This window comes from Bufo gargarizans, chromosome 3, assembly GCF_014858855.1.
Source record: "Bufo gargarizans isolate SCDJY-AF-19 chromosome 3, ASM1485885v1, whole genome shotgun sequence".
In the NCBI taxonomy this organism is placed as follows: Eukaryota; Metazoa; Chordata; class Amphibia; order Anura; family Bufonidae; genus Bufo; species Bufo gargarizans.
In genome coordinates this window covers 491,484,651-491,556,739 of record NC_058082.1, presented here as the reverse complement: position 1 = coordinate 491,556,739, position 72,089 = coordinate 491,484,651, and the positions used below count along the sequence as shown (strand labels likewise).

The 72,089-nt window shown below is 47.0% G+C and overlaps 1 protein-coding gene across 1 annotated transcript; it reads left to right on the top strand.

Annotated features, from left to right (window-relative positions):
* The first annotated feature begins 55,372 nt into the window (after positions 1 to 55,372).
* Positions 55,373 to 65,299, top strand: LOC122931702 (exonuclease V-like). The gene is made up of 6 exons (XM_044285772.1): positions 55,373 to 55,541; positions 59,420 to 59,486; positions 59,823 to 60,085; positions 62,539 to 62,643; positions 63,832 to 64,004; positions 64,740 to 65,299. The coding sequence occupies exons 1-6, from the start codon at positions 55,373 to 55,375 to the stop codon at positions 65,205 to 65,207; spliced, it is 1,245 nt and encodes a 414-aa protein (XP_044141707.1). The 3' UTR covers positions 65,208 to 65,299.
* The last annotated feature ends 6,790 nt before the right edge of the window (positions 65,300 to 72,089 follow it).

The window sequence follows — 72,089 nt, the reverse complement described above, 5'->3', positions numbered from 1 at the left end:
GCGGTATTATAAAGCATATGCATCTCTGGGGCTATGTATGAGGGAGTATTTTGTAAGCAGGAGAGGAAGGAGTTAACAAGAGCAAATTGCAATACATCCTGGGAGAAGCAGGTGCTTGAATGTCTCATGTAAGGTGCTGCCCACCCACAGAAATGGAAAAAAGTCTTTCAAATAAGCGGATAATTGAGTAAAACAGAGTTTTGCATATCTACCTCAAATGTTCATATTTTAAATAATTCATGTATAATCATCATCATTACTAGTAATATTGTATTCAAATTTATTTTCCAAAAATCGTGTTGCACCAAGCAAGCAATGTGTAATTCTGGAAATATAATTATTGAATGATGATCATCTATCTATTACCATGCAACGAAGAAAAACAGGACATATGATTAAAGAGGATTTAACCATAGTGAGGATTTGCTCTGGTAGGCAGGGTAAGCGGACGCAGTACAGAGGCAAAACAAGATCGTAAATCACAATGTCAGTGTTTATTCACACAAAAGAAAAACAACTCATAACAGTCTTGGTGTTAATTCACACAGAAAAAAGTCCATAGAACAGACACGTCACCTTGCTTGCCGTTTTATCCCCGGCAGTCCACAGCAGGCTCTAGGGGCCTGTTGCCCAGTATACAGACCTCATGCGGCTCTGAACCTTCCAGCACAGCACCATGCTTCAGATCCCAAGACAGAGACTCAGACTCTGAGCACAGCTGCCTATTTAAAGGACAGCCAGGTGCTGCCAAAACCCGGACCGGCACTTAAACTCCGGTCCGGTATTTGTTCACACCTGGCTGGAAATCAGCGCAGTCGCCCATGTTGGGAGGAAAATACCTGCCTTCCCAAACAAAACCCCTTGCTATATCACACCATTTATACATTTATATCTTTGCATTTTTGTACCTCCTGTGAAAAGCTATTGGTACAGGAGGGAGGGGCTATCAGTGATTGACAGCTACCTCTCTATGTAAACGTATACACACAGTGCTATCAGTCACTGATAACCCCTCCTCCCTGTATTGATAGCTGCTCACAGGAGGTAGAAAAATGCAAATATATAAATGTAAAAATTACAGGTTTTACAGAATCTTTTCCCATAAAACTATATATCAATCTGCTCAGCTCCTCCTGTTCTATAACATGCGGCTTTTACATTGCATTGCATTTTGTGGCGACCACCCCTCTTTAGGGGAACAGGCGCTCCTTACTGCAGCTGAATAAGAAAGTCCTTCCCTGGTGACAGCTCATATTACACGGCGCTCCTTGTAATTATTCTGCTTCTGCAAATGGCAAAAGTCTGCTTTGAATGGGAACTGGTGGCTTCTGAAAAATGATGGGCATGCATGTAAGTCACCAGAGTCTGAATCACACTGTGCACATTTACACCCGAGCGTGGCTATGTATTTGTTTCACATCTGAAAGTGCATGACTGCCACCATGTGTCGGATGCTCAAGCACTTTTAAAGGAAAAGTCCACCTGAACCTCATAATAAGAAGGTGGCGAGTGTGTTCAATTCAGTCAAATTGTAATTGTATTTTACATACAACTGAGATAAAATCACTGCATGCTCATAGTGCAGGATATGTTATTAAAGGGGGTTTCTGGCCCTTTACAGTGTCTGATGGAGCATTCCACATTTTTCTATGGACCACAGGCTTCTGATGTCCACTATCAGAAGTGCAGGTAAGGCAAAAAGCGCAGCATGCTGCGGTATTTTCTACGGCCAAAAAACTTTCCGTTCCGGAACTGAAGACATCCTGATGCATCCTGAACGGATTTCTCTCCATTCAGAATGCATTGGGATAATCCTGATCAGGATTCTTCCGGCATAGAGCCCCGACGACGGAACTCTATGCCAGCTAGAAAAGAACGCAAGTGTGAAAGAGCCCTTAGAGATGAGCGAATTGAAGTTGATGAAGTGGAATTCGATCCGAATTTCAGGAAAAATTTGATTTGCACACGCTTCGTGGAAACGAATCAAATTTTTTCTAAACTGGCTGCTGCACGTGTTAGGACATGGAGCAAAGAACTCTGGGAACGAGGGATCACCCACAACGCCATGCATGCAGCCAATCAGAAGCCAGCCAGCCCTGTGATGTCACAGCCCTATAAATAGCCGCAGCCATCTTGGATTCTGCCATTTTCCAGTGTGCCTAGTGCAGGGAGAGACGTCTACAGGCGCTAGGGACAGTGATAGGAAAGACTTGATTGTGCTAAAAAAAAAAACGATTTACAAGTTCAGGGAAAAATGATTCAAAGTGTTGGGAGAGTGTACAGCCTGGTTAATAGGAGCGATTCTATTACACCTTGCTGCACTAATTGGGGATCCAAATTGGTGTTATTCTGCTGCTTTTAGGTTGCTTGCACTATATAATACATCACTATTTCCAGCAAACCTTGCTTGTGATTGGGGTGCAAGTTCTGTGTGATACAGCCATTTACGGGATGTATTAATAGGAAAACTACGTACGTCCTATTGACCGTTCTGCGTAGATTTTACATTGTTTAACTTTTTTGTTTATTAATAGAAAAAAAAGGGAAAAGTATATGTCATAATATGTTATAATGACAGCGCTCATTAGTATTCGCCCCATAAGACGGAGGGGCATTTTCCCCCCACACTTTGGGGGGGGGGGGGGGAGGAAATGCGTCCTATGCGTCTTAATTGCCATTCAGCGGTGAAGTAACATTGTACTACAGCCTTTTTTTGGGGGGTATTACTTTAATTTAATTCTTTTATTATACAGTATGTCAGACAGACAGGTGACAGGCCCTTTAAAGGGAACGGGCAGTGGTCAAAATGCATCTGTCGCAGGCAGCAAAAGAAGGGGGGTGGCAGCAGGAGTAGCAGCGAGCGGCCTGATCTAAAGGTTGTGTCTTGACCAGCAAACCAGTGGTGCTTGAATGGTTGACCTGGTCTTCGACTTCATCGCAAGTGACATCAGACACCCCCAGCCAAGAGTCGGCAAGTTTTTCTGACACAACGCTTAGTTGGCATGGCCCGGGAGCAGGCCCTGTGCCCCCACCTGTCCTAAACCTTCCTCTGTCATTTTCAGTTCCCTAGCATGAGAAGTATTATATGCCATAGGCTCGGCTCCACTTTTCAGTGAGGATGAGCTATTAGAGGACAGTCAGCAGCTACTGCCCAGCCAAGATCTGGAGGAGACATCAGCCGCTTCTTCCGGTAGGCGATCAAGTAGTGATGATGAGAGTCGTGTGGAAGCAGGTGTTGCGAGCGGTCAGGCTCTTGGCCCTGAGACCAGTGAGAGGGAAATCAGTGACATGAAGACAGTAGCGAATGATGATGATGATGTAGCCGATCACACTTGGGAGCTGGGTGAAGAAGGGGCTTCATCATCATCATCAGGAGAAGAGGGTGGCAGCTTGCGCGTGAGGCAGCTGCTGAGCAAGCAGGGTGGCAGTGAGTCAGCAGGGTGGCACCAGTTTGAGATCAGGAGCCAAACGTGTCCGGGGTAGACCACCCACTTCGCAGGAGCCTACCGGCCCGGAAAGTAGCGGTGCAGGGGTTCACGAAGGCAGCAGTAGCAGGCAGTCAGCACAGAGTGTTGGGGGGAAAATGCCATACGGCAGTGTGGCAATTTTTTTGTTAGGGCGCCAGAGAAGGTGAACATGGCCATTTGCCGAATTTGTGGGCAGAAGGTGAAGCGTGGCCAGGGTGCCAATGTTGGCACCACGGCCCTGCCTCAACACATGCAGCGTCACCATAAAGTGGCCTGGGAGAACCGTGGCTCAGATGTGGTGGTCCAGTCTGCCGCAGCAACCGCTGCATCACAAAGTGGCACACACCCAATTTCATCCAGTCAAGGCTCCACCACCTCAGCCGAAGGGAGCTGTCTGTCATTCCCATCATCTGCTGGTCCTTATGCTCCTGCTCCCCCTCCTCCTCGTCAGTCATTCCGTCAGCAATCGATCACTGAACCGATTGCCAAGAGACAACAGTTGTCACGGAATGTGTACAGGTAACAAGGCAAAACAACATGCATAAATGTCTCGCTGGATCCAAAAGCTAAGGAACGAAAGGGAGACCCCTGTAGAAGACCTGGCACTTTCCCTGGCTGCTCAGCCTATGCATAGATCCGAATGGTGGAGGTATGCATATCCACGAACCTTGACTATAAAGCCCTGAGCACCCTACAATAGTGAGGGGACACGACCACCGGCTCCCTACACCAGACACGGAGGGAGTCAGGGTCACCTGGGATCCAGCAAACAGAAAATAACAGATAACAGTGTAACACTTAACTTTGTGGAGGAGAGGAGAACCAGATGGGCAAGCACACATACTCCAGGAAGAAATATAAGCCGCCCAGAAAAGCATTCTGGGGAAGAATTTAAAGGGAAACAATTAGTCCAACACATAACAGCTGAGAGACGCTAATGAGAGGAGGAGCTGAATACCACAACACAGAAGTCAAGGAGGAGGTTCTGAAAGGCCTCTGTCAGAGCTTCTCAGCTGTCTGGTTGTGACAGTACCCCTCCCTCTACGAGTGGACTCCGGACACTCAGAACCCACCTTCTCAGGATGGGACCTATGGAAAGCCTTGATGAGACGAGAGGCTTTAATGTCCGTCACTGAGACCCACATCCTCTCCTCAGGACCATACCCCTCCCAGTGAACAAGGTACTGAAGAGAACCGCGGACAAGACGAGAATCCACAATCCTAGAGACCTGAAATTCAAGATTCCCATCAACCATAATCGGAGGAGGAGGCAAAGGCGAGGGTACAATGGGTTGAACATAAGGTTTCAATAAGGACTTATGAAAAACATTATGGATCTTCCAAGTCTGAGGAAGATCAAGACGGTATGCAACAGGATTGATGACAGACAGGATTTTGTAAGGCCCAATAAACCTAGGACCCAACTTCCAGGAGGGAACCTTCAATTTGATATTCTTGGTAGACAACCACACCAGATCACCAACATTCAGGTCCGGACCAAGCACACGTCTCTTATCAGCCACACGCTTATATCTCTCACTCATGCTCTTTAGATTATCTTGAATCTTTTGCCAAATAGATGACAAAGACGAGGAGAATCTGTCCTCATCAGGTAAACCAGAAGACCCCTCTCCCGAGAAAGTCCCAAACTGTGGATGAAACCCATATGCACCAAAAAATGGTGACTTATCAGAGGACTCCTGACGACGGTTATTTAAAGCAAACTCAGCAAGGGACAAAAAAGAACACCAATCCTCTTGATTCTCCGCCACAAAACAGCGCAGATGTGTCTCCAGATTCTGATTGACGCGCTCTGTCTGGCCATTCGACTGCGGGTGGAAAGCAGAAGAGAATGACAACCGAACCCCCAAGCGAGAACAGAAAGCCTTCCAGAATCTGGAAACAAACTGCGTGCCCCTATCAGAGACTATGTCTGAAGGAATACCGTGCAATTTGACAATGTGATCAACAAATGCCTGCGCCAGCGTCTTAGCATTGGGCAAACCAGGAAAAGGGATGAAATGCACCATTTTGCTAAAACGGTCCACCACCACCAGAATCACAGTCTTCCCCGAGGAACGAGGCAGGTCCGTGATAAAGTCCATGGACAGATGTGTCCAAGGACGGGAAGGAATGGGTAAGGGAAGGAGAGGACCTGATGGCCGTGAATGAGGGACTTTGGCACGAGCGCAAGTCTCGCAGGCTGCCACAAAACCCTCAACCGACTTACGAAGCGCAGGCCACCAGAATCTCCGAGCGATGAGATCCAGTGTGGCTCTTACCCCCGGGTGCCCAGCAAGGACCGTATCGTGGTGTTCTTTAAAAATCTTGTGTCTTAAAGCGAGAGGCACAAACAACCTCCCAGGAGGACAAAGATCAGGAGCCTCTGACTGGGCTGCCTGCACCTCTGCCTCCAATTCAGGAAAAAGAGCAGAGACCACCACACCTTCAGCCAAAATGGGACCCGGGTCTTCAAAATTCCCGCCTCCCGGAAAACAACGTGACAGGGCATCTGCCTTCACATTCTTAACTCCAGGGCGGAACGTGACAACAAAATTAAACCTAGAAAAGAACAACGACCATCTGGCCTGTCTCGGGTTCAGACGCTTGGCTGACTCCAAGTAGGCCAGATTTTTATGGTCAGTAAATACGGTAATAGGGTGTCTGGCTCCCTCTAGCCAATGGCGCCATTCCTCAAAAGCCAACTTGATGGCCAACAATTCCCTATCTCCCACATCGTAATTTCTCTCTGCGGAGGAGAGTTTTCTTGAGAAAAAGGCACACGGTCGCCAATTGGCAGGAGAGGAACCCTGAGACAAGACCGCCCCCACACCCACCTCAGAAGCATCAACCTCAACTATGAAGGGTAACGAAACATCAGGTTGCACCAAGATGGGAGCGGAAGCAAAACTCTCCTTGATATCAGAAAAAGCCTTACGCGCCTCTACTGACCAAGAAGAAAAATCTACCCCCTTTCTGGTCATATCAGTGAGTGGTTTAACAATAGAAGAATAATTCAAGATGAACTTCCTGTAATAATTGGCAAAGCCCAAAAAACGCATCAGCGCCTTTTGATTCTCAGGAAGCTCCCACTCAAGCACAGCGCGGACCTTCTCTGGTTCCATGCGAAAACCAGAAGCGGAGAGAAGAAACCCCAGAAATTGAATTTCTGGAACCGCAAACACACATTTTTCCAGTTTCGCATATAATTTATTCTCCCGCAGGATGAGCAAGACCTGACGTAAATGTTCCTTATGAGTTTTGAAATCGGGAGAAAAAATCAAAATGTCATCCAAATACACCAATACAAATTTTCCCATCAAATGATAAAAAATGCTGTTCACGAAATGCTGGAAAACGGCTGGGGCATTCATCAAACCAAAAGGCATAACCAAGTTTTCAAAATGGCCCTCAGGGGTATTGAAGGCCGTCTTCCATTCGTCCCCTTCTCTGACCCTGACCAGGTTGTATGCCCCTCTTAAATCTAATTTGGAAAAGACTTTAGCCCCAACAACCTGGTTAAATAGGTCCGGGATCAGAGGAAGCGGATAAGGGTCACGAATTGTGATATTGTTCAGCTCCCTGAAATCCAGACAAGGTCTTAAAGAACCATCTTTTTTCTTAACAAAGAAAAAACCAGCGGCAACAGGTGACTTCGAGGGTCGTATGTGTCCCTTTCTCAGACTCTCAGAGATATAAGCACGCATAGCGATCCTCTCAGGTTGGGAAAGATTGTATAAACGAGATTTAGGCAGCTTGGCGTCTGGGATGAGATTAATAGGGCAATCGTACTCCCTGTGCGGGGGCAAATCCTGAACTCCACTCTCAGAGAAGACATCCGAAAATTCAGAGAGAAAAGATGGTATAGTCTTAGTAGCAACCTCAGAAACAGATGTCATGAGGCAATTCTCTCTGCAAAAGTCACTCCAACCATTTATTTGCTTCGCTTGCCAATCAATGGTGGGGTTATGCTTAGTGAGCCAGGGCAGCCCCAACACCAGCGGGGTGGGCAAACCGCTAAGGACGAAACATGACACATCCTCAACATGAGCATCACTCACAATTAAACGGATATTGTGAACTATGCCCTTTAATGATTTCTGAGAAAGTGGAGCGGAATCGATAGCAAATACAGGAATATCCTTTCTCAAAGCGCACACCTGGAAACCATGAGTTATCGCAAAGTGATTATCAATGAGATTGACCGCTGCTCCACTATCCACAAAAATCTCACAAAAAATGTTCTTGCTCTCTAGCGCCACCCTAGCCGGCAGGACAAAACGGGAACTACAAGCAAACGGAAAATCTTCAATCTCCGCCTCAATCCCGCCAATAGTAACAGACGGAACATTTTTCAAAGATTTTTTCCTCTTTGTTTCTTTATTATACCCAGAGAACTGCCTGAATCTCCTAGAGGGACAAATATTTGCCAAATGATTAATACCTCCACAACAAAAACAAACCCTCCCATGCGGGCTGAATCTTCTATTGTCAGAAGCAATCAACCCCAGCTGCATGGGCTCCTGCTCAGAAGGGGCTGACAGCGACTGAGACCCCTGCGCAGAGAATGGGACCGCTGCACAGTCCTGGGACCGAGTATGACAGGAAGGAGAGATCTCTCCTCTCTCTCTAAGACGCCTGTCAATACGAACGGCCTGAGACATAGCAGAGTCCAAAGAAATAGGCCTTTCATGAAAGGCAAATGCATCTTTCAATCCCTCTGAAAGACCATGGCAAAATTGACTTCGGAGTGCAGCATCATTCCAACCAGTATCAGCTGCCCAACTCCGAAATTCTGAGCAGTATATTTCTGCGGATTGTTTACCCTGGCATAGGAGACGTAGTCTAGACTCCGCCAGAGCAATACGATCCGGATCATCATATATCTGACCCAGGGCTAAAAAGAATTCATCCACTGAACGGAGGGGCCGTGCCCCCTCCGGCAGCGAAAAGGCCCAGGACTGAGCGTTACCCCTGAGCAGCGATATAATGATCCCCACCCTCCGTTCCTCATCACCAGAAGAATGGGGAAGAAGGCGAAAATGGAGTTTGCAAGCCTCTCTAAAACGCACAAAATTCTCACTACCCCCGAAGAACGTATCCGGGAGCGAGATCTTAGGCTCAGAACAAGCTCCATGAACGCAAGCTGAACCGGTCACTTGAAGCTGAGAAAAAGTCTTACGGAGGTCAGCTACCTCCAATGAAAGACCCTGGAAGCGTTCAGCCAAAAGTGAAACCGGATCCATGCTTAAGACGGTTTTGGCGGCTTATAATGTCACGGAATGTGTACAGGTAACAAGGCAAAACAACATGCATAAATGTCTCGCTGGATCCAAAAGCTAAGGAACGAAAGGGAGACCCCTGTAGAAGACCTGGCACTTTCCCTGGCTGCTCAGCCTATGCATAGATCCGAATGGTGGAGGTATGCATATCCACGAACCTTGACTATAAAGCCCTGAGCACCCTACAATAGTGAGGGGACACGACCACCGGCTCCCTACACCAGACACGGAGGGAGTCAGGGTCACCTGGGATCCAGCAAACAGAAAATAACAGATAACAGTGTAACACTTAACTTTGTGGAGGAGAGGAGAACCAGATGGGCAAGCACACATACTCCAGGAAGAAATATAAGCCGCCCAGAAAAGCATTCTGGGGAAGAATTTAAAGGGAAACAATTAGTCCAACACATAACAGCTGAGAGACGCTAATGAGAGGAGGAGCTGAATACCACAACACAGAAGTCAAGGAGGAGGTTCTGAAAGGCCTCTGTCAGAGCTTCTCAGCTGTCTGGTTGTGACAACAGTATGCGTGCACTCATCCAACGGCGCAGAAGCTGAACATGCTCCTGGCCAAGTTGCTGGTGCTGCAGTCCCTCCCTTTCCAAGTGGCGGACTCTGCACCTTTCAGAGAACTAATGGTATGTGCCGACCCGAGGTACAGAGTTCCAAGCCGCCAAAAAGGCAGTACCAGCCCTGCACACATATGTAGAACAGAAAATGGACCAGTCCTTGAGCCTGTTGGTGTCTACCAAAGTGTACGGCAGCGCCGGCGTGTGGAGCTAAAACTACAGTCAAGGACAATATATGTCTTTTACGGACCACTGGGTAAATGTGGTTCCTGCCCAGCCACACCAGCAACTTGGCCAGGTGACGCCGCTTCCGCCTCCACGTTCTCACGCTGTTGGTCCAACGACAATGTCGGCCTCTGCCTCCTCCACCGTGTCCTCAGCCTCCACTGCAGGGACAATTCACAGTGTCTGTCCAACATACCACATGTGCAGGGCACGGCGGTGTCACGCTGTTCTGCACCTTGTTTGCCTGGGCGAACGGAGTCACACTGGGGATGAACTGCTCTGCGTTCTTCATCAAGAAATCAAATCCTGGCTTTCTCCTCGACAACTCAAAATCGGAACCATGGTGACCGACAATGGGAAGAACATGGTGTTGCGCTGTGTCAAAGAGGGCTGAGCCATGCGCCTTGCATGGCGCATGTGTGCAATCTGGTTGTAAAGTGTTTCCTGAAGTCTTTACCTCATCTGCAAGATATCCTGAAAATGGCGAAGAAATTTTGCATGCACTTCAGCCACTCCTACACTGCAAAGCACACCCTCCTTGAGCTGCAGCGGCAGAACGGCGTCCCCCAACATAGGCTAATAGGCGACATTTCCACACATTGGAATTCCACCCTCCATACAGTATGTTGGACTGATTATATAAAAAGAGAAAGGCCATAAACGATTTCTTGATAATACAGGCAGACAGAGGTACTCCCCTGTGTAACTTCGATGTTAGCCAGTGGCAGGTCATGCTTGACACCTGCCATTTTCTCGGGCCCTTTGAGAAGGCACTTTATTTGTCAGTCGCCAGGACTACGGGATGAACAATGTCATTCCAGTGCTTCATGTAAAAAAGTAAACCTGCTTCGGCGCTTCAACCCCAATTCAGCTTTTAATGAATAAAGAAACCATCTTGATACGAAAGACCGTCTGAATTGGGGTTGAAGCACCGAAGCAGGTTTACTCTTTTACTGGAACCATCTTTCTGAAGGGACTGGACATCCCTCCTGGAAGTTTCTCATCCTGCGGCAACATACACCTAAAAGACAGTGTTCTATACAACAAGCCTACATTAGAGTTGTGCTTATACGAGCACAACCACATAAGGTGAGCCTCTAAGTGTACATCATTTTATTGTCATTTAAATTGAACGTACTACCCTATTGTGTGATTTATTTGAGCCACAGGCACGTCTATCTCTTTGAAGCATTCCAATGCTTCATGTCCTGGAACCGATGCTGCTAAATCTGGCTGGCCAGGGGACAGGAGACGTGGCGACAATATCTCACAGCCACATGAGCCCTTTGGCGGCTGAACTAAGAGAAGAAGGAAGAGGACATTCGAGCACAAGCAATGTGTAGAGAAATAATTGTTTTTTCTACACAGGTGACAGGAGAGGAGGAGCAAGAGCAACAAGAGGAGCTACAGGGTGAGGAGGAAGACGACGCAGAGGACAAATACACACTGTGGCAGTATGCAGTGGAAATGGAAGTAGGGAGTCCCTCCGAGTCACTTGCACAAATGGCCCGATGCATGCTCACTTACTTGCGTAGTTACAGCCGAATTTTCATTTTTTGGCAGAGGGATGAATACTGGCTCTCCACCATGTTAGATTGGTCGAAAATGGGGGCCTTTTTTACACCCGCTGAGAGGGAGGACAAACTAAACTACTATCGAGACATCCTATGTAATCAGTTGGCCACTGCCTATGTGTGCTATCACCCATCCCCACAAAGGTCTGACCGGTGTGGGTCCTCTGTGCTCACGTTCCACTGCCATGGCTGCTGGGGGGGGTGAAGGGACAGGAGCAGTACCGGCTCCATCAGCAGCAACTTAAGTCTAGAGTCGCTGATGAGCAGTTTTCTTCAACCGCCTACTGAAGAAACTACTAACCAGCAGCAGCTAGACATAGAGCAGAACCTGAATCAGCAGGTTGTGGCATACTTGCAGTGCACCCTGCCACCCCACATCGAAGATCCCCATGACCACTGAGCAGTCAAACTCAATTTGTGGCTGCAACTGGCTGAGTTTGCCCTGGACAAGCTTTCCTGCCCGACCAGCATTGTGGCACCAGAGCGGGTGTTCAGTGTGGGGGGGGGCCATAGTTACCCCAAGGAGCACTCGCCTGTCAACCCAAAATGTGGAGAAACTGACCTTTGTGAATATGAATCAGGCGTGGACCAGCCAGAATTTTAAACACCAGTGCCTGATGCATCAGACTAGATCATCCATGGTGCCAAGACAACACTTTGACAAAAGACACCTGTTTCTTCTGGATACCTGCTTCAGCTAATATTCTGATGCTGCCACCCGACTGATGCCACACCTGCTGCAAGGTGCTCCTACTGCCAGCCACCATCTTCAACTGGTACTGGTATTGCCCCCGACCTCCCCACTCTGTCACTGGGCCACTCTGTTGTCTCCTCATGCTGCTGCCACATCACTACTCTGTGGACTCCCCATGCTGCGGCCACATCACAACTCTGTGGTCTCCTCATGCTGCTGACACCTCAACACTGGGTCACTTTGTGGTCTTCTCATGCTTCTGCCACTTCACCACTCTGTGGTCTCCTCATGCTGGTGCCACATCACCACTCTGTGGTCTCCTCATGCTGCTGTCACCTCAACACTATGTCACTGGCCACTTTCTGGTCTTATCATGCTGCTGCCTTCACCACCAGTCTGTGGTCTCCTCATGCTGCTGCTACCTCAACACTATGTCACTAGGATACTTTGTGGTCTCCTTTTGCTTCTGCCACTTCACCACTCTGTGGTCTCCTCATGCTGCTGCCACATCACTACTCTGTGGTCTCCTATTGCTGCTGCCACCTCAACACTGTCATTGGACCACTTTGTGTTCTCCTCATGCTTCTGCCACTTTACCATTCTGTGGTCTCCACATGCTGCTGCCATATCACTACTCTGTGTTCTCCTCATGCTGCTACCTCAACACTATGTCACTGGGCCACTCTATGGTCTCCTTATGCTGGTGCCACTTCACCACTCTGTGCCTCTAAACTAAGACCTTCTATGCCTCTCATATCAGTTTAGTCGCTCTTCTTTGTACCTTTTCTAACTCAAGGGCATCCTTTCTATGGAATGGTGCCCAGAACTGAACTGCATAGTCCAGATGAGGCAATACTAAATGCTTTGTAAAGTGGTAGTATTGCATCCCTATGTCTCTTTTAAAAGGGCATTAGAAAGATATGGCTACTTTTTTCTAGAATCAGCGACACATCTGTCCACAGTTTATGCATCATATTACAGCTCCACTTCTTTCACGTCAATGCAGATGAGCTACAATACCAGACACAACCCATGGACAGGTATGAGGCTGTCTGTGGAAGAAAGCAGCCATGTTTTTCCAATCTTGGACAACCCCTTTAATATATGACAATATTCTGCTGGCCTTAGAAGCAGCTGATTGACATTGTATGCTGTTATTTAATCTATGATCTACAAGAGCACCCAAATCCTTCTCTACAAGTTACTCTCTCAGTGTTACATCCCCTTGGACATATGATGCACGGAGATTATTGCTACCCAAATGCACAACTTTACATTTATCCACATTGAACCTAATTTTCCAAGTGGATGCCCAATCTCTCAGCGTGTCCAAGTCAGCTTGTCGTTTATGGACATCTTCCATAGACCGCACAGTTTTACATCACTTAGTGTCATCTGCAAAAATAGGAATGGTGCTATTAATCCCATCCTCGATATCATTAAAGGGGTTGTCTCATCTGAGACAATGGGAAGCCCCAAAAGTGGTGGAGGGCACACTGTGTATGCGCAGCCACCCTCCATTCATTTCTATGGGGTCGCTGAAAATAGCCTTGCGATGGCTCAGCTATTTCCATTGGGCCCATAGAAGTGAGTGGGAGACTTGGCCACTCATGGTCGGTGTGCCCGGACCGGAGTCCTCCAGCCACCACTTTGGCCCGCTCCGTTCTCGATATACATTTTACACATTTTAAGGGACGAGCTGATGAAGCAAAAAAGAACATGGAAAATCAGTGTTCATTCAGTGAAACAATGATTGTATAAATTATTACATGCCTAAATTTAGCAAAAAAGACTGAAAAAATGTAGCAGTAAAAGCATCCAACTGGCTGAGCAGCTGTTGTGACAGTGCCATATACAAGTTACCAGAAAACAGAGACTTTCAACTGTTTTCAAGCTTGCCAATAAATACATTTAAAGAGTCTCTGTCAGCATGCTCAACCCTATTAAACCAGGGCACAGCATGTCTAGGGGAAGGAGAAGTGTGCAGAGCTCAGGGGGTGTTAGAAAAGCAATGCTCCAAGGATTTAGCCCTGCCCAGTGGTGCTCCAATGTTCTCATTTGCATATGGATAAAAACGCTGATATCTCTGCAGCCGTTTAGCATACAGACAAGTAGAAGTGGATCAGCACTCACTTTTTGATGCTAATAAATCTTCACTTTATTGCCATAAACAAAGTACAGGCGTTTCAGCTAAACAGCCTTTAAAAAAAAAAAAAAAAAAAAAAAAAAAACTTTAGCATACAGACAAAAGAAAGGTATTGTTTTAATCAGTGTGATGAGCCCTACCAGGTTTCAGCATACTGATGGTCTATCATGAGCATAAGTCATCAATATCAAATCACTGGGGGTCTCACTCTTGGCACCTCAGCTGTTTGAAGGGGCAGCGTTGCGAGTGCTGTAGCCTCTTTATTGTTTACTGGGGTTGTACACCTGCATGCTGTTTAGTTAGTAGCAGCGGTGCCCATTCACTTGATTAGGATAAAGCTACAAACATCCTGTACCATTACAACGAAGACACATGCAGGAAGACGGACCCCAAACAATGCAGGGGCTAGAAAGCTCACACAAGTGTTATGGATCCTGCAAACAGCTGATTGGCGAGACCCTATTCTTCTGATATTGATGCTGATCCTGGAAAACTCCTTTACTGCAATTCATCTTATTGTTTAATGCATGATTATGGCGAGACCTCATGCACACAGCTGTGCCTGTATACCAGGCCACAAAAAACGGAGCAGCAAAATACAGATATCTTCCGTGTGCATTTGGTATTTTACTCCCATCAATAGAAAAGGCTACTGTATTCTCATCCACAATACGGACAAGGACAGGGCAGCGAAAACAATGGAAATGTGAATACGGTACTTTTATTTCTAATTACAATATATACAGTACATACTGCTGTAAGGTCTAAGCTGCAATCCTATTGATATCAAGTTGGAGATTTATCAAAACGGGAGATTTATCAAAACGGGTGTAAAGGAAAACTAGCCTTTTATTTTTTTGAGATATTTTGCTAAATGAAAGGTGGAATCTGATTGCTGTGGGCAACTAAGCCAGTTTTCCTTTACACCAGTTTTGATGCATTTCCCTATCATACCTTCACTCCAGAATTCTGGCATCAAAAATTCGCAAAATAGCGCTTTTGCAATCTTTTTGCACTCGCGCAAAATTTATGTGATTGTGCAAAAATGTGTGACTTTTTACACTTACGTACCATAAGTGCAAAATTTTAGGACTTTTTTTTATGTGTACACCACTCACTCCAGTTTTGTAATATGGGTGGAAAAGTGAGCATGGTGAGCTATGTTAATGAGTTTTTAACTCCAGATTTATCAGAATTTTAAAAAAAGTCACTAATAAGTCGCAATCTCACTTCAGGACTGGAGTAGTTTCTCTAGACAGAAGTGTTAGGTTTAAGGACAAGCCAAATTTATCAAACAACATGCAACATTTGATAAATGTGGCACAAAGTACTCCAACACAGACTGAAGCAAAACTAACTTCAAATATTCTCCTAATAATAAATTCCCCCCTTCGTTTTTAAACTAACGTTCCATATCCAACAGTGCCCTCTGGTGGAGTTTTATATAAATGCAGAGAATTCAAATTTATAAATACTTTATATAAAAGTAAAAATGTGTTCTTGTTCTTCATATGATCCTACATGCCTTGATGGATCTCAACTAATGATGAGCTAACCGTGTTCAGCCTGCTGTGTCCAAACACGGTTCGTTCATGTACATAAAACATATTGCCAACGAACCCCTAGCTCCGCACTTGCTTATAATGTATAGCCTCCAATAAGGCTCTTCCAAGATCCTGTTGTTTCCATTTCAGACTATTCACCACCCTGGGGAAAAAAGAATGCCGAAAATACTACAGATAATAAAATAGAAAAATGATGAAGGAAACCCAAACATAAAAAAGACAAAAGAGCAAAAGAGGAAAGGGAAGAGGAAAACACTTTACTCCCTAGGGTTAGTTCAATCACATCCTTTAAAAGGTTGTTTGATCCTCTTTACCGATCCACAGGGGCGGACTGAACATTTGGGCACTCAGGCATGGACTGAGGGCCCGCGGCCACTAGGGGGCCCGTCAGGCCCCTGCCTCTGCTCTTCCGGCTCCATGTGTGTCCCGATCCTATCCTTCACTATGCGAGCGGCATGGCTCACATAGTGAAGGACTCACCGTGAATACTAATCAGCTCTTCCATTTTGGAAGCGCTGATTATTACTGGAGGACCGGGAAGCGGTGATGGATCAGTACTCACTGCTTCCTGGTCCTCAGCTGTCGGCTGTGCAGGGCTGCGCACAGCGTGAGTCGGTCTGTGACGTCACGCTGTGCGCGCCAGCCGACAGCTTGAGGAAGAACATTGCGGTGCCGGTGAGCAGCGGCAGAGTCTAGTTTTTTTTAATTTATTTTTGTTGGGGGCATAATGGCCAGGCTGCTGGGGGCTGAGGCATAATGGGGGGCTGAGAGGTGCATAATGGGGGCTGAGGGGCATAATGGGGGCTGAGAGGCATAATGGGGGCTGGCTGAGAGGCATAATGAGGGCTGGCTGAGAGGCATAATGGGGGCTGGCTGAGAGGCATAATGGGGGCTGGCTGAGAGGCATAATGAGGGCTGGCTGAGAGGCATAATAAGGGCTGGCTGAGAGGCATAATGAGGGCTGGCTGAGAGGCATAATGAGGGCTGGTTGAGAGGCATAATGGGGGCTGGCTGAGAGGCATAATGGGGGCTGGATGAGAGGCATAATGGGGGCTGGCTGAGAGGCATAATGGGGGCTGGCTGAGAGGCATAATGAGGGCTGGCTGAGAGGCATAATGAGAGCTGGCTGAGAGGCATAATGAGGGCTGGCTGAGAGGCATAATGAGGGCTGGCTGAGAGGCATAATGGGGGCTGGCTGAGAGGCATAATGGGGGCTGGCTGAGAGACATAATGGGGGCTGGCTGAGAGGCATAATGGGGGCTGGCTGAGAGGCATAATGAGGGCTGGCTGAGAGGCATAATGGGGCTGGCTGAGAGACATAATGGGGGCTGGCTGAGAGGCATAATGGGGCTGGCTGAGAGGCATAATGGGGGCTGGCTGAGAGGCATAATGAGGGCTGGCTGAGAGGCATAATGGGCGCTGGCTGAGAGGCATAATGGGGGATGGCTGAGAGGCATAATGGGGGCTGGCTGAGAGGCATAATGAGGGCTGGCTGAGAGGCATAATGAGGGCTTGCTGAGAGGCATAATGAGGGCTGGCTGAGAGGCATAATGAGGGCTGGCTGAGAGGCATAATGAGGGCTGGCTGAGAGGCATAATGGGGGCTGGCTGAGAGGCATAATGGGGGCTGGCTGAGAGGCATAATGGGGGCTGGCTGAGAGGCATAATGGGGGCTGGCTGAGAGGCATAATGGGGGCTGGCTGAGAGGCATAATGGGGGCTGGCTGAGAGGCATAATGGGCGCTGGCTGAGAGGCATAATGGGGGCTGGCTGAGAGGCATAATGAGGGCTGGCTGAGAGGCATAATGGGGCTGGCTGAGAGACATAATGGGGCTGGCTGAGAGGCATAATGGGGCTGGCTGAGAGGCATAATGGGGGCTGGCTGAGAGGCATAATGAGGGCTGGCTGAGAGGCATAATGGGCGCTGGCTGAGAGGCATAATGGGGGATGGCTGAGAGGCATAATGGGGGCTGGCTGAGAGGCATAATGAGGGCTGGCTGAGAGGCATAATGAGGGCTTGCTGAGAGGCATAATGAGGGCTGGCTGAGAGGCATAATGGGGGCTGGCTGAGAGGCATAATGGGGGCTGGCTGAGAGGCATAATGAGGGCTGGCTGAGAGGCATAATGGGGGCTGGCTGAGAGACATAATGGGGGCTGGCCCGAGAGGCATAATGGGGCTGGCTGAGAGGCATAATGGGGGCTGGCTGAGAGGCATAATGAGGGCTGGCTGAGAGGCATAATGGGCGCTGGCTGAGAGGCATAATGGGGGATGGCTGAGAGGCATAATGAGGGCTGGCTGAGAGGCATAATGGGCGCTGGCTGAGAGGCATAATGGGGGATGGCTGAGAGGCATAATGGGGGCTGGCTGAGAGGCATAATGAGGGCTGGCTGAGAGGCATAATGAGGGCTTGCTGAGAGGCATAATGAGGGCTGGCTGAGAGGCATAATGAGGGCTGGCTGAGAGGCATAATGAGGGCTGGCTGAGAGGCATAATGGGGGCTGGCTGAGAGGCATAATGGGGGCTGGCTGAGAGGCATAATGGGGGCTGGCTGAGAGGCATAATGGGGGCTGGCTGAGAGGCATAATGGGCGCTGGCTGAGAGGCATAATGGGGGCTGGCTGAGAGGCATAATGAGGGCTGGCTGAGAGGCATAATGGGGCTGGCTGAGAGACATAATGGGGGCTGGCTGAGAGGCATAATGGGGCTGGCTGAGAGGCATAATGGGGGCTGGCTGAGAGGCATAATGAGGGCTGGCTGAGAGGCATAATGGGCGCTGGCTGAGAGGCATAATGGGGGATGGCTGAGAGGCATAATGGGGGCTGGCTGAGAGGCATAATGAGGGCTTGCTGAGAGGCATAATGAGGGCTGGCTGAGAGGCATAATGGGGGCTGGCTGAGAGACATAATGGGGGCTGGCTGAGAGGCATAATGAGGGCTGGTTGAGAGGCATAATGGGGGCTGGCTGAGAGACATAATGGGGGCTGGCCCGAGAGGCATAATGGGGCTGGCTGAGAGGCATAATGGGGGCTGGCTGAGAGGCATAATGAGGGCTGGCTGAGAGGCATAATTGGCGCTGGCTGAGAGGCATAATGGGGGATGGCTGAGAGGCATAATGGGGGCTGGCTGAGAGGCATAATGAGGGCTGGCTGAGAGGCATAATGAGGGCTTGCTGAGAGGCATAATGAGGGCTGGCTGAGAGGCATAATGGGGGCTGGCTGAGAGACATAATGGGGGCTGGCTGAGAGGCATAATGAGGGCTGGCTGAGAGGCATAATGGGGGCTGGCTGAGAGACATAATGGGGGCTGGCCCGAGAGGCATAATGGGGCTGGCTGAGAGGCATAATGGGGGCTGGCTGAGAGACATAATGGGGGCTGGCTGAGAGACATTGTGGCGAAACCAACCTCGCCACTGGGTTTTGGAGAGGGCTGTTTAAAAGCCTCTTGCCTCAGGATTATGGCCCATAGTAACTTTAAAAGAGAAGACAGACCGGCCGCACAGCTTAAATCTGTCTGTAGAATTGTATTTTATGTTATTATGCGTTCGGTTAAATTGTATGTTATGTGAGGGTACCCAGATAGCTAATATTATTGTATTCGTGTATTCTGAGTGCCATTCACCTAATGATATGCACTCAGACTTGAGCTATCTGGGGATATGTTAAATGTCTGTGTTTGCTGTGGGGGTGTGCCATTGTGTGTTTAAATGGTGATGTCTGTCCTGTTGTCTCCACATGTATATTGGTGATCTCCCTTTGTCCTGAGAGATAATTGGATTGCCTTCGGTTGTCTCCGGGACAGAGAGGAGGAAACCATGATGCATTGTGGGGATATGTTGTATCTGTCCTGTGTCGCAGTCTCCCTTCTGGTCCTCTGGGGGTGTGAACGATTGGTTGCTGTATTTACATTGTATGTGTTGTAAATTACTGATTGGTTGTATTTCAAAACCCTGTGGGCGGACCTGTATTTGCAACAACTGTAATAAAAACCAGGCTGGGTGTGCCAGCACGTCAGAGCACTGCTTGACCCTCAACACGGAGCCTTGTCTCATTATTGGGGGGATTCCCTGTATGCTGTTAGAGACTGATTGCCAGGAGTGTAAGCTGACTGTACGCTTTTCCTGTTAGTCTGCCGGCAGCTATTCGCGAGGTTCCAGTTTGGAGTGCTATTTTGTATCCAGTTCGGGAGGTTGGTGTTCTGCAGTAGCTGTGCCTGTCTCTCAGAAAGGGGCATATCGCCTAAACGGATTTTAACCCCTTGTCTGCTGAAACGGTCCGTTACAGGCATAATGGGGCTGGCTGAGAGGCATAATGAGGGCTGGCTGAGAGGCATAATGAGGGCTGGCTGAGAGGCATAATGAGGGCTGTCTGAGAGGCATAATGGGGGCTGGCTGAGAGGCATAATGGGGCTGGCTGAGAGGCATAATGAGGGCTGGCTGAGAGGCATAATGGGGGCTGAGAGGCATAATGGGGCCCGAGAGGCATAATGGGGGGCCTGAGAGGCATAATGGGGGCTGGCTGAGAGGCATAATGGGGGCTGGCTGAGAGGCATAATGGGGGCTGGCTGAGAGGCATAATGGGGGCTGGCTGAGAGGCATAATGAGGGCTGGCTGAGAGGCATAATGGGGGCTGGCTGAGAGACATAATGGGGGCTGGCTGAGAGGCATAATGGGGCTGGCTGAGAGGCATAATGGGGGCTGGCTGAGAGGCATAATGAGGGCTGGCTGAGAGGCATAATGGGGGCTGGCTGAGAGACATAATGGGGGCTGGCTGAGAGGCATAATGGGGGCTGGCTGAGAGGCATAATGGGGCTGGCTGAGAGGCATAATGAGGGCTGGCTGAGAGGCATAATGGGGCTGGCTGAGAGGCATAATGAGGGCTGGCTGAGAGGCATAATGGGGGCTGGCTGAGAGGCATAATGAGGGCTGGCTGAGAGGCATAATGGGGGCTGGCTGAGAGACATAATGGGGGCTGGCTGAGAGGCATTGTGGCGAAACCAACCTCGCCACTGGGTTTTGGAGAGGGCTGTTTAAAAGCCTCTTGCCTCAGGATTATGGCCCATAGTAACTTTAAAAGAGAAGACAGACCGGCCGCACAGCTTAAATCTGTCTGTAGAATTGTATTTTATGTTATTATGCGTTCGGTTAAATTGTATGTTATGTGAGGGTACCCAGATAGCTAATATTATTGTATTCGTGTATTCTGAGTGCCATTCACCTAATGATATGCACTCAGACTTGAGCTATCTGGGGATATGTTAAATGTCTGTGTTTGCTGTGGGGGTGTGCCATTGTGTGTTTAAATGGTGATGTCTGTCCTGTTGTCTCCACATGTATATTGGTGATCTCCCTTTGTCCTGAGAGATAATTGGATTGCCTTCGGTTGTCTCCGGGACAGAGAGGAGGAAACCATGATGCATTGTGGGGATATGTTGTATCTGTCCTGTGTCGCAGTCTCCCTTCTGGTCCTCTGGGGGTGTGAACGATTGGTTGCTGTATTTACATTGTATGTGTTGTAAATTACTGATTGGTTGTATTTCAAAACCCTGTGGGCGGACCTGTATTTGCAACAACTGTAATAAAAACCAGGCTGGGTGTGCCAGCACGTCAGAGCACTGCTTGACCCTCAACACGGAGCCTTGTCTCATTATTGGGGGGATTCCCTGTATGCTGTTAGAGACTGATTGCCAGGAGTGTAAGCTGACTGTACGCTTTTCCTGTTAGTCTGCCGGCAGCTATTCGCGAGGTTCCAGTTTGGAGTGCTATTTTGTATCCAGTTCGGGAGGTTGGTGTTCTGCAGTAGCTGTGCCTGTCTCTCAGAAAGGGGCATATCGCCTAAACGGATTTTAACCCCTTGTCTGCTGAAACGGTCTGTTATAGGCATAATGGGGCTGGCTGAGAGGCATAATGAGGGCTGGCTGAGAGGCATAATGAGGGCTGTCTGAGAGGCATAATGGGGGCTGGCTGAGAGGCATAATGGGGCTGGCTGAGAGGCATAATGGGGCTGGCTGAGAGGCATAATGAGGGCTGTCTGAGAGGCATAATGGGGGCTGGCTGAGAGGCATAATGGGGCTGGCTGAGAGGCATAATGGGGCTGGCTGAGAGGCATAATGAAGGCTGGCTGAGAGGCATAATGGGGGCTGGCTGAGAGGCATAATGGGGGCTGAGAGGCATAATGGGGCCCGAGAGGCATAATGGGGGGCCTGAGAGGCATAATGGGGGCTGAGAGGCATAATGGGGGCTGATGAGAGGCATAAGGGCTGATAATGGGGGCTGAGAGGCATAAGGGCTGATAGTGGGGGCTGATGAGAGGCATAAGGGCTGATAATGGGGGCTGAGAGGCATAAGGGCTCATTATGGGGGCTAATGAGAAGCATGGGGGTTGATATGGGGGTGATGAGAGGCACGGGGCTCTCATCTGAGGTCTGATTGAGGGTCATTTACATTGGGGTCTGAGCTGAGGTCTGATTGGGGGTCTGATTTGAGGTCTTATTGGGGTCTTATTAACATTGGGGGTCTGATTGGGGCTGTCAGCTGAGGTCTGATTAACATTGGGGGTCTGATTGGTGGTCTGACCTGAGGTGTAATGAAAAATATGTTTTTTTCTTATTGTCCCCCTCTAAAACCTAGGTGTGTCTTATAGGTCTTCTTCCTGAACTGCAGAGCAGTGCCCAGCCCTGAGCCCAGCTGCCCAGAGCACTGATCCTGAGCCTGCTGGAGTCTTCAGAACTGGAAGTATTTACAGCAATTCACTATAAGCTATATTATATATATATATATATATATATTACTTGTTTTATGTGAATAAGGGTGCTGGGTGGTTGGAGAAGGGGGTGGGGGGATGGAGAAAAGGGAGAGAGGGGTGGATGGAGGGGGACAGTACTATCTGCACATTGTAAATAAATAAATAAAAGTAATCTGCAAAATACTACCGTATTTTTCGCCCTATAAGACGCACTGGCCCATAAGACGCACCTAGGTTTTTGAGGAGGAAAATAAGAAGAAAAAAAATTGAACCAAAAGGTGTGCTTTTGGTGGGTTTTGAACTAATTGTGGTCTGTGGATGGCACTGTTATGGGGGATCTGTGGATGGCGCACTGTTATGGGGGATCTGTGGGTGACGCACTGTTATGGGGGATCTGTGGGTGACACTTATGGGGGATCTGTGGGTGACGCTCTGTTATGGGGATCTGTGGGTGATGCACTGTTATGGGGGATCTGTGGGTGACACTTATGGGGGATCTGTGGGTGACACTTATGGGGGATCTGTGGGTGACACTTATGGGGGATCTGTGGGTGACACTTATAGGGGATCTGTGGGTGACACTTATAGGGGATCTGTGGGTGACACTTATGGGGGATCTGTGGGTGGCTCTTATTGGGCTCTCTGGATGGCTCTGTGTATGACAGTTATGGGGGGGATCTGTGGATGACACATATATAGCATCTTATGCTATGTGCCATCCACAGATCCCCTCCATAAGTGTCCCTGTAGTGAATGACCCTCAATACATGCTGGGGGCCGGCATCTGCTTTTATAATGACAACGGGGCCCGTGCAGTGACTGTATTCCACTACACGGGCCCCGCTCACTGTATAATCCTATGTCTAATAGTTAATTGTACATAATCGCATAAGGAGCGCTGTGTATTACGGTACTTACAACTACAAGCGCTCGCCGCTCGGTAGGCAGAGAGGAGGGAGGAGGCAGGCTGGGAGAACGGGCGCTGGCAGCGTGAGTCATACGTCATGCGCCCACGCCGCCTGCTTCATTCATAAAGTGGGCGGCGCGTGACGTATGATAAACACTGCCAGCGCCCGTCCTCCCGGCCTGCCTCCTCCCTCCTCTCTGCCTACCGAGCGGCGAGCGCTTGTAGTTGTAAGTACCGTAATACACAGCGCTCCTTATGCGATTACATACAATTAACTATTAGACATAGGATTATACAGTGAGCGGGGCCCGTGTAGTAGAATACAGTCACTGCACGGGCCCCGCTGTCAATATAAAAGCTGATGCCGGCCCTCAGCCCCTCCTCCCTCACAGCTGATACACCCGCCGCGTGGCATCGCGGCGGGTGTATCATTGAAAACGCAGCAAAATCAGCAGCATTCGCCGTATAAGACGCAGTACTAGTTTCCCCCCACTTTTGGGGGGGAAAAAGTGCGTCTTATACAGAGAAAAATACGTTATATATTTGTGTCAGAAGTTGTGCTTTTTGAATTTTTTGAATAATGATACAGCCTTTTTATTTGATACTTTTGTGCTGATTCTTTTTTTTTTTTTTCTCTATGTTAAGGGACACTATAGTCACCAGAACCACAACAGCTAAACGTAGTAGTTCTGGTGGCTATAGCATGTCTCTGCAAGCTTTCTAATGTAAACACTGTCTTTTCAGAAAAAAAAGGCAGTATTTACATAACTGCCAAGGAACACCTCTAGTGGCCACTCATCAGACGGCCACTAGATGTGCCTCCTAGTCCAGTGTCGCACAACGTGCAACACTGGCATTCATACTAAACACTCCTCATAGAAATGCATTGATTCAAAGCATCTCTATGAAGCCACACATGCGTAATAGCCTCCCAATGCTTCCCTATGGGAAAGCAGTGGGTTGGCTATGATATACTCACACACTGCACATTCCTGTGCATTGTATTGATGAGGTGATCTGTAATACACTCACACACTGCACATTCCTGTGATTTATATTGCTGTAGAGCTTGCGATACTCGCACACTGCACTTTTCTATGCATTTTATTGCTGAGGTGATCTGTGAAGTACTTGCACATCGCACATTACTGTGAGTTGTATTGCTGTGGAGCAGTGCCATACACTTAGTCTGAGATACGCTTGAGTTGTGGTAGAGGGCGTGATTTATTTATATTTTTTAATTAGTAAACATTTATTTTGAACATAGTGAAGAGAAATTCTGTACCAAGTGTAGGTGATGTGGGCAGCGCGATATGTGGGTGGGGCTGTGTGTGGGTGTGGCTTGAGGGTGGGCGGGGACACAGGGGCCCCATATTCTCCTATTGCCCAGAGGGCCCCATGAGTTATCAGTCCACCCCTGCCTATCCAGTGGTCATATCCAAGATACTGAACATGTTAACTAGAGATGAGCAAGTTTCTTAAAAATTTGATTCGGTCGGTTCGACGAATTTTCCCAAAATATTTGGTTTGATCAGAATTTATTTGTGGCAAATTGCGTTAAAAAATCCAGTTATTTCCTGGCTGCAGAGAGCCTTTATAGTGGTGTAGAACACTGTGCCTTGCAGTAACAGGTATAGGTAGTTTGCTGTGGTAGTGAAACAATACTGTGAGTCCGTATGACATGCAGATGACAGGCGTTGCTCTTAGAATCACTGCACACTTCACTTATTTTGGCAGTCCGGGGCCAAAACTGACCAAATAACTCAAGTGTGAACTCAGCCTTACAGGTCAATGTTAGCGCCAAGAAGAAGCGCATTATACAAGTAGAGCACCGCCTGATAGAGTGCAGAGGGTGTCAGCAGTAAGTTTGTGTTGACGTCACAGATTATTTTGCCCTTCCTCTGATCCGTCAGAACAATAACCCCCAAAAAACGGATCCTCAGTGTTGGTGTGGCACCATGGATAATCTAGTCTGATTCCACACTGCTAGCTGGGCAGGAAAGCTTGTCCAGGGCAAACTCGGCCAGTTGCAGCCACAAATCCAGTTTGGCTGCCCAGTAGTCCAGGGGATCTTCAATGTGGGGTGGAAGGGTGCACTCCAAGTATGCCACAACCTGCTGGTTCAGGTTCTGGTCCATGTCTAGCTGCTGCTGCTGGTAAGTAGTTACTTCATTAGGCGACTCTACACTTAGGTCGCTGCTAATGGAGCTGGTACTGCTCCTGCCCCCCCCCCCTTCTTCCCAGCAGCCATGGCAGTAGAACGTGAGCGCAGAGAGCCCCCCTGGTCAGACCTGTGTGAGGATGGGCGGTGGCGCACAAAGGCAGCGGCCAACTGACTACATAGGATGTCTCCATAGAAGTTTAGTTTCTGCCGCTACAGCTTAAGGAGGGTGGACTTTGCGGTGTACGAGTGGCTGAAGTGCATGCAAAGTTTCCTGGCCATTTTCAGGATGTCTTACAGATGGGCGGAAGACTTCAGGAACCACTTTACAACCAGATTGAACACATGCTTCATGCAGTGCGCATGGCTCAGCCCTCCTTGACGCAGCGCCAACACCATGTTCTTCCCATTGTCGGTCACTATGGTTCTGATTTTGAGTTGTCGAGGAGAAAGACAGGATTTGATTTCTTAATGAAGGACATGGAGCAGTTCCTCCCCTGTGTGACTCCGTTCGCCCAGGCAAACTAGATGCAGAACAGCGTGACACCGCCGTGCCCTGCAAATGTGGTATGCTGGAGGGGCACTGTGAATTGTCCCTGCAGTGGAGGCTGAGGACATGGTGAAGGATAAGAAGGCAGTGACGGACATTGTCACAGGACCAATGGCGTGAGAACATGGAGGCAGAAGCGGCGTCACCTGGCCAAGTTGCTGGTGTGGCTGGGAAGGAACCACATTTACCTAGTGGGCCGTAAAGGACATATATTGTCCTTGACCATAGTTACAGCTCCGCACGTCGGCGCTGCCATGCACTTTGGCAGATACCGACAGGATCAAGGACTGGCCCACCTTCTGTTTTACATATGTGTGCACGTCTGGTACTGCCTTTTTGGCAAAGAAATTACGGCTTGGGACACTCCACCTCAGCTCGGCACAAGTCATGAGTTCTCTGAAAGGTGTGGAGTCCACCACTTGGAAAGGGTAGGACTGCAGCACCAGCAACTTGGCCAGCATGTTCAGCTTCTGCACCATTGGATGAGTGCACGCATACTGTTGTCTCTTGGCAATCGCTTGGAGACGGAATGACTGTCGAGGAGTAGGAGGAGGAGCAGGAGCATCAGGACCAGAATATAATGGGAAGGACAGACAGCTCCCTTCGGCTGAGGTGGTGGAGCCTTGACTGCAGGAAATTGGGTGCGTGCCACTTGGCGATGCAGCGGTTGCTGCGGCAGGCTGGACCACCACATCGGAGCCATGGTTCTCCCAGGCCACTTTATGGTGACGCTGCATGTGTTGAGGCAGGGCAGTGATGCCAACATTCTTACCCTGGCCACACTTCACCTTCTGCCCACAAATTTGGCAAATGGCCATGTTCACATCCTCCGGCAGCCTAACAAAAATTGCCACACCGCTGAGTATGGCATTTTCCCCCAACACTCCACGCTGACTGCCAGCTACCGCTGCCTCCGTGAACCCCGACTACTGACTTGCCACCCTTTTCTCCCGATGATGATGGAGCCCCTTCGTCACCCGGCTCCCAATTGCGATTGGCTACATCATCGAGTACTGTCTGCACATCACTGATGTCCTCCTCAACGGTCTACGAGCCAGGAGCCTGACCGCTCACAACACCAGCTCCCATGCCACTCTCCTCATCAGTACTTGCCCGCCTACCAGAGGAAGCTGCGGATGTCTCCTCCACATCTTGGCTTGCTAGTAGCTGCTGACTGTCCTCTAGTAGCTCGTCCTCGCTGTATAATGGAGCTGAGCCCATAGCATATAATACTTGTCTGGCTGAGGGAACAGAAAAGGACAGAGGCAGGTTGAGGACAGGTGAGGGCACAGGGCCTGCTCCCGGGCCATGAGGGTTGGGTCTGACGAACCCACCGACTCTTGGCTGGGGGTGTCTCATGTCACTTGGGACGAAGTGGATGACAGAGTTAACCATTCAAGAACCGCTGGGTTGCTGGTTAAGACACGACCGCTAGATGACACTGGGAACTCAGGTCTCTCGAAATGCCACGCCCCTTTACTCTGCTGCGACCTGTGCCTGCCCCAGAAACATTTAGGCATCTGCCCCTCCCCTGTGCAGGGCCTGTCACTTCTCTGTCTGACATACTGTTAGACCAAATAAATAAATAAAAAGGAAATTATTACACCCCAAAAAAGGCTGTAATTTTGTCACTTCACCGCAAAAAGGCTAATAAGCCCTTTTTTTCCCACTAATATATCCCAAAAAATGCTTCAGAACATATAACTGCACCGCTGTACGGCTAATAACACTTTTTTTATTCAATACACTCGAAAAAAGGCTGTAATTTTGTCACTTCACCGCACAACAGCTAATAACACTTTTTTTTTTACTCTAATACTTCCCAAAAAAGGCTCTCATTTTGTACCTTCACTGCATGACTAACAGGCATTTTTTTCTACTAATACACCACAAAAAAGGCTTCAGAACATATAATTGCACTGCTGAACGGCTAAAAATACTTTTTTTTCCCACTAAAGTCTCATGCACACAACCGTGGAACACGGGCCGTGAGCTACCGACCTGGATTCCTGCTGAGTGCAGGAGAGCTCAGCGTTATTGGTTGCTATGACACCATGCGCTTCGTGCCGCCGCTGCTGTACTGTACAGCAGCGGCGGCACGAAGCGCATGGTATCATAGCAACCTATGACGCCGTGCGCTCCTGCACTCAGCAGGAATCCAGGCCGGTATCTTACGGTCCGTGTTCCACGGACGTGTGAATTTGGCTTAATACACCCCAAAAAGGCTGTAATTCTGTCACTTCACCGCACAACAACAAATAAGCCCTTTTTCTTTTTCCCACTAATACACTATAAAAAAAAGGTTTAAAATATATGACTGCACCGCTGAACGCTAATAAGCCATTTTTTCCCCCACTAATACACCCCAAAAAATGCTTTAGATCATATAACTGCGCCGCACAACGGCTAATAATACGTACAAATATTTCTTAGTGATACACCCTGTTAATGGCTATATCACACAGCACCTTCACCCCAATAACAAAAAAGGTTTGCTGGAATTACAGAGGTATCATCTATTGCAAACCTAAAAGCAGCTGTATAATGGCAATTTGGATCCCCAGTCAGTGCAGCAAGGTGTAATAGAATTGCTTCTATTACCCAGGCTGTACACTCTCCTATTGGACCCTGTTCTTCTTTTATAGTGTGGAATCATTCCTCCCTATCCTTTCCTTACACTTCTAATGATCTTTCCCTGAACTTCTATTCAGCCCCAAAAAAGTTTTAAAGTCTTTTCTATTACTTTCCCTAGCGCCTGTCATGTCTTTCCCTGCACTAAGTGTAGTGTCCCACTAGGTAGGGGTGGGCACTACACAAGGGTCAATTGGTGTGCGCGTTACTCCTACTCACAAGGGACAGAAATGTTATCTTTAATTGTGCATTTAATGTATTTTCTAATGTGTTTTTATATGCAATGTTCCCCTGTATGATGCAGTAGCAGGCCTAGTTGGGTGTAGTTAGACATCCCAGACACTAGAGGGGGATAGGGAGCCCCTAGTATAAATGTCCAGGCCCAGACAGGGAGAGTGTGTGCAGAGTCAGGAGTCTGAGAAGACAGAAGTTAGAGGGCCTCCTCCTGACATGCAGCTTGATAGCCCTGGCTGCTAGCTATGACCAGGAGGCTAGTGAGGAGACCTAGCCTGCCTGAAGCCAAGAGAGCCTTAGTTAGCTCTGAAGTCACCCCAGTAGCAGGACAGAACCTCCTGGGAGAAACCCACAGTCCTTCACCAGACAAGTAAGGATATCACAGGCAAAGATAAGTAACCCTGATGGGCAGATGCATTAGAAAGTAAGGCAAGGATTTAATACCAGAGGAAGATATATTTACCAAGGATTTAAGCCACTATTTAGGCATCCGGGCCTTGGGATAGAAAGCCAGACAGGAGTTCTAGAAAGAACAGTGTACGCTATTTCTGAGGAAAGGTACAACCTGATTCTGAGTGCATTGTGGATTTACCCTCTGAGTATCTTGCATAATCAATACCTGCCATCTTGTGAAATAAGCCTGCTTGTAAAGCTGTGAACTAAGAGACTGTGTCAACAGCTGAATGTACAAAGTTGGACTGTCTAGTAAAGCAACGTTTGGTTCACTATACCACCTGTGTACCTCACTTATTCCAACTATCAACCGGTGTGCCACCGTCAAAGGCACTGGCGTCACGAAACTCAAAGGGACCTTGCCCCAGGCACTCAAAATACCCGTAACATCCAGGGCACCTCCTCCACCATCAGGGCTGGTCCCTACATCCAGAGTGTGCCCCAGAGGAACCGTGTCTACCTCTCCTTCACTGCCACATGCCTGCCCAGGGTTCTCCAATACAGTGAGCAACCCTCGATTGCCCATAACCGTGACCTCACTTCGCTATACCCTGCAGGTCTGGCGTGTTGCATAAGTACACTGGAAAATGGCTGAATCCAAGATGGTTAAGGCTATTTATAGGGCTGTGACATCACAGGGGGTGGCTGCTTATTGGCTGCATGCATGGCATTGTGGGTGATCCCTCGTTCCCAGAGTTCTTTGCTCCATGTCCTAACATGTGCAGTTGCCGTTTTAGGAAAAAATGTGATTCGTTACCACGAAGCGTAAGGAAATTCAGATTCGATGTGAATTGAGTTTTTCCTGCAATTTTTATTTGCTCATCTTTAATGTTAACTTTGTGTACAGCCACCTGAATATTGACAATCACTGAGAATTTCCAGTTTTTTTCATTCTAGCTGTGGCATCTAGGAGGTGACGTACCACCCATCTTGCTTCCACTTATATCTGTTCCAGTTTAATGTTTAGGAGCATTGACTCAGGAGTTGTTGGTATCATGACATACAATTTTTCATATTTGTTCAAATACTTTGTGTCAGAATGGACTGACTTTCACCAAACATGAAACAAGTTCCACTGGCTCATTCTCCAGACCCACTGGAGAAATAGCTAGGAGAAGGGAGTGGTAGTTGTGACACTGATAGGAGTGGTAGTGGTTCATGGTGGCTGTCCTCACTCCAGCACTCCCTGGGACTGTGCAATAAATGGAGTGTACACCCTTTCTTCCTTCAGGGCACGCGCTGTAAAACGCTGAGGTGTGAACCCAGCCTTAGGGGGCTCCTGCCTGGTATTAGGTCGGGGGCCCTTGGTGTTAGGTAGATGGGCGCAAGGCAGATTTTGAGACCAGCTGATGAGTGGTGGAGTCAATAACCAGGCCCGTTTGATTAGCATAAAGAAATTCCTCTTTGCTGAATAGATTATAGGAGTTACTGTACATCTAGCTGGAATACGCACAGTTCCAAGGTATATCACAGAGAAGGAAATCCCTAAATGGTCACTAACTTTTCACACAACTTTGCTTAAATCAATAATACAAGCGACCACAAGAAACATTATAATAATAGTAATCTTTATTTATATTGCGCCAACATATTCCGCAGCTCTTTACAACTCAGGGGTTCTTATACAAACAGTCATAAAAAACTTAGCAACAGACAAGTCAATAATTAAAACAAGAGGAAGGAGGAACCTGCTCACAAGAGCTTACAATCTATTAGGGGGAAGGGTTGACACAAAAGGTAAAAGTGCTTGTTTTGTACAATGGTCCAGCTATCTTGGGAAAATAGGGGAGCCAGTCACCAGCCGATATATGAAGTGCCTCTGGGTGCATGGGTGCGGTGGAGAGTTTGGTGGAGGATCAGGTTCAGGAAATTATGATAAATGGTCTATATATGGAGAGGGTTTAGATCAGGGAGATGTGATAGGCCACCCTTAACGCCTTAGTGACCACGCCATTTTTTAAAAATTGCATTCTAAGGCCCCTTTCACACGGGCGAGTATTCCGCGTGGATGCGATGCGTGAGTTGAACGCATTGCACCCGCACTGAATACCGACCCATTCATTTCTATGGGGCTGTTCACATGAGCGGTGATTTTCACGAATCACTTATGCGTTGCGTGAAAATCGCAGCATGCTCCTCTTTGTGCATTGCGGTGCGATAATCCACGCAACGCAGGCCCCATAGAAGTGAATAGGGTTGCGTGAAAATCGCAAGCATCCGCAAGCAAGTGCGGATGCGGTGCGATTTTCACGCACGGTTGCTAGGAGACGATCGGGATGGAGACCCGATCATTATTATTTTCATAGAATGCATAGTAAAATAGCGCTGGATGGGTTCAAAAAATAATTATTATTATTTAACTCACCTTAGTCCACTTGTTCGCGTAGCCCGGCATCTCCTTCTGTCTCCTTTGCTGAACAGGACCTGGGGTGAGCATTAATTACATGAACAGGACCTGTGATGACGTCACTCCGGTCATCACATGATCCATCACATGATCTTTTACCATGGATCATGTGATGACTGTGACGTCACCAAAGGTCCTTGTTGCTACAAAAAGCTAAGATGAAGACAGAAGGAGATGCCGGGCTACGCGAGCAAGTGGACTAAGGTGAGTTAAAAAAATATTATTTTTTTAACCCTTCCAGTGCTATTTGACTATGCATTCTGTATTCAGAATGCTATTATTTTCACTTATAACCATGTTATAAGGGAAAATAATACAATCTACAGAACATCGATCCCAGACCCGAACTTCTGTGAAGAAGTTCGGGTTTGGGTACCAAACACGCATGATTTTTTTCACGCAAGTGCAAAACGCATTACAATGTTTTGCACTCGCGCTGAAAAATCGCGAGTGTTCACGCAACGCACCCACACATTTTCCCGCAACGCCCGTGTGAAAGGGGCCTAAGAGCTATAACTTTTTTGTTTTTTCATCAATGTACTTGTATGAGGTCTTATTTTTTGCAGGACAAGTTATAGTTTTTAATGCACCATTTTAAGTACATGTAATGATTGATTAAAGCAAGCTGTTTAAATAAAACCCCCTTTGTTTATGTCTGTAAAAAGGCGTATTAGTGGTCACTAAGGGGTTAAAAGATGTATTTTTTAGGGAGCCCCTAAAACTGTGTATATTGTGATTTAACCTAATTTCTTTGAGTAGGGCATTCCAGAGAATTTGTGAGAGTGGATTACATTGGCTGTCATAAATCCTTTACAAACCGAAGAGTACGGGAAGGGTGGTAGACAGAAATGGGGGAGGAGATGCAGGGGGGTGCAGCATGGTGGAGAGCTTTGTGGGTGAGAATGAGCAGTTTAAATTGGATTCTGTACTGTAAACTTTGTAATATGTTTTATCAGTAAGAAATGTGTAGTTATTCTCCTGTTATTAGCTGTTTACCAGCCTAACCCCTTGCTGATTGCTTTTCACTTAGAATTTTTTTTTACCGTCCAAGCCACATCATCTCTGCAGGAGGATCATAATACACATGTCAGTGCAAGTCTATGGAGAGGTGAAAAGTGAGCAGGAGCTAAGGAGACAGGCACAGATAAAGAGAAACTCCACAACTACATAGGGAGGTCAGTGCGTCTCTGTAATGTCCTCCATTATCCTGGGGCTGCTTCTTAATGACTGTGAGACAATTAGGAAGGATATTCTCCGCTACTTTCTGTGTGTGAAGTATATGGCAGCTAGTCTCCACCCACCGTGTCTGAGAGAGCTGCAAACTAGATATCCAGCAAGCATAGTGGAAAACTGCTAAAAATGGCAGGAATAAGTGATATAATGGCCAGAAATATTATGTGTTATTGCTCATGTACACACACACTGTACTATTCATTAATGCACAGCTTGTTGAAAACTCACTGACGCATTCAGACTCATTAGGGCAAATGGACATCATAGAGGGGCAAAACCTTAATTCTGAATTATTCTGTATTATACGGACAGCTAGTCATGTGAACGTAATGAATGTAATACTACATTTCACTTGTAGTTGCTGCCGCAAGAGAAATGTATAGCTGGCTGCATCTTCATCTTTTCTTGGGAGTCAGACAGATAGAAGATTTTACTAAGATTTAGGTTTGCCCAACCTGCGGCCCTCTAGCTGTTGCAAAACTACAACTCCCAGCATGCCCGGACAGCCTACAGCTATCAGCCTACAGCAGGGCATGATGGAAGTTGTAGATTTTTAACAGCTGGAGAGCTGCAGGTTGAGCATCCCTAATTTAGACAGTGTAAACTTAGACTAAACAGTCTAAAGACGAGGCAGGTTTATCAGTGACTGATGCTGGAGGATAAATTTGGTGCACCTATAGATTGTCAAGTCTAAGGGGCACATTAATAAGCCCCTGCGCTGGCCATGGATCCGCCAAAGTTATTAAGAGGCGTTGGCCTCTACATAACTTCAGCAAAAAAGTAGGACAGCTTTCTGGCAAACTTACATTTAGACCATTTTCTATGCCGGTGTAGAAAATTGTAAATACGACTGGCTCGTCCCCTTCCCCACTCACACCACGCATCCTTTTTTAGACCTGGTGTGAGTGGGGAGAAATTGCAGATTGTGGCGCAAAGGACCTTTGTGACACAATCTGCTGCATAAATTTCCTAATTTAGTAGTATTTATGTTTAATAAATTACCCCCTAAGTTTACATCACTTATTAGGCCACATACGTGTCTGATCTACATTTTTTGTGGATTGCACGTGCACCCTTTTACTCCTATGGGTCCGCAAAAAGTGTGGCTAAAATCACACCAAGTATAAAAGATATCATAAACTTGGTATAAAAAAACTACATTAATGAACAAACGTACGCAAGATACTCAAACATGAACGAGAAAATACATCTAAACTGGGACGTATGGATAAAATATTTCCCTCAACAGTAAACTCTGTAGTATAATTGTCTAAGGAAAATTGTCAAGGACTGGCCAACTGTGAATTGATTAAATGAGAATAAATAAAAAGGAGGCTTAAATGTTAGTTTTATTCTTTGTTATAACTTGTTGTGCATAACTCATTACACTTTCATAATAAAGTATAATTGCAACATACTGCTGATAATATTAAATGGCAACATTACATGGATATTATTAATCAATATAATTTAATACTGTAAACTACTGATATTCATAACATGTTCTTATTAGCGCTGTAATTACATTTCATGTTATAACATCTCTGTATTTGTTTTGATTACGAAAACTTAATAAAAATCATTCTTAAAAGAAACAGGCAAAATGCACATGGCCGGGATCCGCAGTTTGCGCACCATAATGGATACAGTCTTGTGCATCTAGCCTTAGTGTAACACATTTTACAGAAGTTTCAAAGGCACAGAAGATTCTGCGCCACAGTCACTACGTGTAAAGACACATTAAACTGCTGTCTGTGATAAGACAATGGGACTAAAATGCTGAGGATTTGCATGCGGCAAATCTGCAGCCTTTCACAGCATCAGCAAAGTGGATGAGATTTAAAGAACTCTCATTCATGCACTGAAAAAATACAATGTTAATTGACTTGTGGTGCAATTTCACATCCGCAGCAGGTCCATTTATGCTACAGATTTCCACACTAGATTTCACCTTTCAGAATGCACAGGGTGAAATCCCTGCAATGATGGTAAGGGGGTGCACCTTTTCTTCCCATCTGGGCATACTCCATTTCTGGAGTCCTCCTGCCTGATGATGGTTGAGAGACCCTTGATGGTGGTAGCTTTTAGGTGCAAGGCAGGGTCCCAGTTTTTCTGACACCAGTAATGCACCAGTAGTCCAGGAAGCAATGAGGAGACAGTTGAGCAGCAGAACAGTTCTTTTACTAAAGAATTAAAATGCAAATAGATCAGGACAGTTCTTGTTTTGTCATGGACCAGTAGTTAAAACACAAAATGCACTTTCACAGATGTAACAGGCTTCATGGGTAATAACAGGTACTTCTTACTCTACACTCCACTAGTTGACTGTGACATTAGGATCCAGAGGTGAGGTGTAACATTTTAGATAAATGCAATACAACAAGAAGGGCGGTTCCCCCTCACAGCAGGGAAACTCTTCTGCTCCATTATTTAGACAGGTTGCCATATTTACAGTACACGTCAACAGAATCCACCTTGGAATGCAGAAATTTACGTAGGTGATCAAGATGTTTAGGTGTGTATCCAGGCACTGGAGGCTTCTCCTGGATAAATGTGCTGTAGAGCCTGAGTCCTTTTTAGACAGGTATCTTTACTGGACTTCCTCTAAACCTCCTTTCATCAGGTCTGCTTTATGTATATGTTCTTGCTCTACACTGGGTGGTACCAGGTCCAGGATGATGTTCTCCTTCTTCCTTCTCCTAGCCCTAGCTAGGTTAGACTCAACACACCCTGACCCAACTGACTAGAAAGTTCTATCTCCTCTTATTTCTATAGAGGGTAACACCAACCCCATCCAGTGGTAATCATGTGTACATACATACATATGCAGGTATTACATTATAAAGTATATACATTTTGTTAAAGGGGTTGTCTCACTTCAGCAAATGGCATTTATCATGTACAGAAAGTTAATACAAGACAGTTACTAATGTATTGGTATTGTCCATATTGCCTTCTTTGCTGGCTACATAAATGTTTCCATCACACTATACGCTGCTTGTTTCCATGGTTATGACCACCCTGAAATCCATTAGTGGTGGCCGTACTTGCACACTATAGAAAAAAGTGCCAGACTACTATGAGCACTCCTGCAGTCGTGGCCACCAGAGACCCCAGCAATTTGTCCTATAGTGTACAAGCACGATCACTGTTGCTGGATTGCAGGGTGGTTGTAACCCCTGGAAATGAGCAGTGTATAATGTGATGGAAAAATGAATCCAACCAGCAAAGGAAGCAATATGGACAATCACAATACAAGTGGCTTGCATTAACTTTCTCTACATGATTCAAGCCACTTAATGACGTGACACAACCCCTTTAACCCTCGTCAGTTTGCAGTATAAGGTAACTCCTGGGTCAGGAAGCTGCACATGCTCCTATGAACTATACAATCTTAGGCTAGGGCTACACGGCGACATGTGTTGCGCAACATTTATTGTAATGAGGCAAACTGGGCAATTGCGCAGGGCCCCCATTGTCTAAGGGGCCCCGTGCTTCAGTGCTGCTGTTCAGCTGAACGTCCGAGGAAGCAAAACGGGCGGACAGCTGAACAGCTGCACTTTACAATGCAGTGTATGGTCTCCTCCCTCACATATAAGAGAAATCATTACCACAGTGCTGACAGGACCTGCGATAATGTCAGATGCAGGAGGCGGAGCTCAGCAGAGAAGAGGGGATGAAGGACCTGCGATGACCTCACCATCATGTGACCAGAACAGGAGGCGGAGCTCAGCAGTAAAGTAATGAAGAAGAAGAACACCAGTGTTGAGGAACGGTTGAGACGTATGCATATATATCCATGCATGCCTGCAAACACGTGCGGGCATGTATGGTATATATGTGCATACATATAGACATAGCATCATGGGACGATGTGCGCAGATGTGCCCAGCATCTGCGCACGTCTGCCCATGGTGATCCCCAGGGGCTCATGTTGGCCCCTGTGGGAAATATGTGTCCCCTGGGAGCCGTGCCCCCTGATAATGTAGGGGCTTGGGCCCCCTGACAATGTAGGGGCTTGTGATGTGCCCCTTATTGTATGTGGCCCCTCATATAATCCCCCTTAGAATGTATGATTAATGTATACATGTGTATGGATGTGCCCCAAGCATCAATACACATGTATATTCATATAAAGCCCCCTTGTTATATCCCCATGTCATATATATTCCCCCCTCCTACACCTGAAACCAGGTGCATCGGTTTGAATGTGCCCCAAGCATTCAAACCGATGCAATCTGGCTAATTGCATCAGAATGACTGGACAAGGGTCCGGTCATCCTGATGGATACAAAGAGCTCAGATTCAACAGAATCTGAGCCCTTTGTTGTAATTATCTCCAGCGCCGCTGGAGATAATTACGCATGATAGAAGAAGGGAAGAAGCCTCCCCTCCTCCTATTATGCGCATTCCGACAGTGCGATTACTATCGCACTGTCCGGAATGCTAGGTGCAGCAGGCGGGAGATCAAAGGCATCTCCCGCCTGTCTGCAGCGCGTCCCCGATGTGCGGGCCGGCGCAGTGACGTCATATCACTGCGCCGGCCCACGTGCGCGCGCCCCCTGGTGGGCGGCGCTGCGCGGGAGTGCGGGCGGCCGGGTTTAAATATCCGGCGGCCCGACACTCCAGAAGTTAGTTAGGATCAGGGCCCACATGAGGTGAGCGCGTCCTGCGCTGCGGACGAGACGGGACCCCCCCACCCCCATCTAGAAGAGGAGCGCATCCTGCGCTGGACAGGGCGCCTGACCGGAACCCCCCCACTGCCGTGACCGGACCTCCCCGCCTAATAGGAGAGCGCATCTGCGCTCCGCAAAGTGGATCGGGAGACCCCCTGGACAACGAGCAGGATCATAAGTATCACCCCCTTATACTATCCCCTATCCCACCAACGATCCCTACCACAATCCCACCACCTTCTGCCAGCACCCCCTATACCCTGATTCCCTGGGTTACCCCTACCCCTGCATCCCCTGGTTCTGTACGGAGCAATCGCCCCCCCCCCCCCCCCCTCTGGAATGCAGGCTGGCCCCTGAACCCCTGTCCTGCTGCCCTCTGCACAGAACCCCTAAAGTCCCCTGATTAACCCCTTCCCCTACTCTGCCCTTCAAGTACATCCCTGACCCCCTACCATTTAACCCCCCTGGTAAACCCCTGGTGAACTGCTGCGCGGTAGAGCAATCCCACCAACGATCCCTACCACAATCCCACCACCCCCTATACCCTGATTCCCTGGGTTACCCCTACCCCTGCATCCCCTGGTTCTGTACGGAGCAATCGGCCCCCCCCCCCCCTCTGGAATGCAGGCTGGCCCCTGAACCCCTGTCCTGCTGCCCTCTGCACAGAACCCCTAAAGTCCCCTGATTAACCCCTTCCCCTACTCTGCCCTTCAAGTACATCCCTGACCCCCTACCATTTAACCCCCCTGGTAAACCCCTGGTGAACTGCTGCGCGGTAGAGCATGCTTCTGCTCTGCAAACAAACCGTATCTGCACTGTAGAGCATGCTTCTGCTCTGCAAAACAAACTGTAACGTGTTTAACCCTCTTGTAACCCCGTAGGGACAGTATAGAGCTAGGCGGGTGGGTTGTTATACTTGTATGTGTGTATTGTATAGTTAGTTTGTGGGTGGAATTTGGGAACGTGTAGTGGAGTACTGTGTATTTAGTGTTGTGTAATTACTGTATTGCGTGCTTGGTGTATTAAATACCGTTATATTTGTACCCTTTGTGTAGCGTGTACTTGTTAGCGGTAGCGAGTTAGTAAGGCGCATGCAGCTAGCATTAGTGATTAGTGTAAAGCATAGCGAAGATATTGTGTAATTCTTAGATAAAGGCATAAATAGGCGGAGTCTTCACTATTAGGCTCCTCCTATTTAGGAATATTAATTATCGATATTCGCATAATATTGGTGATTAATATTCCCCCTTTACATTGGCGAGCCAGGCCCACTGCTTAGATTTTGAAATCTGTGTTTGGTTTTGAGGCTAGAGGTCGGTTGTCCTGTGAATTGTCAGGCAAGAGAGACGTGGTCAGCGGTCTGAGCGTCTAGGAGAGACGTGGTCAGCGGTCTGAGCGTCTAGGACCTGATAATTCGGACAGGTAACGCGACTCTTCCTCACAGCGCCAAGCGCAGATCAAAATCTTTAGCAGAGAATCTATGTGTCTATCTGTGAATTAATATTTTGCTATTTGCTTTGCACGGTTACTACAACGCTCGAGTGATTGCGAGGGAGAAGAGGATACGTCACTGGAAGAGATCCATCTTCGTGGGAGCAGCGTACAAAGTCAGGCTGGTCGGGAAGAGGCGATCCGGGAAATGGACTTCTTCCAAGCAGCTGCGAGGAGGTACGGCCCCAAGGAGAAGATGGACGCTCAAACGGTGAGTATGGACTTCCCCACACGGCAACACTTGAGCAAACACAGCACGTTCAATCCCATCCTCCCCACCACATACAAGTCAGCAGAAATGCTGTGGTCCGATTTGTTGGCACAGGCTTGTAGTTATGACAATCTTTGTGTTAACAAACGGACGGTGTTGAATAAGGCCACTAAACGGCTTCGGATGCTAGCCAAACTCGTTTATACGTTTGAGGCTAGCATCTGTAAGCCAAAGGAAGTGGCGCTGGTGTCTCAGTCAACAGAGACAATTCCTCCGGCTGTTCACTGCCAGTGCTGTGCCAATAGTTCCGACCAGGTTTCGGCATCGCGGGCACAGCTGGCGGAGAATGTGCAGTCTACTGTTGACCGAGATGCACAGGTGGCTAGAATACAGTCACAATTAGTGGAGCTGCAGAAGCAGAAGGAGGAAATTGAGGCTAAGTTGACCCAGTCTTATACTGAGGTCAAGGCCTTCAAGGAGCGGACTGCCTCTACTAATGTGACGGTAGCCAAATTGAAGGCTCAGGTTGCTGTAAGCTCCCAGATAATGACTGGCATGCAACAGGTCATCACCAAGTTGGTGCCGGCCCTTTCTTTTCCCATAAAGTCAGGGTCGGAATATCCCAAAACTTTGCCCTATACAGGGCAAATAGGGGGGAGAGTAGTCTGTGACAGGCCAAATCACCAGACCAAGCCTGTCCAGACTAACAGAGATTTTTCCCTGACTTTGGAGAAAAGGAAGATCGTGAAGAGTGCCTCCCTGAAGATGGAACAATTCAGGGAGCGCGGTTGCAGTGTGGACGGACCTAAGCCACACCGGGCAAACATCAAATGCTTTGCTTGTGGTGGCTTGGGTCATATAGCGAAGCACTGCAAAACACACAGGACAGTAAGCCCAATCAGGTGCTTCAGGTGTGGGAACAAAGGACACATTGCAAGGAATTGCCCTTGTGCAAGTAATTGCAATGTGTCCAGTGATGGGATTCAGTTAGCAAATGGTGCAGCGGGGTCTAGTCAGCTTGGCCATAAAGGGGTAACCTCTTGGCGGCATCATCAGCTGCTGAGGGGCCAGAATGGCCAAGTTAGGCTAGGCAACATTTGACACCCCTGTACTATTTGTTACACCGTTTGTTCCCTATACATGTCCATGTTGTGTGTTTTTGTTGTCCATTGTAACGTTCTTTTTGATGTTGATGGTGGTCCTTGTCTATGAGTGTGTTCCACCAGGCTGATTTATGTAGTGTTGTAATGTCCCGTCTGCTGTCTTGTTTCATTCTGTGTCCCCTTGGAGTGGAGCAGTGTTATACTGTGGATCGAGAACGTATAGGGTAGCGAGCAGATAATATCACACGGGAAATCCTGCTGGTCGGGAGAAGGCATAAGGACCTTCTTCATGCAGCACACAAAGGATGATGTGATATTATTCTGGGCAACCAGGGTCTCGGATCGATACAGATAACACTGTTGTGCTCAAGGTTTTCGGTAGGGCTGTGTTGCGCTGGGGACTGGGGCGGACAGACAACATTGGTGTAATGTTGTGCTGCGCACTTAATTCTAGTCCGAGCAGGTAACACAGCTCTGATAGGGATTGGACGCAGAGTGTTTGGCAGCAGAGTGTGGACTGTGTTCTTGTGTTGTGGGGTCCTGGGGAGCCGGGGCATGCCTATGCCGTTGGTTCCGCGGGCCTCCACAGGATGGGATCACAGGGGGAAGTCAGCCTGGGTACACATGAGTGGACAGGGATGCGGTGCCATCAAGATGGTGCTTTGTCCACAGAACTCCAGTTATCCTAACCTAGTAGGGAGGCCATCCTTATCTGTTGGTGCAGAGGGATGTGTAGCAGAGGACACGCTCCTCTGAAGGTAGGGTGTTCAGACACCAGTGTTGGGATAATGAGGAGTCCTGTGAGACAAAGGGCAGCCCAATAACTTTCTCTACCCATGGGTCAAAGGTATTGGTGCTGGGATTTTTGACATCTAACTGCACCGTTAGGGGAGATATTCTCCTAGGAGCGCCTGGTATTTTCTTCTGCCATAGGTGTGTTCAATATGAAGTGGAAGAAAAACCCAGGAGATGCCATAGAAGAGACCAGCTATTCCCCCTGACGCTCTTGGGAGACTCCAGAGGATCCCACTGGATTTTGGCAACCAAGTGACCTCTGCCTAGAGGTGTTTTAGAGATGGAGGACTGTGCCACAATCCAGCGGGAGCGTTATCTCAGACTCTGGAGAAAGATTTGGAGACGTTCGGGTGGAAGAGCATATCACTTGTTTCACCCAGTGAAACTTCTTCTGGTTCTGGTGATCGTCATCTACAGTAGACTGTGTATCGGAGGGTCAAGGGACTTATTGACTAAAATACACCAGAACCAGACAGAACTGTACAGAACTATCCGGAGGAGGAGGCTCAGGACATAACCAAACATGGTTCCTGTAGCCAAATATTATTGTATGGACACGTTTTGTTTTCAAGGGGGGTTCGGGACGTATAACATGTACTACCCTGAAACCCCATAGCACATTGTATTGTACATATATTGATTATGTTTGTTGGTTGATTGTGTACCCATAGACACTCTAGGTACAAATGTGTGACAGCCTATACCCAGGGAAACTCCCCCAACGCATTGTGGTGAGTTATAATTTGGCTGTACACATTTGCATCCTATAGTCGTTTCCCATTGACACAGGGGTCTACGACCTACCTGTGTCTTTGGAGGTAGAGAGGAATGCCAGGTTGCATGAGTCTCTATGGGTGCACACATGTAATGGAATTTGGTGGTGTTGGGAGGGATGTAACATGTATTTTGTGTGAATGGGGATAAGGTTAGGACACGATAGGGACAGGCATCATTCATTTGCCACCTTGAACCCTGGAACGGTGAAGTTCTTAAGGGAAGGGCTGGATGTGTAGTGTGGCGGAGGTGTTCCGCAGTAGAATTTAGGTACTATGACATCACCGCTTAAGAGTCTGACCTGCCTTGTAAAGACCTATTAATCTGTCCACGGGAGAACCGCACCCGTCAAGATGGAAACAGACGTTGGAAAGTTGTGAAAGTTGGGACTGAGACTGTGAGGGTGAACCCGCTCCAGATTCCTTGGAGGCGGGCCATACCGGAAGATCGGCAGAATTACCGAGAGACTGTGGGGGTGTGGTCACTCCAAAGTGGGGGTGGCCGACACCAAGAGACTGTGAAAGAAAGGCCAGTTAAAGACTGTAAGGGTGAACCCACTCCAGAATTGGGGGGGACGAAGATACCTGAAGATCGGCAGAATTACCGAGAGACTGTGGGGGTGTGGTCACTCCAAAGTGGGGGTGGCCGACACTAAAAGACTGTTAAAGAGACTGTGGGTGTGTGGTAAAGATGTCAAGAAGAAGACTGTGTATCCTGTGGACGGAGGAGTAGGTTACGGTGAAGGGCAGGTCGGAGGAAGCTGGATTGGGGATGTCTAAGTACCTAAAGATCAGTGTGCACTACAGTTCTTCCTGATCTTCCACCAAGGATGGGGTTAAAGGGGGGCAAATATATCTCAACCCGTTCCCCCATTATATTGTCGTATTATATTCCGACAACAGGGGGATTGTTGAGGAACGGTTGAGACGTATGCATATATATCCATGCATGCCTGCAAACACGTGCGGGCATGTATGGTATATATGTGCATACATATAGACATAGCATCATGGGACGATGTGCGCAGATGTGCCCAGCATCTGCGCACGTCTGCCCATGGTGATCCCCAGGGGCTCATGTTGGCCCCTGTGGGAAATATGTGTCCCCTGGGAGCCGTGCCCCCTGATAATGTAGGGGCTTGGGCCCCCTGACAATGTAGGGGCTTGTGATGTGCCCCTTATTGTATGTGGCCCCTCATATAATATGTATGATTAATGTATACATGTGTATGGATGTGCCCCAAGCATCAATACACATGTATATTCATATAAAGCCCCCTTGTCATATCCCCATGTCATATATATTCCCCCCTCCTACACCTGAAACCAGGTGCATCGGTTTGAATGTGCCCCAAGCATTCAAACCGATGCAATCTGGCTAATTGCATCAGAATGACTGGACAAGGGTCCGGTCATCCTGATGGATACAAAGAGCTCAGATTCAACAGAATCTGAGCCCTTTGTTGTAATTATCTCCAGCGCCGCTGGAGATAATTACGCATGATAGAAGAAGGGAAGAAGCCTCCCCTCCTCCTATTATGCGCATTCCGACAGTGCGATTACTATCGCACTGTCCGGAATGCTAGGTCCAGCAGGCGGGAGATCAAAGGCATCTCCCGCCTGTCTGCAGCGCGTCCCCGATGTGCGGGCCGGCGCAGTGACGTCATATCACTGCGCCGGCCCACGTGGATGATGGGGGCTGCGCGGGAGTGCGGGCGGCCGGGTTTAAATATCCGGCGGCCCGACACTCCAGAAGTTAGTTAGGGTCAGGGCCCACATGAGGTGAGCGCGTCCTGCGCTCCGGACGAGACGGGACCCCCCCCACCCCCATCTAGAAGAGGAGCGCATCCTGCGCTGGACAGGGCGCCTGACCGGAACCCCCCCACTGCCGTGACCGGACCTCCCCGCCTAATAGGAGAGCGCATCTGCGCTCCGCAAAGTGGATCGGGAGACCCCCTGGACAACGAGCAGGATCATAAGTATCACCCCCTTATACTATCCCCTATCCCACCAACGATCCCTACCACAATCCCACCAACGATCCCTACCACAATCCCACCACCCCCTATACCCTGATTCCCTGGGTTACCCCTACCCCTGCATCCCCTGGTTCTGTACGGAGCAATCGGCCCCCCCCCCCTCTGGAATGCAGGCTGGCCCCTGAACCCCTGTCCTGCTGCCCTCTGCACAGAACCCCTAAAGTCCCCTGATTAACCCCTTCCCCTACTCTGCCCTTCAAGTACATCCCTGACCCCCTACCATTTAACCCCCCTGGTAAACCCCTGGTGAACTGCTGCGCGGTAGAGCATGCTTCTGCTCTGCAAACAAACCGTATCTGCACTGTAGAGCATGCTTCTGCTCTGCAAACAAACTGTAACGTGTTTAACCCTCTTGTAACCCCGTAGGGACAGTATAGAGCTAGGCGGGTGGGTTGTTATACTTGTATGTGTGTATTGTATAGTTAGTTTGTGGGTGGAATTTGGGAACGTGTAGTGGAGTACTGTGTATTTAGTGTTGTGTAATTACTGTATTGCGTGCTTGGTGTATTAAATACCGTTATATTTGTACCCTTTGTGTAGCGTGTACTTGTTAGCGGTAGCGAGTTAGTAAGGCGCATGCAGCTAGCATTAGTGATTAGTGTAAAGCATAGCGAAGATATTGTGTAATTCTTAGATAAAGGCATAAATAGGCGGAGTCATCACTAGACGGCTCCTCCTATTTAGGAATATTAATTATCGATATTCGCATAATATTGGTGATTAATATTCCCCCTTTACAACCAGCCATACATGTGAAGAAGTATGGATTCAATGTAAGTGCCAGGGAAATGCTGGGAGTTGTAGCCCTCTCCTCTTATACCTCCTGTTATGTAATATCAGAGTACATTACAAGAGGAGGTATGAGGAGAGGACTACAACTCTCAACATGTCCAGGCCATTATTATATATCACGGTACATTACAACACCCTAGATATGCTGGGAGTTGTATACCTCATCTTATAATGTAGTCTGTTATTACATAACTGCTTGGACATGCTGGGAGTTGTAGTCTTCTCTTATACCTCCCCCTGTAATGTGCTCTGATTTTAAATAATAATGGCTTAGACATGCTGGGAGTTATAGTCCTCTCCAGTTATACCTCCTGCAGTAATGTGCTCTGAATTAGGGCCGGGACGATGGATAGAGGAGGGTAATCATCTGCCTAGGGTGCCACTTCGCTACCCATAAAGGGGGGCACTCTCATGGTCGTCCAAATTCACAAGCTTGAGGCCTCTAGGCCTCAAGCCTGTGAGGCATTAGAGCAGAGCAAGAAGCCGCAATGACATCACTGCAACCTCCTGCTCTGGGTCTCGCATGATGACGTCATCATGTGAGACCCGGAACAGGAGTGGCGATGTCATTGGGACCGATTGCATCAGGACGCAGCAACACAAGTCGAAGATAAAACTGTGGTCTGCATCGCAGACAGCGGTGGGGGGACGGGAGGGAGGCATTTTTTTTTTTTATATACTAAATGTCCACACTGCTGGGGGCACCAGGGATGGGGGTAAGGAGATCATTATATATATTTGGCACCACTGGGGAGGAATGGAGGAGCTTTATATACATACTGGCAGTACGGTAGAACATTACATATATATATATATATATATATATATATTGGCACTATGGGGGAAAGCATTATATATTGGAACTAGTGAGGGGGACATTAGAGCCACTGGGAGCATTATGGTTATATTATTACTACTAGAGTACTGTAGGGGCGCTATTATTATTTGACGCAATAAGAAGGGCATTGCTACTAATGGGGGCTATCTTGGGGAGTATTATCACTATTGGGGGCACCATTACTAATGAGGGCAGTCTGGGTGCATAGTATAGTATAGTGTTTGTGAAAGAGGGGGAGCACAACAGGCACAGTATTGGGGGTAGCAGCTCCTGTTTTTTTTCATATTGATGACCTATCCTTAGGAATATTATATTGGCGGGGGTCTGACACTCGGCACTCCCGACGATCAGCTGTGCGCACGTGCCGTCTCCCTTCTCTCTTCCTGCTCTGCTGCTGTATGTCTATGGGACAGCAGCAGTGAACAGCACACGCCGTCTCCTCAAACAGCTGAATGGCGGGGGTGTCAGACGTCGGACTGTGTTTTTGATTTTGCCCAGGGCCACATTTTGTCTAAAACCGGCCCTGACTATCATTACAATAAATGTTGCGCAACATTGGTGCGACACATGTCACAATGTAGTTGTACCCCTTTTGTCGCCCTGTAGCCCTAGCCTTAGTGTCCCTGAAAAGCAGCCTGGTCAGAAGCCTGAGTACCAGGTCTTGTAAAACCCAGTCAACGTCACCAACCTATGTCCCTGAAACATCATTTTGCAATCCAAGATGGCTGCGTAACAATTTTCAGCAAACTTCATGCATCAAGATGGTGAGTAGTCTGATGAAGCTGCTATAATATAATGTTAATTAATGCACTGCTCTAACACAGGTACATTTATGCACAAAACTGGATCTATTAAATTAATTAAAGTACCATCTGTACCGCTACCTCATATTTATGCAGCGCCATGAATTACATTACATGCTCCAGTTCTACTCTCCCTTCCATAATAAACTTAAACAAGAAAAGTTTCATAAAAAAAGTAAACTTGGACAGAGAACAATATCCATTTATAGGAACAAATAAACTGCATGGACGTCAGAGCTCGGGGAGACAGCAGAATACATGCTTGGCGGTGCTATACAGGGCTATGAAGAAAGTACAGCATGACTCGTCTGCGTCAATCTTACATGGTCAGTGGAATCCATCAGGTAGAGAAGCATGTTCTCCATTAAATACTATGGGGCTCATGGAAATAGCTAAGCATGCTCACTCACTATTTTTGGAAGTCCCGTAGCAGTGAATGGATAAGACACTGTGCATATAGAATGGGGTTGTCCCAACTCAATATTTATGGAATATCTGTAGGATATGCCACATATGTCAGATAGACGCAGATCCCACCCTGAGAACTCACTCCTATATCTAGAATGGGTCCATTGTAGTAAAGGGACAGCAGCCACGCATGTGCTGCCACCCTTTCTCACCACTATGGGAGTCATGAAAACAGCCAAGCATTGGCTTGGACATTTTTGGAAACCCAGTGGTAATGAATGTAGGATACTACACATGCACAACGCACTCTCCTTCACTCCCTCCTTCCTTTTGATGAGCATTAGCATCTTCAACCCTACAATGAGCCTAGAGTACTAGGGTTGATCATGCTGACAGGTGCTGACAGGATGGGATCAGAGTTACCATAATTCTGATCCCCTACTGTTGCAGTGGGTTGTGGGGCACAAATATCTGGAGTGGTTCATGAAGGCATCAACTAAATTTTAAAAAAGTGACACGAGAATAAACTCTTTTTTTTAATTAAAAGTAATAAAACATAATACCATATTTTTCGCTTTATAAGATGCATCTGATGATAAGACGCACCTAGGTTTTTGAGGAGGAAAATAAGAAAAAAAATATTTTGAATCAAAAGGTGTGCTTTTGGTGCGTTTGAAAGTAATGGTGGTCTGTGGATGACACTATTATGGGTGATCTGTGGATGACACGGTTATGGGGGATCTGTGGATGACACTGTTATGGAGGATCTGTGGATGACACTGTTATGGGGGATCTGTAAATGACACTGTTATGGGGGATCTGTGGATGACACACTGTTATGAAGGTTCTGTGGATGATGCACTGTTAAAGGAAATCTATGGATGACACTGTTATGGGGAATCTGTGGATGACACTGTTATGGGAGATCTGTGGATGACACTGTTATGGGAGATCTGTGGATGACACTGTTATGGGAGATCTGTGGATGACACTGTTATGGGAGATCTGTGGATGACACTGTTATGGGAGATCTGTGGATGACACTGTTATGGGAGATCTGTGGATGACACTGTTATGGGAGATCTGTGGATGACACTGTTATGGGAGATCTGTGGATGACACTGTTATGGGAGATCTGTGGATGACACTGTTATGGGGGATCTGTGGAGGACACTGTTATGGGGGATCTGTGGAGGACACTGTTATGGGGGATCTGTGGATGACACTGTTATGGGGGATCTGTGGATGACACTGTTATGGGGGATCTGTGGATGACACTGTTATGGGGGATCTGTGGATGACACTGTTATGGGGATCTGTGGATGACACTGTTATGGGGGATCTGTGGATGACACTGTTATGGGGGATCTGTGGATGACACTGTTATAGGGGGATCTGTGGATGACACTGTTATGGGGGATCTGTGGATGACACTGTTATGGGACATCTGTGGAGGACACTGTTATGGGACATCTGTGGAGGACACTGTTATGGGACATCTGTGGAGGACACTGTTATGGGACATCTGTGGATGACACTGTTATGGGACATCTGTGGATGACACTGTTATGGGACATCTGTGGATGACACTGTTATGGGACATCTGTGGATGACACTGTTATGGGACATCTGTGGATGACACTGTTATGGGACATCTGTGGATGACACTGTTATGGGACATCTGTGGAGGACACTGTTATGGGACATCTGTGGAGGACACTGTTATGGGACATCTGTGGAGGACACTGTTATGGGACATCTGTGGAGGACACTGTTATGGGACATCTGTGGAGGACACTGTTATGGGACATCTGTGAAGGACACTGTTATGGGACATCTGTGGAGGACACTGTTATGGGACATCTGTGAAGGACACTGTTATGGGACATCTGTGGAGGACACTGTTATGGGACATCTGTGGAGGACACTGTTATGGGACATCTGTGGAGGACACTGTTATGGGACATCTGTGGAGGACACTGTTATGGGACATCTGTGGAGGACACTGTTATGGGACATCTGTGGAGGACACTGTTATGGGGGATCTGTGGAGGACACTGTTATGGGGGATCTGTGGATGACACTGTTATGGGGGATCTGTGGATGACACTGTTATGGGGGATCTGTGGATGACACTGTTATGGGGGATCTGTGGATGACACTGTTATGGGGGATCTGTGGATGACACTGTTATGGGGGATCTGTGGATGACACTGTTATGGGGGATCTGTGGATGACACTGTTATAGGGGGATCTGTGGATGACACTGTTATGGGGGATCTGTGGATGACACTGTTATGGGACATCTGTGGAGGACACTGTTATGGGACATCTGTGGAGGACACTGTTATGGGACATCTGTGGAGGACACTGTTATGGGACATCTGTGGAGGACACTGTTATGGGACATCTGTGGAGGACACTGTTATGGGACATCTGTGGAGGACACTGTTATGGGACATCTGTGGAGGACACTGTTATGGGACATCTGTGGAGGACACTGTTATGGGACATCTGTGGAGGACACTGTTATGGGACATCTGTGGAGGACACTGTTATGGGACATCTGTGGAGGACACTGTTATGGGACATCTGTGGAGGACACTGTTATGGGACATCTGTGGAGGACACTGTTATGGGACATCTGTGGAGGACACTGTTATGGGACATCTGTGGAGGACACTGTTATGGGACATCTGTGGAGGACACTGTTATGGGACATCTGTGGAGGACACTGTTATGGGACATCTGAGGAGGACACTGTTATGGGACATCTGTGGAGGACACTGTTATGGGACATCTGTGGAGGACACTGTTATGGGACATCTGTGGAGGACACTGTTATGGGACATCTGTGGAGGACACTGTTATGGGACATCTGTGGATGACACTGTTATGGAGGATCTATGGATGACGCACTGTTATGGGACATCTGTGGATGACACTGTTATGGGACATCTGTGGATGACACTGTTATGGGACATCTGTGGATGACACTGTTATGGGACATCTGTGGATGACACTGTTATGGGACATCTGTGGATGACACTGTTATGGGACATCTGTGGATGACACTGTTATGGGACATCTGTGGAGGACACTGTTATGGGACATCTGTGGAGGACACTGTTATGGGACATCTGTGGAGGACACTGTTATGGGACATCTGTGGAGGACACTGTTATGGGACATCTGTGGAGGACACTGTTATGGGACATCTGTGGTGGACACTGTTATGGGACACCTGTGGAGGACACTGTTATGGGACACCTGTGGAGGACACTGTTATGGGACACCTGTGGAGGACACTGTTATGGGACACCTGTGGAGGACACTGTTATGGGACACCTGTGGAGGACACTGTTATGGGACACCTGTGGAGGACACTGTTATGGGACACCTGTGGAGGACACTGTTATGGGACACCTGGAGGACACTGTTATGGGACATCTGTGGAGGACACTGTTATGGGACACCTGTGGAGGACACTGTTATGGGACATCTGTGGAGGACACTGTTATGGGACATCTGTGGAGGACACTGTTATGGGACATCTGTGGAGGACACTGTTATGGGACATCTGTGGAGGACACTGTTATGGGACATCTGTGGAGGACACTGTTATGGGACATCTGTGGAGGACACTGTTATGGGACATCTGTGGAGGACACTGTTATGGGACATCTGTGGAGGACACTGTTATGGGACATCTGTGGAGGACACTGTTATGGGACATCTGTGGAGGACACTGTTATGGGACATCTGTGGAGGACACTGTTATGGGACATCTGTGGAGGACACTGTTATGGGACATCTGTGGAGGACACTGTTATGGGACATCTGTGGAGGACACTGTTATGGGACATCTGTGGAGGACACTGTTATGGGACATCTGTGGAGGACACTGTTATGGGACATCTGTGGAGGACACTGTTATGGGACATCTGTGGAGGACACTGTTATGGGACATCTGTGGAGGACACTGTTATGGGACATCTGTGGAGGACACTGTTATGGGACATCTGTGGAGGACACTGTTATGGGACATCTGTGGAGGACACTGTTATGGGACATCTGTGGAGGACACTGTTATGGGACATCTGTGGAGGACACTGTTATGGGACATCTGTGGAGGACACTGTTATGGGACATCTGTGGAGGACACTGTTATGGGACATCTGTGGAGGACACTGTTATGGGACATCTGTGGAGGACACTGTTATGGGACATCTGTGGAGGACACTGTTATGGGACATCTGTGGAGGACACTGTTATAGGGGATCTGTGGATGACACTGTTATGGGGAATCTGTGGATGAAACCGTTATGGGGATCTTTTGATGACACCGTTATGCGGATCTGTGGATGACACTGTTATGGGGGATCTGTGGATGACACTGTTATGGGGGATCTGTGGATGACACTGTTATGGGGGATCTGTGGATGACACTGTTATAGGGGATCTGTGGATGACACTGTTATGGGGAATCTGTGGATGACACTGTTATGGGGAATCTGTGGATGACACTGTTATGGGGAATCTGTGGATGACACTGTTATGGGGGATCTGTGGATGAAACCGTTATGGGGATCTTTTGATGACACTGTTATGCGGATCTGTGGATGACACTGTTATGGGGCATCTGTGGATGACACTGTTATGGGGGATCTGTGGATGACACTGTTATGGGGGACCTGTGGATGACACTGTTATGGGGGACCTGTGGATGACACTGTTATGGGGGATCTGTGGATGACACTGTTATGGGGGATCTGTGGATGACACTGTTATGAAGGAACTGTGGATGATACAATGTTAGGGGGGATCTGTGGATGACACACTGTCATGTGATTATAACGCACATCATCCTAAAGAATACACTAATGTACTGTAGTTACTGTATATGACTATAACACCCCTCATCCATAGGAATCCACCTATATACGGCAGTATATGAGTGTATTCCTATGGATGAGGGGGGTTATAGTCTTATTTAATATAAACCCATGCTAATTACAGAACAGTTCCTGGACAGTGTGTATATTAAATATGACTATAACCCCCCTCATCCATAGGAATACACTCATATACTGCAGTATATGAGTGGATACCTATGGATGAGGGGGGTTATAGTCATTTATGACACACATTTATAGCCCCTGAGCTGGACTCACCCAGGGACTAGATCCACAAAACGTACATAGCAGGAGCAGAGCTGGTACGGCGGGAGATAGCAAGGAGGCTGATTGGTGGTGGTGTGGGTAGCGGGATGCACTCACCACCAATCAGCTGAATGAAGCGGGGGCTGGCTTCAGCAGACCGCAGAGTGAAGCCGCCAGCCCGCCCAACAGTGGCCTCAGGAGCTCCTAGTTAAGATGCATGTGCGTGCTGGCAGCAACAGACCACAGTAAGTGAAGCCGCCAGCGTCCAACGCTTTACCACCATAATGGAGATCAATGGACGTGCGGGCTGGTGGCATACAGAGCACATTAAGTGAAGCCGCCAGCCCGCCCATAGTGCGGACTTAAGGAAGCGCAAGATGGTGGCAGAAACCTTCAGTGAAGCCGCCAGCCCGCCCGTAGTGCGGACTTAAGGAAGCGCAGGCTGGTGGCAGAAACCTTCAGTGAAGCCGTCAGCCCGCCCAACAGTTTAATGGCAGGCTCAGGAGCTGTTAGTGAGAGCTCCTGAGCCACCTACGGTAGTAATTGTGTTCGTCACAGTGACTTTTTTCCCCCTACTTTGGAGGGAAAAAAGTGTGTCTTATAAAACAAAAAATACGGTAAATCACAGATTTTTGTAATCACTAAAATCATAATATATTAGAAGTAGTCTAGAGTTACACAGCAACAGTAACAATAAATCCAAACCTGCTGGATTTTTTACGACTGCGGTGTTGCGTTAACGCGCTGGTTGTAACATGATCCCATTCACTTTCATGAGTTGCAATTCTAGCAGCACTACACCACACCGCCCAGGTAGGGACAGGAACAATATTTTACACCTAGGCCTTATTCACACAGTTAGGGCTCATGCACATGAAACTGGAAACGTGCATTCCCGATTTTGCAGAACGGATCGTCCTACCCTCTATAGAACAGTCCTATCCTTGTTCGTAATGCGGAGAAGAATAGGACATGTTCTTTCATTTTGCGGATGGCACAGAACAGACACGTTATGCTGTCTGCATCTTTTTAGGCTCCATTGAAGTTAATGGGTCCGCATCCGACCCGGCAAAAAATGTGGATCGGAATCGGACAAAAAATAAGTTTGTGTGCATGAGCCCTTAGGGGGTCATTTATTACGACTGGTGTTTTAGACGCCGGTCTTAATAAAGCCCCTGCTCTCTTCGTGCATCCAGCGCCGCTTCTAAATGTAAACCAACTTCCGTATTTCCATCGGTGACTGTGAGCCAAAACCAGGTGCGGACTGAACACAGAACAGGAGGAGATCTTTCCCTATTCTGGTTTCGGCTCACAATCACTGATGGAAATCAGTGATCAACACCGAAGTGCGACTAAGGACTCATGCGCATGACCGTACTTTTGGTCCGTGTCTGCACACGGACCTATTCATTTCTTTGGGTCCGCAAAAAAAGACATCAACAAAGGCAGCAGTAGAATGATGGAGCAAGGAGTAGTGATGAGCAAACTTGTGTTTTCAAGTTCTGCGTACAGGTTGTTTATCTTCTGGATTCCGCTACCACGGACCATACTGGAATTCTATGATAGCATATACCACGGACATACTGGAATTCTATGAGGGCATGTACCACGGACCATAATGGAATTCTATGAGGGCATGTACCACGGACCATACTGGAATTCTATGATAGCATATACCACGGACATACTGGAATTCTATGATGGCATGTACCACGGACATACTGGAATTCTATGATGGCACGTACCACGGACATACTGGAATTCTATGATGGCATGTACCACGGACCATACTGGAATTCTATGACGGCATGTACCACGGACCATACTGGAATTCTATGACGGCATGTACCACGCACCATACTGGAATTCTATGACGGCATGTACCACGGACCATACTGGAATTCTAAGACGGCATGTACCACGGAAGCCTATAAGAGGCAGTCTCTCATAATAAGAGTCTATGACCAGCACAGACTTCTATTATGACCGAATGCAATACAGAATGCCTCTTATAGGCTTCCGTGGTACATGCCGCCATAGAATTCCAGTATGGTCCGTGGTAGCGGAATCCATAATCGGATTCTTCGATAACCCCAACTTAAAAACACAAGTTCGCTCATTACTAGCTAGAAGTTGACGGCTCCCTGATTCCCTATTGTGTTCAACTGTAAGGGCTTCCTTAGGGGGCATTCACAAGACTATGTATTTTTCGGTTTGCAAAAAATACAGAGGACGTCCATATTACATTCTTTTTTTTTTTTTTTTTTTTTTTTTGCGGACCCATAGTAACATGTTTTATATTTTTATGGATGGCACAAAGCGGACATATGGATGCGGTTTTTGTGGATCACACTAGCGGCAGGGGACTCTGGCAGGCTGTTTCGGCGGGTGAACAGCCTGTTGGATCCGTCCTGCCGCTAGTGCACGCGTGCCCCTGGACTAGCGCTCTGTCCCCATTGACTGCACTAGCGGCAGGATGGATCCGACAGGACCTGCCGGAGTCCCCTGCCGCTAGTGTGAAAGTAGCTTTAAAGTGTACCGGTCTGCATCCAATCGACAAGAAATGCGGATCAGACGCAGAACAAATATACGGTTGTGTGAATGGGGCCTTAGGGACATGCAGCAGGAAAGAGGCCAACATTCGGCACTGTCCCACTAGATCTCGGTCAGTTGAGACGCACGCTATATCGCCATCTTTGGCCGTGCCAGTGTCATCACGCAGCGACAGCCAAAAGGTGCATTCACACGACCGTATGTATTTTGCAGTCCACAAAACACATATCCGCAAAAAAAAATAATATACAGATGACATCTGTTAACGTTCGTGTTGCATCCGATTTTTTTTAGCGGACCCATTGCAGCAATGTTCTATCTTTTTGTGGGACTGCAGAATGGACATACAGATGCTGTCCGCTTTTATTGCGGGCCTATAGAAATTAATGGGTCCGTGTGCGATCCGTAAAAAAGGCGGATCGGATGTGAAGTAGGTCTAAGGGCTCGTTCACACGACCGTGCCGTTTTTTGCGCCCGTGCGCCTTTCCGGAACAGGAGGCCTTTTATAGAAATGCCTATTCTTGTCAACAAAACGGAGAAGAATAAGACAGGACTCATAATTTTTGCGGGGCCACGGAAAGGCGCAACGGATGCGGACAGCAGACAGAGTGCTGTTTGCATCTTTTGCGGACCCATTGAAATGAACGGTTCCGTATACGGAAGGCAAAATACTTTGTGTGAACGAGCCCTAAAGGTAATTGGAAGGCTATGGCTCTCAGAATGTGGGAGGCAGGTGAGACTGGCGCAGACATCAAGGGGTTAAGCCATAGTCATATCACAGAGGACACTTTGTATCCAAACCATCCGCATCTGAGAAGAATGTTTACGTCACGTGACTCTGGCCACGCCCCCGTCGCTTCACACTAAATTGTAGCTCTGGGAGGGAGCGCATCATGACGAGCGGCTCAGGTAACTATACAGCATCCCGGGTGACAGAGGAGGACGCTGCTGTGGCGGGACTGGCTGACCGGCCGCCGAGTGCGGTGAATCCGGACAATGAAGACGCCTTCTCCGACATTAGCGACTCCGAGCTCCTGCAGCTTCAAGATACGGCAGAGATGGGTGAGTGACGTCACGAGAGGGGGCGTGGCTCCCGCCGAGATAGGTCTGGACGTGCAGCTGTGTCACGTGGTCCGGTAGTTTTCACCTCAGAGGCTGTAATGCTTCCAAATGTACAGAACAGGGGTGGTCGTGGTGCTGGGACCCTGTGTGTGAGGATGTGGGGTTGTCTCGTCACAAACCTGATGCTAAACCAGGTGTGAATACAACCTTGTGCTGGTGTCACGTGCTCTGCTGTGTATTAGCATAGCCTGTCATGTGAAACCATGTGATAGCATTATCATGAAAATATTTGCAAAACCAACCCCCCCCCCCCCCTCCGCACACATTGCATGTAATGTTAACACACGGCAGATTTATTAAAGGGGTTATCCAAGTTCTATAATGTTGCCCCCCCCCCCCCCCCCTATATGCCTGAGCCCCTCACAGAGATTGTTATAACCAATCCTTACTTCGTGAAAATACCTTCCCACTCGTGACTTCCAGGGAGTGTGCGCCTCAGCCCAAGCGCACGGGTAAGGTAAGATTACAGGGAGCGCTGACTCACGGACACCACGCGTGCGCCCTCAGAGGTAAGGAGACGGTCTTTTTCTCCTTACCCTCACACTGCGCATGCGCGGATTAGGAAAGGATTTTTGTTAGAACACCGGCCTCATTTCATTCATGAACGAGCACGCCGTCTGAAACAGAGACGCGCATGCTCTGTTTGCAGGGCAGACTTCGGAGACTCTGTAAGGACCTTCTGACGTCACAATATCACGTGACATCCCTAGGTCACGTGGGTCGGTAGACGGCGCACCCTGTTATCACAGGCATCAAAATCCTTTCACAATCCGTGCGTGCGCAGTGTGAGGGTAAGGAGAAAAGACCGTCAGATCTCATTACCCCTGTGGGCGCACTCGCGGTGTCGGTGAGTCAGCGCTCCCTGTAATTTTACCTTCAGGCGCACACTAGGGATCGACCGATAATGACTTTTTAGGGCCGATACCGATAATTTATACCAATATTCTGGGAATTTTCATTTTTGAAAAAAAATAAATTCCTACACAAATCTGCAGAAAATTTATATGTTTATTGTTAACGTGTAGTTTTTTTGTTTTGTAAATCTTTCTTTTTCATTCATACTTAATAAATATATATATATATATATATATATATATATATATATTTTTTTTTTTTTTTACTAGAACCCTTGTAGAGAGATCATTGATCTGATCTGATAGAGAGCTATCATTGGTGGCAGTGGCCACAAGATCCCCTCTCCCCTGCTCCTCCGATTGGAGCCCCAGCTGTGTAATCCTGGGGCTCCGATCGGTTACCATGGCAGCCAGGACGCTACTGAAGCCCTGGCTGCCATGGTAAGCTCCATGCTGCTGTGTGCACAAAGCACAGAGCAGCAGGGACAGTGTGAGCTCCTATTCACTCTGATAGAGATCTATCAGGGTGAATAGGAGCTCACACTGTCCCTGCTGCTCTGTGCTTTGTGCACACAGCAGCATGGAGCTTACCATGGCAGCCAGGGCTTCAGTAGCGTCCTGGCTGCCATGGTAACCGATCGGAGCCCCAGGATTACACAGCTGGGGCTCCAATCGGAGGAGCAGGGGAGAGGGGATCCTGTGGCCACTGCCACCAATGATTAATACTGGGGGGGGGGGGGGCGCACTGCTCCACCAATGTTTTTAATACTGGGGTGGGGGTCGCACTGCGCCACCAATAAAGATAAATCTCTCATTGATTCATATACAGGAAGCGGGAGCTGGCTGCAGAATCACATAGCCGGCTCCCAACCTCTATGAGCGGTAGCTGCGATCCGCGGCACCTGAGGGGTTAACTACCGCAGATCGCAGCTACCGCTCATAGAGGTCGGGAGCCGGCGATGTGATTCTGCAGCCACTGCCAGCCAGCTCCCGCCTCCTGTATATGAATGAATGAGACAGTTATCTTTATTGGTGGTGCAGTGGCCACAGTCCCTCCCCTTCTCTTGTCCTCCTTCCTCTCATAGGCGGCAGTGTCTTTTATTTGATGAAAACAGTTATATCTTGCTTGCACCACCTCGCTGTGGGTTCGTTTCAGTGTGCAAAAAGCAGGACCTCAAGCAGGCAAATCAATGAAGAAAAAACAAAAAAGAGAGAAAGAGAAAAACAAAAAAAAAATTGATTTTCAGGACTTGGCTTGATGACCTGTCCATAGTGCTGCGCCTGCCACACCCATCCCTACGAAGTGCCTCTTGCGCTGTGACATTAGAAGAATTTTGATATCTCTGACTTTTAGTCTAACCAGACTGTCTATTACTCTTTAATGAGCACACCAAATGCTTCAAATAACTTCTTTATTAACTTCAACTTTCTTCATATATAACACTGCCACCTCCGCAGCAGATAGTCCATGTACAAAACACGTGTTAAAAAGATATCACAAGATGACGGTATGCATAAGATGGTGGTTTACCTGTTCAATCTTGTCATTCAACATAAAATGGTGGATATATTTCTCTCTCGAGTATCTGCACTCTCACTTATTAGTTATTCAAGCACGTTATGATCTCTCTGAGAGGTATATCTGAGGTCTAATAGTTCTGCTGATCTGTATGCAATTTGTATTGCTATTTGTAGTTTGCAATTGTATTTGCAATTGGTTTTGCTGGCAATTTGAATTTTGAACTTTGTGGTTTGCAATTGATGGAACTGTGAGTATATATCTAGTACAGTATACAGTTCTAAACACAATACTAACAATATGAACATTATATAACTGTTTTAAATACCTATATTGGCCTCTTGTTCCCATAAAACTCAGCTCTCAGTGGACTGAATGTCTCTTCAGCTCCTGTCTCTGGTGAATAATGATTCTAGCAGCAGGAGCTGGGGGAATTCCCAAACAGGCTGTGTGTGAGGCTGGCTGTGATTGGTGAAAACTCTTGCTGTGTGAGAAGCTGGTTGTGATTGGTTTATACTTCTGCCCAATAACAGCAGATTAACACTATGCTCTCTGTTGTTTCTGCTGTGTCACAGAGCTTACCTTACATTATAAAATTAATCTTAAAGGCATATTATCTTTTTATGCTTCTGTGAACAAAAAATATACCAGTAATATGACATCCAAAACATGATGTCACAGCAAACAACTCTGCTTCTGTCTCCAACACACAAACATAGAAACTGTACCAAGGCCACTGGCAGATCCAGCTGTACACACATACAAGCTACACTAGCAACCCAGGACAGGTCCCAGCTGGCCAGCTACAATGGGTAACCAGACAGGACCACTACATGTACAGCTGTGTAGATCCGATGGCTTGTGCTGTCGCCGAGGCTTCTGCTCAGTGGCGGTGCCAGGGGTCGGACCTCCACCAATCTGATAACTACGGATGAGCGAATTGAGCTTCAGATCCAAGATACAAAGTCGATTCGCTCCAAACTCCTTTTTAATGCTGTACAGAGTTTCGTCTCTGTACAGCATTAGAGTGTATGGGCTCCGGCAAGGGAAATTTGTTATCACTAAGGCCCGCGAAACTTTGGGATTTGATTTTTCCATCTTGAAAACCATTTTAAATCTTGGTTCTGAAGTCTGTTTTTTAAAATGGTTTTTAGTTATCTTGCGAGACTTTGGTGATAGCTCATTTCAACTCGCCGGAACCCGTACATTTGAATAGAGTAATCAAATGAAGTATTGAACAAAGCAACTTCGGATCTAGGATCTGAAACTCTCTTCGCTCAACACATCTCATGACCTACCCTAAAGATAGGTCTTCTGAGGTAAAGTTTCGGAAAACCTCTCCAAGGTCCAAACAGGTCTGGTCTTTAAAGGGCCAGAAACAATCTTGGAGCGTTCTGTGAGTGTGTTTCACCATGTGCTGTGTGTAATCTTCTGCTCATTTGCAGGGGACAGATCTTTACCAGAGGAAAGAAGAAAGCCAGCAGAAGACAGGATGACGCCTCTGAAATCAGGGTATGACCGCACTTTATTTCATGGAAATCACGACAGTATATATAACATACATGACCTCTTACACACACTGAGCTTTTCTCTCTTAGAAGCATTCTTTACGGAGCCACCATACGATGGCACCCAGTTCCTGTAGATCCATAATACAAACTCACAGGGAACACAGGGCTGTGTAATGGACATGAGCCTTTTTGCATGGCTTTGGGAAAAAACATTTGAATATATTGTTTTTTTTTGAAGATGGATAATTACAGATTGATTTAGGAGAATCGATATTCTTTTCTTCAGATGTTTACTTTGTGCTTTACTTTTTTTCATATTATTATTTTTTTTTTTAAGTGATTTAAATGCTCCACCTGAGGAAGGCCTCTATAAAGATGGGGCAGAAGAGAACTTATCTCAAGACATCCTGCAAAGAAAAAGAAAGACAGAAGTAGAAATTCCACTGGAGAAATATTCCCTCAGATATTTGAATGTGACGGACATTTCTTCCCAGGTCTGGTGTGAACAACAGACGATATATAAAATGGAGCAGCCAGAACTAGTAAAGCCTGAGAGAACCGCCGCCATGAGGGAAGGATCTAGTATACATCTGGCCAGAGGTGAGCACAGTCTTGTGTTCAGAGGTTTGCGGCTCGTATTGTTCCGTCTTCTCATTTCATACATTTATCAGCCGCTCAGTTCTCGTCTATGAAAAGACCAGTTAAAGGTCCATTCCAGAAAAGCCTCCATAAGATGCAGTTATAAATGCCGCCTTGCTTAGGCTGTGTTCACATCTCCGTTTCAGAGATCCAGCGAAAATCCTGGCTGCCGGACGTACAAAAAAAATTTTGCGTGCAACGGCTTTGGCCAAAACCCGGCATTTATGCCAGAAATCAGACTGATCACTGCTGGACCTCATTGTAATCAGACTTCTCTGTGCCGGATCTCAGAATGGGGATGTGAACGAGGCATTACTGCTCATTATTTTTGTCATTAAAGGGTTGTTCTGACCAAAACCACCTGAAGCTACTTTCACACTGGTGTTTTGGTTTTCCGTTTCTGAGAACCGTTCAGGGCTCTCACAAGCGGTCCAAAACGGATCAGTTTTGCCCTAATGCATTCTGAATGGAAAAGGATCCGCTCAGAATGCATCAGTTTGCCTCCGATCAGTCTCCATTCCGCTTTGGAGGCGGACACCAAAACACTGCTTGCAGCATTTTGGTGTCCGTCTGACGAAACTGAGCCAAACGGATCCGTTCTGACACACAATGTAAGTCAATGGGGACGGATCCGTTTTGTATGACATAATCTGGCACAACAGAAAACTGATCCGTCCTCCATTCACTTTCAATGGTGTTCAAGACGGATCAGTCTTGGCAATGTAAAAGATAATACAAACGGATCCGTTCATGACGGATGCAGACGGTTGTATAATCTGAAGGGATCCGTCTGTGCAGATCCATGACGGATCTGCACCAAACGCGAGTGTGAAAGTAGCCTTATTAAGGGCGGGTAGAGTGTTTAAAGTGGTTGTCTTATCTCACTGTTACTAAGCCGGCCACCATCCAGATGGGGAAACGGTGGAGTGCACCGATGCTCTTATAGAAACAGCGTAGCAGCAAGTTATGGTGTTTCCATAGCTCTCATGCCCTGCAATGGGTGCTACTGAAACCGCGAGCTGGAGTGCTCCACTGTTTCCCCGAATGGCTGGAGGTCGGGACATTGTGTCATCTTGTCTTCGGGTACTTTCACACTTGCGTTGCTGGATTCTGGCAATCTGTATGCAAACGGAAACCATTTGTAGATGGATCCGGATGCTGATCTGTCACACAAATGGATTGCAATACCGGATCCATCTCTCCGGTTGTTATCCGGAAAAATTGATCCGGTATTTATCTTTTTCACATCTTTAAAGGTCTGTGCATGCACAGACCGCAAAACCGGATCCGTTTTTCCGGAACACTTGGGGCCAGATCCGGCATTAATGCATATGTAAAATAAAGCCGGATTCCGGCAAGTGTTCAGGAATTTTGGCCGGAGAAAAAACTGCAGCATGCTGCAGTATTTACTCCGGCCAAAAGCCATACAGTGACTGAACTGAAGACATCCTGAACGGATTTCTCCATTCAGAATGCATTAGGATAAAACTGATCCGTTTTTTTCCGGTATTGAACACTCAATGTGACAGAACTCAATACCGAAAAAGTTTAACGCAAGTGTGAAAGTACCCTTCGTAACAGCAAGATGAGACGCCTATTTGGAAAGAGCATTGTTCGTCCTGACTTCAGGGTTCGTGAACTACTGTGACCCATACATACCCAGTGCAGTGACAGGTAGAGCATAGGGTGAAATGATACAGCTCTCCATCCCGTTTACTGTCTGTAGAAATATGGTTGACAACCCCTTTAAACGCTGCAGTTGCCATTAGGGGTTGTCAGCTAGCAACTGTATAACAACTTCACACTGGATGTTGACACAGGAATCCAGTCATAAATAATTTTATTATAGGGAAAAAAGCTCGATAAAGTGAAACCAGGCACATCTTCTGATTTTAATATGCAGTCATTTCTTTACCTCTGGCCCGTGAATGCCCGTCTCCAAGGATTTCTATACACTATGTTCTCCTACCCCCCCAGTGTTTTGTACCTTATATGTCCTTGACACCACAGGGAATATCTAAGGCTGTGTGCTTGGGGTGTACAGTGATATCACTTGGAGCTCTGCAGCTATTGTATATACACTGTACATCATACTCTTAATATTATGACGTCTCTGCTTTCCTTCAGCTTCTTTACTCTGTCTTCTTGCCCAAATGCAGAAGGAAAAAAAAAATTCTTTAAAGGGATTCTCTTACTGATGGACTACCTGGAGGATAGGCCATCAATATGAAAATCACAAAAAAAATCCCTCTAATGCCATATGATAATTAAAAAATAATAATGACCGATTAACAAATGGCTGATTTACATCCCATTGTATTCTAATGGATCGCCCAATGGCGTTTGATGTTATAGACGTATGTAATAAATATCTCTTCAGAGATTTTTTTTATATTTTATTTTTTTGTCTGCAGAACTAGAAGTTCATGATATCGTATCGGTGACCACACAGACTCGTGAAGACTCCTGGGCAATAAAGTGTCTGAATATTTTGGCTATGATGCCAGTTTTGCAGTCTGGTGAGTAATTCAGATGAACTTAGAAAATGATTCTTCTTCCTGGTGTAATATCCAGTAGTAAGGACTCGCTTTGCTATATTATAGACAACTGTTTGTATCTGAAAAGGACAACAGTTAACAGGTCTCCTCTCCTGACATGTCTGCCATTCCTCTTTTATCCTCCTATATATTTATAAGTGACTCAACCTTGGAAAAGTTACTGTATTTTTCGCTTTATAAGACACACTAAACTATAAGACGCACCCCAGGTTTAGACAACAGAAACATATTTTCTAGGTTCTCTTTGAAGGGAATTTGGTTTACTGGTGGTTTTCTGAAGTGGAGGGATCAAGGTCAGTAACCTTGGGGTGTAGTTTGGGAGGGGGGGGGGCATAGTCTTGGTCAGCGCCTGTTACCCTTAGGGTGTTATCTGCTGACCACTGTAACAACTGGTGCAAGTGGTCACCTCAATGTACCTATCCAAATAAATCTCCCCGTCGCCCAGATCAAAACATCTGCCGAAACAGGGTGCAGCCAATAACAGCCTCAAGGAGAGATGCAGCGGTGGACGCACATTGATCCGGAGCAACGTGGGTGCCGGGGAGCAGGTAAATATAATTCATACAAGGGGCCCAGGCATTGGGGGGGGGGGGGGGGGGATATTTTAGATATCGTATGACCCCTTTAAGCTGTACTTGGAGTTTTCATTTTTCTTTCGCTACAGCCATAGGACCTTCCTCCCCCTGTGCTCTCCTGTTGCTGATCATACAGATCGGTGTCGGCAGGGAGAGGGAGGTGAGTGCAGATGCGTATCTCTCTCACTCATCAGGCAAAGAGCGCTCCATTTGTGCTCTGCCGGATCATGAAGAAAGCAGTCGGGGTTTGGCCTTGCAGGATTTCCCTGACTGATGTTTATAAGTGTTTTTTTTCTTGCTAAAAAGTTTGTCTTATGAAGTGGAAAATATAGTAATTTGATTCAGTTTTACTAGTGGCTGGAAATGAAAATAAATAAATAAATAAAATCTCCTGATCTTGTTGGCTCAAGGTTTTTGCTGTCAGTCCAGCTTCCAGGGCAGAAGACACAATATAATGTGAAGACATTCTTTTCCTCAATGTAAAAGAAAGTTTTTCAGAAATTGTCGACTGTTTAGTGTAGCTGTCCTGTGTATTGGTTAATTAGAAAATCTGTTACCCATTTCTTGCTGATAGGAGGCCAAGTTCGAGAATTTCCAGTATTTGGGGAGCTTGATGGTATATATGTCATGGGGGTGATTGATGAATTGGGATACTCTTCGAGAGGCGAGCTAGAACTCAGGGAACTGAAAACCCGAGCGAGCCCAACACTGCCTGGATCTGCCCAGAAGAGGACTCATGAGATCCAGGTAAAGTCACGTTTCTATTGGAGATTTTGTCCACAACGGTTTTATTTTTTTTAGAAAAAAGTTTGTTTTTGTGTCAATTATTTTTATTTTTTTTAAGTTTAGCCAAAGTCAGAAGTGAATTCAAAAGGAATGGAAAATATAAAGGAAAGACCATAAAAGTGGCTGTAAAAAGGTGCAAGCTTCGCCACTTTTCCAAAAGGGGGTGTGGCAAGGGCAGGAAATTGCGCGCCGTTCAACATTCGGCGCAGGCGCTGTGAGGGAAAGACGCTCGCAGGCTGCCAGCTTCATCACTGCGCCAGATACTGAACAGCGCAAGATTTCACCAGAGCACAGGGCCTCTAGGAGCAAGAACAACGCCCCCCTTCTGCTCCTAGAGGCTAATTAGCATGTTATAAAAGTTAGATTTCTGGCGTAACGGGGGCATAGATAAAAGTAGGAATAGGCTAGTTAGGTTTAGCTGACATTAGCACATTGCTAATATCCACTAGCTTAATAGGGTTAAATCTGGTGACAGAATCCCTTTAACAGACTCTTCAGCGGAGCCCCGACACCGATGTGACCCTAGCCATAGTTTGTTGCCAGAAGACCTGTGCACAGAAGAGAGGTTGTCCACACCAGACCTATTATTAAAAGTTTATGTTTTCGTTTGTTATTTTGTAGATATATCTGGCTTTACAGAATAAATAGTATTTTGTGTATAACGGCTTATGACATACATAGAATTTTGTCTTCTAGGTCTCTCTTTACAAGCTACTATTTGACGGCTTGGTAAGCGGTGTTCTCCAGCCCGATGTTTTCATGCAGCATTTGAAGCTGAGACCAGGACAAGAATTAGGACCTGAGGTGAAGAAGCACGCCACCGGGTCTGGGCTAACTGTGTCAACCTTCAGAGACTTGCTGGAGTTGACTTGTCTGAACCTCAAGTATAGTGAATTGCCTATGATTGACAGTCTGAAGCTTGAGTACTGCTTTCAGGGAGATGGTTCCCTGCTTGGATCTGATGAAGTGAGATTCGAGAAGGAAAAAGTTTTGGGGGAAGTTACCTTTTACTTATCCTATTGGAAAGGACTAAGGGAGGTCAAAGGAGTAGACATAGAAGATGCCTGGAAGTGCAGAATGTGTGAATATTCAAGCATATGTGAGTGGAGAGCACAGAAAACCAAAAGCATCGCTTTACAGATGCTCAATAAGAGGTTTAAGTGAGGACCATGACGTTTTAAATTTTTAATTCACTAATGAACTACCTAATACAGACTATTCATACTGATTTACAGAAGTGTTCTTGTGAAAGTAATGTATCCATTACCACAGTCTTAATTTTAACTGGATTTACGTAATACATTAGAATATTATAATAATTTTTTAGATTCATTCAAAAACATTACTTAAATTATTTTGTATGTATTTACATCGTTGTGTGCGGTGTGTTAACTTCTAAGAAACTGTTGTAATAAATTGCCCAGTTCTGATAGAGAGAGATATACACTCTCCTAAAGAATTATTAGGAACACCATACTAATACGGTGTTGGACCCCCTTTTGCCTTCAGAACTGCCTTAATTCTACGTGGCATTGATTCAACAAGGTGCTGATAGCATTCTTTAGAAATGTTGGCCCATATTGATAGGATAGCATCTTGCATTTGATGGAGATTTGAGGGATGCACATCCAGGGCACGAAGCTCCCGTTCCACCACATCCCAAAGATGCTCTATTGGGTTGAGATCTGGTGACTGTGGGGGCCATTTTAGTACAGTGAACTCATTGTCATGCTCAAGAAACCAATTTGAAATGATTCGAGCTTTGTGACATGGTGCATTATCCTGCTGGAAGTAGCCATCATAGGATGGGTACATGGTGGTCATAAAGGGATGGACATGGTCAGAAACAATGCTCAGGTAGCCCGTGGCATTTAAACGATGGCCAATTGGCACTAAGGGGCCTAAAGTGTGCCCAGAAAACATCCATCACTCCATTACACCACCACCAGCCTGCACAGTGGTAACAAGGCATGATGGATACATGTTCTCATTCTGTTTACGCCAAATTCGGACTCTACCATTTGAATGTCTCATCAGAAATCGAGACTCATCAGACCAGGCAACATTTTTCCAGTCTTCAACAGGCCAATTTTGGTGAGCTCGTGCAAATTGTAGTGTTATAAGTTATAAAGAAGGATTGCGCTGCAGGAGAAAATTCTTTTATATGAAAATAAAATAAAAAGTTCCTTTAGTAGATCTTCAATCAACGTGGTCACAAGCCAACCTCACAAAATAACACTGGTATGGAAATCTGTTCTGAAATGAAAAAGCGCACTATGGTGTAGCAAATTCCAAAAACTTAGCACACCTGCGAATAGATTATACTCACAGGATTTCTTGCGAGTAAATGCGTATAGAAGTAGATGGTATCTTCGGTGGAACTCTGTTAAAAAAGAGGACTATAGTGTAGCATGTAATTACACTTAAAACGCTTGCTGTAAAGTTGTACTCACAGGATATCCCTTATGAGATGCATGGAAGGGATCTGTGCAATCTTCACAGGCAGCTGGGCGGGTGGAGCAGGCAAGGATCAAGACACTCGAACAGGAAAATCCCAAATATCGATCCGACGGATGAAATACTTCTGCACCTAGATGGTAGTAGACCTCAGCTTCTCAGAAGGACTAGCAAGTGGAATGGATGCGCACCAAAGAGTCGGATAGAAATTATTTAATAAGAAATAAAATTACAGCTAAAACCACAAGACTAAAGTCTCTGAATTGCCCGACCCGGGTTTCGCCGTGATGCTTCGTCTGGGGCGTGCAAATTGTAGCCTCTTTTCCCTATTTGTAGTGGAGATGAGTGGTACCCGGTGGGGTCTTCTGCTGTTGTAGCCCATCCGCCTCAAGGTTGTGCGTGTTGTGGCTTCACAAATGCTTTGCTGCATACCTCGGTTGAAACAAGTGGTTATTTCAGTCAACGTTGCTCTTCTATCAGCTTGAATCAGTCGGCCCATTCTCCTCTGACCTCTAGCATCAACAAGGCATTTTCGCCCACAGGACTGCCGCATCCTGGATGTTTTTCCCTTTTCACACCATTCTTTGTAAACCCTAGAAATGGTTGTGCGTGAAAATCCCAGTAACTGAGCAGATTGTGAAATACTTAGACCGGCCCGTCTGGCACCAACAACCATGCCACGCTCAAAATTGCTTAAATCACCGGTCTTGACCAGGACCACAACCCTACATGCATTGAAGCAACTGCCATGTGATTGGTTGACTAGATAATCGCATTAATGAGAAATAGAACAGGTGTTCCTAATAATTCTTTAGGTGAGTGTATATCTGTGTAAATGTGTGTGTGTATATGTATGTATGTATGTATATGTGTATATATATATATATATATATATATATATATATATATATATATATATACACACACACACACACACATATTGTACACTAGCTGAAGCACCCGGCTTCGCACGGTTTCATTTAATGTTTGTGTGTGTTGTTAACCCCTTAAGGACCCTGCCATTTCTCACCTTTAAGGCCCCTTTCACACGGGCGAGTATTCCGCGCGGATGCGATGCGTGAGTTGAACGCATTGCACCCGCACTGAATCCCGACCCATTCATTTCTATGGGGCTGTTCACATGAGCGTTGATTTTCACACATCACTTGTGCGTTGCGGGAAAATCGCAGCATGCTCTATATTCTGCGTTTTTCACGTAACGCAGGCCCCATAGCAATGAATGGGGTTGCGTGAAAATCGCAAGCAAGTGCGGATGCGGTGTGCGATTTTTAACGCACTGTTGCTAGGAGACTATCGGGATGGAGACCCGATCATTATTATTTTCCCTTATAACATGGTTATAAGGAAAAAATAATAGCATTCTGAATACAGAATGCATAGTAAGGCTACTTTCACACTAGCGTTCGGGTTTCCGTTCGTGAGCTCCGTTTGAAGGAGCTCACGAGCGGAACCGAACGCAGCCGTCCAGCCCTGATGCAGTCTGAATGGAGGCGGATCCGCTCAGACTGCATCAGTCTGGCGGCGTTCAGCCTCCGCTCCGCTCGCCTCCGCACGGACAGGCGGACAGCTGAACGCTGCTTGCAGCGTTCGGGTGTCCGCCTGGCCGTTCGGAGGCGTGCGGATCCGTGCGGATCCGTCCAGACTTTCAATGTAAGTCAATGGGGACGGATCCGTTTGAAGATGCCACAATGTGGCTCAATCTTCAAGCGGATCCGTCCCCCATTGACTTTACATTGAAAGTCTGAACGGATCCGCGCAGGCTACTTTCGCACTTGCGCACTTGTGAATTTTTTTAAAGTTATTAATGCAGACGGATCCGTACTGAACGGAGCCTCCGTCTGCATTAATATGAGCGGATCCGTTCAGAACGGATCCGCCCGAACGCTAGTGTGAAAGTAGCCTAAAATTGCGCTGGAGGGGTTAAAAAAAATAATTAATAATAATTTAACTCCCCTTAATCCACTTGATCGCGCAGCCGGGATCTCCTTCTGTCTTCATCTTAGCTGTGTGCAGTAACAGGACCTGTGGTGACGTCACTCCGGTCATCACATGATCCATCACATGATCTTTTACCATGGTGATGGACCATGTGATGACCGGAGTGACGTCACCACAGGTCCTGTTACTGCACACAACTAAGATGAAGACAGAAGGAGATGCCGGCTGCGCGATCAAGTGGATTAAGGTGAGTTAAATTATTTATTTTATTTTATTTTTAACCCCTCCAGCGCTATTGTACTATGCATTCTGTATTCAGATCGCTATTATTTTCCCTTATAACCATGTTATAAGGGAAAATAATACAATCTACAGAACACCGATCCCAAGCCCGAACTTCTGTGAAGAAGTTCGGGCTTGGGTACAAAACATGCACGATTTTTTCTCACGCGAGTGCAAAACGCATTACAATGTTTTGCACTCGCGCTGAAAAATTGCGCGTGTTCCCGCAACGCACCCGCACATTTTCCAGCAACGCCCGTGTGAAACCAGCCTAAGGACCAGGCCATTTTTAGCAAATCTGACGTGTCACTTTATGTGGTAATAACTTAAAGAGGACCTTTCACTAGTTTAAAAACTAACTATATCAGTGGGCAGAGCGGCGCCCAGGGGTCCCCCTGCACTTACTAGTATGTCTGGGCGTCGCTCCGTTCGCCCGGTATAGGCTCCGGTGTCTGCAGCTCCCTCTGTTGTACTGGGCGGAGTTTTTGTATTAGGGTTGTCCCTTGCTGCAGCGCTGGCCAATCGCAGCGCACAGCTCATACCCTGGGAGTCCCAGGCTATAAGCTGTGTGCTGCGATTGGCCAGCGCTGCAGCAAGGGACAACCCTAATACAAAAACTCCGCCCAGTACAACAGAGGGAGCTGCAGACACCGGAGCCTATACCGGGCGAACGGAGCGGCGCCCAGACATACTAGTAAGTGCAGGGGGACCCCTGGGCGCCGCTCTGCCCACTGATATAGTTTAGTTTTTAGTTTTTAATCTAGTGAAAGGTCCTCTTTAAAAACGCTTTTACATATTCAGCCCATTCTGAGATTGTTTTCTCGTCATATATTGTACTTCTAGACAGTGGTAAAATGGAGTAAAAAAACTTCATTTTTATTTATAAAAAAATACCAAATTTACCCCAAAAATTTCCCTTTTTTTATAATACATAGTAATACCTTCAAAAATAGTAATTACTTTACATTCCCCATATGTCTACTTCATGTTTGAATCATTTTGAAAATTACATTTTATTTTTATGGGACGTTAGAAGGCTTAGAATGCGGTCCGCTAAGCATGGGCAACTGACGTGTGGCAGCCGCATAGGGATCACAGCCCCATACACTTGAATGGGTCCGCGATCCCTCCGTTCCGCAAAAAGTTAGAGCAAACTCTATATCTTTTTGCGGTGTGGAAGCACGGAACGGAACATCAGAAAGCACTCCGTAGTGCTTCCGTAGTGTTCCATTCCGCATCTATGGATTTGCGGACCCGTTGAAATGAGTGATGCGGAATGGCCACGGAACGGGACCCGTGTATTGCAGATCCGCAACGGTCATGTAAACAAGCCCTTTAGAAGCAAATCTTAAAAATTTTAAGAACATTTCCAAACCCCAATTTTTTTCATGACCAGTTCAGTTATGAAGTCACTTTCTGGGGCTTACATATTGGAAACCACCCATAAATCGCCCCATTTTAGAAACTACACCCTTCAAGCTATTCAAAACTGATTTTACAAACTTTTTTAACCCTTTAGGTGCCCCACGAGAGTTAAATTGAAATGAAATTTTAAAAATTTCCCTTTTTTATTTTTAGCAGATTTTTCATTTGAATCAATTTTTTCTTCAACACATTATTGGTTAACAGCCAAACAAAACTCAAAATCTGTTACCCTGACCCTAAGTTCACACCTGAGCGTTTTACAGCGCGTTCAAACGCGCTGTAAAACGCTCAACACATGAAAACCAATGCTTCCCTATGGGAATGGTTCTCACCTGGGCGTTTTACAGCGCGTACGATCGCGTTGTAAAACGCCCGACGCATAATCAAGTACTTGAGCTTCTTTGGGGCGTTTTGACGCGCGTTTGTGGCCATAGGACACTGCAGTCAATCACACAAACGCGCGTTTACTATTACAAAAACCGTGCATAAAAACGCGCGACTAAAACGCGCGTTTGAGAAACGCTCAGGTGTGAAAGCAGGGTGAATCTGGAGTTTTCAAAAACACCCCATGTGTGCTCAAAAACTGATGTATGGGCACACAGCAGGCTTCAGAGTGGAAGCAGCACCATATGGCTTTTGGAGAGCGGATTTAGCTGGAATGGTAATTGGGAGCTATGTCGCATATGAAGACATCCTGAGGTAGCCCTGCTATGGAAACCCAAACAAAGTGACCCCATTCTGGAAACTACACCCCTCAAGGAATATTTCATGTTGTGTAGTGAGCACTTTGACCCATCGGGCGTTTCAAAGTGCTCACAGCTTGGCTGTGAAAATGAAAAATGCACAAATTTTTGCAGAAAAAGTTGCTTTACACCCACATTTTTCACTTTCACAAGGGGTAACAGGACAAAATACACCCCACATTTTGTTACCCATTTCCCCCTGAATACGCCAACACCATGGTGATGGACCATGTGATGACCGGAGTGACGTCACCACAGGTCCTGTTACTGCACACAGCTAAGATGAAGACAGAAGGAGATGTCTGCTGCGCGATCAAGTGGATTAAGGTGAGTTAAATTATTATTTTTTTAACCCCTCCAGCGCTATTGTACTATGCATTCTGTATTCAGAATGCTATTATTTTCCCTTATAACCATGTTATATGGGGTGTTGGCTGAATACGCCAACACCCCATATGTGCTCAAAAACTGATGTATGGGTGCATGTCAGGGTCCATAGGGAAGTAGTGCCATAGGGCTTTTTGAGGACAGATTTTGCAGGATTTTCTTTTGTTAGCTATGTCGCATAAAAAGACACGCTGAGGTACCCCTAGAGTGGAAACCCCAAAAAAGTGACCCCATTCTGGAAACTACACCCCCCCAAGGAATATTTCAAGATGTGTATAGATAACTTTGTCCTCAAAAGGTAAATTATGGAATTGGCTGTAAAAAGGAAGAAAACATTTTTTTTCCATAAAAATTGACTTTAGGCCCAAATATTTCACTTTCAAAAGGGGGAACTGGAGAAAATGTACCCCCTAATTTATTTCCCATTTTATCCTGATTACAGCAATACCCCATATGTGCTTGTATATTGCTATATGGGCGTACCACAGGGGTCAGAAGGAAAGGAGCACCAAATCGCTTCTGGAAAGCAGATTTCACCGGAATAATTCAAAGGCGCCATCTTGAAATTGAACACACCCTGAGGTAACCCTAAAGTGGAAACCCCCAAAAAGTGATCCCATTCTGGAAACTACACCCCTCAAGGAATATGTCATGTTGTGTAGTGAGCACTTTGACCTGTCGGGCATTTCACAGAATTAGAAAACACTTGGCTGTGAAAATGAAAAATCTAAATTTTTTTTTCCCCGAAAAAGTTGATTTAGGCCTCATGCACACGACTTTTGTGTGCATCCGT

Coding starts and splice junctions, on each gene's coding strand:
- LOC122931702 (XM_044285772.1), top strand. CDS start 55,373: ATGACGAGCGGCTCAGGTAACTATACAGCATCCCGGGTGACAGAGGAG. Junction 60,086..62,538: donor TAGTATACATCTGGCCAGAG/GTGAGCACAGTC, acceptor TTTTGTCTGCAG/AACTAGAAGTTCATGATATC. Junction 64,005..64,739: donor AGAGGACTCATGAGATCCAG/GTAAAGTCACGT, acceptor TTTGTCTTCTAG/GTCTCTCTTTACAAGCTACT.